This window comes from Rhamphochromis longiceps, linkage group LG7, assembly GCF_057381845.1.
Source record: "Rhamphochromis longiceps isolate RC_006_pf linkage group LG7, R_longiceps_female_GT1.1, whole genome shotgun sequence".
In the NCBI taxonomy this organism is placed as follows: domain Eukaryota; kingdom Metazoa; phylum Chordata; class Actinopteri; order Cichliformes; family Cichlidae; genus Rhamphochromis; species Rhamphochromis longiceps.
The window spans coordinates 6,778,921-6,851,009 of NC_140563.1; the positions used below are offsets into that span (position 1 = coordinate 6,778,921).

Genomic DNA, 72,089 nt, shown 5'->3' on the forward strand with positions numbered 1-72,089 from the left:
TTCATTTCCATTCTTTGAGTCTCTGCTGTCAAGTTGTAGGTTAATGAAATCTTAAATGTGGTCAAGGAAGTAAAGGTACTGCTTCTTCAAAATGCAGAAAAAGACGGAATAATTGTGTGGCGGGGTGTGGTTTGCGATGCTGCTGCAGGTTCGATTGACACTACCTGCACGGCATTGCAATCACGCCTTGCAGGCGTCCACACGTACATAGGTATTTTTGAAAACAGGGATTTTCCGTTTTCGTTAAAAAAAAAAAAAACCCGTCCACACGTAAGTCCACCATTGTAGAAATCTATTTCACTACCCGATCCGTACCAGAAACCCGATCGGTACCACGCTTGTGCGAAAGGCTTCTACTTCCGGTCAAAGGATAGTTACAGGCCAGAGTATCTGTTAAGATGTTAAGAATAATAAGTACCTCTTAAAATTTTTGCAATAATGAAACATTTCAATATAATGAAGACAAAAACGAAAAATAAAAAGATAGTTACGGATCAGGACTCCATAATCCTTACTGCGCATGTGCAAAGTCGGACCGTACAAATCGGGTCTGTCACTACCTGATCCGTACCGGAAACCCGATCGGTACCCCGCATGCGCGAAAGGTGTCTACTTCCGGTCGAAGCATTTTACGATAGTTACGGGTCAGAGTATCTGTTAAGGTGTTAAGAATAATAAGTATCTCTTAAAACGTTTCCGATAATGAAACATTTAATATAATGTGGACAAAAACAAAAAAATAAAAAGATAGTGACAGACCAGGGCTCCACGATCCTTACTGCGCATGTGCAGGGGTTTTCTTCTTCTTCTGTTCGTTTAATGGCAGTTTACACCCCAGTGTTCGAGGATACTGCCACCTGCTGACTGAGCGAATGAACTCTATTGTAAACTGAATTAGTGTCATTACAAACGTGTGTTAAAGTTGATTTAGTGATAGTCGAGTGTGTTTATGCTTGTCTGTGTGGAGAGGATTGATTGGAATAGTGATGATCAGGGGCGGAGCGTGGGGGTGGCTTACTGGGCTTAAGCCCGGGTTGTTTTGTCAGAAGCCCGGGGTCTTTTGGAGTGTAATTTTTTTCATAGTTAGATGCCTGGCTGACAACTGTATAAAACAAAAAGTACACACAATATTCGAAGCACATAGTGCACACTGTGGGAATTTACGACTGTGCGTGAATCCCCCCTGATATTGGTATGATCCGAGCTCAGGCACTAAGCGACTGAGCGAGGGGGCGGGGCAGCTGCTGCCTGTGTGCGCTGTTGGAGAAACGGAGCCAGCCATACTAAGGAGAGCTTAAGTTCGACCAGGTACCAAAGCAAATCATTCGTACCGTACAAATAATGTAAATATGACGGTGAATCACGAAAGATTGATATCAAACTGATCACTTGACCAATATTACGTTACTTGCTCTTCAAGTGAATCAACAAATGGCGAAATGAAAAGCCGAACAAATGCTATTTTTTAGAGTCTTAGCTTACGTGTGTTTATTTCATATTTTCAGTTCTTACCCTCCCCGACTAAATCGGTTTCAGTTATGTACTGAAATATAAGAATGGACATTAGAGGCTTCTTTCAAAGAAAAAACTCAGGTAAATGTTATTTTATATATTATGCTTTGTATGTTGTTCAGTATATTTCTATACAAAACAAGAGGGATTTCAATACACAGCATTATATCCACAGTTTAAACCAGATATTTACATACACTTTATGGAAAATACAAGAACATTTTTTTACTGTACAACATCAATTTAGAGTAAACTTGTTTGGGATAAATATTGAAACATCTTTTGAATTAGTTAAATGTCAGAATAAAGAGAGACAGAGCTGTCTATTTTTATCACTTTCATCAAATTTAGGAGTACATGTACACTAAGTTTATTGTTAATTAATAAGAAAACTCCAGACGATTCCATTCTGAGCTGAAGAAGCTTCTGATAGGTTCGTAGAGTCCATGTGAGTAAATTGGTGGCACACCTGTGGATGCATACAAGGCAAAACACAGAGCCTGTTTCTTTGACATGGGAAAATCAAGAGATGTCAACCAAAACACCAGGAAAAGAACTGTGGAGCTCCATAAGTGTGGCTCAAGTTTGAATACAATTTGGTGCCATTTAAAATTAAGAAATACAGATAGTTTCTCACTTTACTCTTAAAGTTAACAAATATGTTTTTTATATTTATCAATCTAAAAAAATAAACATTTAGTCTGATTTGATGTTACAATTTAAAAAAGTGTTTTTATCTGAAGAGTACATAAATATCTGGTTTCAACTGTATATTTGATGATTGTCAGCACAGAGAGGGAGAGAGAGGTGAATGAGGACAGAACAGAGATGAACAAGAGCAGGTGAGACACATGTGTTAGTCAAATGGCTGTTTACCAAAAGTATCACCGTATCACAGGTCCTCATGTATCTTGTACCTAGTGTTTCTTTTTAGGTTTGTTATTTTTCAAATTCTATATTAAGTTATGCAGGCTTGTTTGCACAACAAGGCTAAATAGTGGACTTTGGTAGAATTAAAAAATAAGTGTAGTGCAGGTCTATGATGATTTTTAGTGCTACTATCATCTACTTCTGATTCTGGTTCTGTCTTGGTTAAGTCCTCAGTAGTCCTGATTTTGAACTGTTGTAGTCCTGTTTTAATTCTGGATCAGTTCTGGGTCTGGTTGAATTGGGGTTTAGTCCCTGTGTCTTGATACAGCCCCGACTTTGTTCTGCCTTGCTGCTTAATTTAAAAAAAACTAGTTTAAGGTGTCCTGTATATGTGATATATTTTTTTCCTATATGAAGTCATTCTTTTTTGAACAAAACTCAAAACAGAGCCTATTAATCTTTCAGTCATTTCTAAAATAATAATCCCACATGCATACTACCCTTTAGGGCTAAGCCCCGGGTGTTTCAAATATCTGGCTCCGCCTCTGGTGATGATGTCCGCTATCACTGTCAATTGCCAGTAAACACTTCATCTGGCTGCTGAATCTTCACGTGACATATTACAAAGTCTGTATTATTAACTCTGTAATTAGGCATCATTCTTCTTATTTTACGGCGCTGTTGTTCGGGGAACGCTCTCTGTTAAGGAAAAAAGCGTGAATTTGTTTGTATATGGATTATCCATAGTTTAAATGTCCCGGTAGTCGAAAAGGAGGCAGAGTTGTTGAAAAATGCTAGGAGCTAACTGGGCGCTAACCGTATCATTCAAATATATTGAATGTTGCAATGCTGGCAAAGAGAGGAAGTGACGTAAGATTTGCGCATGCGGGGTACCGATCGGGTTTCCGGTACGGATCTACCCGATCCGTACCACACATGTGCAGATGTTTTCTTCTTCTTCTGTTTCGTTTACTGGCAGTTTATTCTCCAGTGTACGAGGATACCGCCACCTGCTGACCGAGCGAATGAACCCTATTATAAACTGAATTAGTGTCATTTCAACTGCTTGTTAAATTTGATTTAGCGATAGTCGGGTGTGTTTATGCTTGTCTGTGAGGAGAGGATTGTTGGAATAGTGATGATGATGTCCGCTATCACTGTCAATTGTCAGTAAACACTTAATCTGGCTGATGAATCTTTACTTGACACATTACTAAGTCAGTATTATTAAGTCTGTAATTAGGTGCCATTCTTATTATTTTAAGGAGCTTTTGTTCAATCGGGGGACGCTCTCTGTTGAGGAGAAAAGCATGAATTTGTTTGTATACGGATCCATTGTTTAAATGTCCCGAGCAGTCGAAAAGGAGGCGCAGCTGTTGAGAAATAATATTAGCTAACTGGGCGCTAACCGTGTCATTCAAATATATTGAATGTCGCAATGTTGGCAAAGAGAGGAAGTGATGTAAGATTTGCGCATGCGGGGTACCGATCGGGTTTCCGGTACGGATCAGGTAGTGACACACTGAAATAATAACGTGGCGCACAGTGTGACGTCAAAAAAGGCGCACACCTTTGACGCTGCGTTTTCTCAGTTTTCCTCATCCACACGTAAATGCAAAAACTGAGTTTTTGAAATCTCCACCCTGGCAGGAGTTTTTAAAAATCTCTGTTTTCAGTGACTGAAAACGCCGTTTACATGTGGACGAAAGGTGCAAACGCATAGAAAAATCTGTCTTTTCAAAAATACCCGGGTACGTGTGGACGTAGACTAAAGTTTGGAGTTTTGGTGGCATAGAGGCATTCCATCCACATCCCAAAAATCAACTATGTGAGCAGCAAAAGCATAATAAATTCCAAGAATTAAACTAATTCAGACTTGCATTAATTAATTTAAGTCAACACAAGTATGCACATTGTTAGGTTTGTAGCTTGAACCTATTCGCTGGAACGTTAAGACAATATAATTACACTGCTAAGCAAGACACAAATAGGCAAAGTTCTTCATGGTACTCGTGCACGGGAGAGAACCGGACAAACGCCGTTCCTTCGCTTGACCCCAGTAGCTCTCGTCCGTCCTCCTGTAACACTGCCCTTTTATTGAGGTTACATGAATATGCATAGGTTCATTAACATACGACGTCTACATACAAACAAAGAGTACCTTGCCTGTGTGTGTGTGTGCGTGTGTGTGTGTGTGTGTGTGTGTGTGTTGCTGATCAAAGGGTTAAACATCCTTGGTCAGGAAGAGGGTAGCCTCCCCCTCACCCTAGATGGTTCATCCTAGATAACACGGTGAGGACGTCCTGCAGTTCATCTAAACAAAGAGCACTTAGACTAGAACAGACGCAACTACGTTAATCCTACCATAAAACAATAAGACACGGTATGACCTCTCATGCTCCCAAAGTGCTGTCTAATACACACAAAGTTTGCAGACTATCAAGGATCAAAACCTCTACCAATCTACAACTAATTACAAAACTCTAAGCATATATAAGTAAATATTTCTAAGCATAAATGACAATCAACAATACAAATCTAACATTTCCCCCCTTTTTGACCTTTATGCCTGAAAAGTTCCCAGGTATGAATACCTCATGTCTGACAGTTTCAATGCAAACATTTTTATACTCAGCATATGTCAAATCACCCTAAATTACTGAAAAGGTACACAGTTCAACAAATGTATTAGCAGATATCCCATTCATTGAGCTCATCTCATGGCAAACTGCATCTTACGAGCAAACAAAGAACTTGTTAATTTAATAGTGAAAATAAAAAAGTAACATTTTCAAAAACATCTCAGCTTGGTAATGCTTCCTCCAGGTGTGCACATCACACGTCTCTCTGCAGAGTGGTTTGAGTTCTGCAGGGCGTCATGAATGTCTCTTCCAGTTGTTTCCATCGTTGTCCATAGGACCAGAGTCCAAATGTATGTAGAATAAACATTCAAACATACCAGTTGGTTTTGTTGTTTGTCAACATGGTTCTCAGCTATTTCCAAAGCTGTAGACCTCTCAGCACTCTAGTTTTATGGCCTCCCATTACCTCACTTCAGGCCTTCGTCCTGTGAGGGGGATATTTATGACTCCTTCATTGTCCATACTCTGCAGAAAACACCTCTGTGGAAAGGGTGCAGGGTTGTCTTACTGCTATTATGATCCCAGCAGCCTTCAGAGTGTCATCGTATGCACAGTACAGTGGCACAGCGTTAGGTGATGTTCATAGGAAACTGCTGTTATCACCACCATAGCTTCTGGTTCCTGTGCTTTTCACAGAATCATGATGTCATCCTCGAACTCCTTCTACGCTGTCGATGGAGCTTGGCACGCTCCTCATCCCCTGAGTGTTTATGTTCCAACGCTGCTGAAGGTTTAAGGCAGAGCACGTCGTACACCTTAGTCGTCTTCCTCAGCGTCAATATTGAATCTTTCATTGTATTTAAAATCTTGCTGTGGGAAGTCTCCTCTTGATTCCCTGGAAGCTTAGTAGCACAGCTCTCTGTGTGATGTCTGCTGTGCTGAAGATGATCTCTGATCCTCCTGAAGCCTCTCTCCCATCTTGTGGACGATCCTCTCCTCTATTTTGCAGGCAGTTTCATGGTCCTTGCTGTGGCTCCAAGGTCTGATTTCATGATGGGCCCCAACCAGCTTGATCTTTGACCTCAACCACTGCCTGGCTGTCAGCTATGCCTGGAATGGTTCACGCTTCTCACTGGGTCTCTGAAGATTTCTCAGGAGATTACTGCTGCACCTGTATTTCCTTGCTAAGAAGAAAAACTTCTATTTGGAGAGCATGTCAACAATCATCAAACCACATTCTCTAGTTCAGTGAACTTCACTTATAGGCCATCAAAGCCTCATCTGAACATGGATGCACCACTTGCATAGGTTTAATATTTGTAAATAAAACGGCTAATCACACAAATCACTGCAACAATAATAAAAAACATTGTTTAATGTTAATCCTTGGACTCCACCTCTTGACGCATGGACATTCCCATGTGTCAACTCACCAAACCTGGATCCCTGTCTTAAAGAAAAAGATTAGCTAGATCATATCCCAGGCAACATCAGGGCATCTCCTCCCCTGGAGCAGCACCACCCTGGACCTATAACCCTGCAATGAAAATGTTAGTGTGCTTTGCATATTAAGTTTGCTTAACACCTGGCTCTCCCAGGAGCCTGCATACACACCATCATGGCCTGGAAAGCAAAATCTGGAAGTGAAATCAAACTCCATACCTATAAACAATTGTATCATAAGGACAAGAAGCATTCAACATCAGCAAGACAAGTGTCATGTGCAGGTTTTCTCAAATCAGTAAACTACAATCATTTTCATAAGTCGCCTCAGACATGGATCATCCCATGTACTCAGGCAACATCAATGTAATCGGTGACTGCTCTTAAGCAAAGTCACTCCACTCATATATTATTTATTATTATTATGGGCTCAAAGTGGCCAGCAAAGAGCCCACAACAAACTATTCCATAAACACGTAAACTCTTATTTGTTTCACTCATGTCACTTGTCCGTTTCAGCTGAATCTTCCACAGCATTCTCAAAGAAACTAACATTAGCAATACACATTGACTGTAGTCAGACAGAGGTCAGACACAGGTCAACAGGTTCCAGAGGTGCCATAAAAACACCATAAAGTTAGCCATCTATAGCTGTGGAAAGAAGTAACACCAGTTCTCAACACAGGAAATTTCACACATGTTATTCACATTATCAAAGTAACCTTCACATTTTCCCATCAACACAATGCAACAACATCACCACTCATAACCTGTAAACACAGTTTTCCTCACACATAAACCCAGAAATCCTGTAGTAGGAAAAAACATCAACCAGTTGTCCTGGTATAAATCGCATCATCAATTCACATGAAGAACTGGCATGCTGTAAGAAAAGAAAATGCAAATATTAGCGCTTGCGCAGGCGTATGCATACTTTGTCACAGATATCTCTGTGAGCACACAAGCTAGTGAATGACGCACACATAGTAAATTCACAGACACAGAAAATGGCATTTAAAATGTTAAATCATCACGCAACCCCGAGTGTTGCTGTCATCTTTCTGCTCCTGTAAAGGGAAGCACACACAGACTCATCTGCACCCCTGCCAGGCGGGGGTCAACTTCACACAGTCGTGTTACATCAGTAAAGTCTTGTCAGCTTTTGTCAGCTTTTACCAGTCAGCCAGTTTGTTTTCCTTTCACTCACTCATTCATGCATTCATTCTTTCTTTCTTTGCTGATAGTGGAACCTATCGTCGCATTTAGTTTCCACTCTCAGCAAAATGACGTCATTTCAAAAAGAAAAAGAAGAACTTTAGTTTGGATTACATCGCTGAAACCTTTTGGACTGGGACTGTCATTTAATAATTGTCCCAAATAAGTGGCTTTCTCCAGAGTCCATTTAAATGTGGAGAACTCACTTGGCACAATTTTCTCGACGACGTGTAGCGCTTTTAATTCCCGACATGCAGATCTGCTTAAAGAACAGAGATTATCAAACAAAACTTTCAGTGCACTGTGAAAGTATCAAAATAAAAAGGCCTTGTTAGGTCATGACACAAGCTCCTCATCTCAGGAGGGTAAATCATACCATTAGCATGGTTTATCATACCATCATACTAATCGGCAGGCTCAACTTCACAACAAAAGAAAAATCATCAGCTAGATTCACTCCAAATCAACCATCAGCTGCACAACACACAACATAACCCTAATGTCATATTAGCTATGAGTTTAATCACCCGGTCTGTGCTCTTCACTCATTTAAGCCACAGATCTATTTTATTCAATTTTTCCTTTTTCCCTTCATCATAAAACATGTGACATGCTGTCATGCACTTCACAAAAGACGTTTGTTCTGATGTATTCAGAGTTGTGTATCTAAATACAGGATTCACTCGCACATCAAAGCAGGAAACTCAGTGTTTTAGAGTCTCTACTCAACACACAACAAACTCCAACACATCTCATTCACTCGTGCTAGAATTCAGTCACCTTTCATTAATCTAAAACCGATCAACTAATTTGCATATCAGCTATTAACCCACTAAGTTGACAGGACGACAGAAAAGCATGTTCAAAATAGTATCACAAAAGACAATTTCCCTCATACAGTAAATTACATGTGCTGCCTCAATCAAGCAGGAAGCTTCTCCCAATTTACCATTTTAACACTAAATTTATTGTCTGATCACTGATTTATCAAACCAGGATTTTTTTTCCACAAAAGTTAAATTGTTGTCCTGCAACTTGTAGAGTCAATTTTTTTCTTTAGGATAAATTCAGCATTTGATAACAAGTGTCTGCTAAATTGACACTATTGTAACACTGATGAAAGATAACAAGCTAATTTTCATTACATGTGTTTGTGTTATTAGGCAGGTCTAATGCATGTCTGTGGAGCTGCATATCCAGCAGAGCATGTTCTTAAAGCTGCCTTTCCTACACATTTCTCTGCTATTATTTAATCATTTCTTAACTAATGTGCTATGAGTCTTCATGAGTCATTTTGTGTTTGGAATTGTTAGTAGGGTTAATGCATGTTCTGCTTGTGTGTGTGTGATTTTGTATATGTTTCTATTTTCGCAATGTTTCAGACTCCGTCTCAATTTTCCAACTTAAGCAGTCAGTTTTCTTTTCCCCAGGTTTGCTAACCCAAATTTTGATTTCCCACATTAAATAATTCCTATGTGTTCTCACCTAGTCTTCTCACTCTGTTGTCCTCTCACTCTTTTGTCCTCTCCCACTTCAACAGTCCCGGCAGTTCTCCTTCAGCTTTGTCCTGTCTAGTAGCTGAAGTGCTGCTGCTGCCTTCTTGGGCGACTTCTTAGCAGCTGCTGCCGGTTTCTTGGCTTTGGCCGCGGCGGGCTTCTTGGCTTTGCTCTCAGTAGCCTTGTTCATCTTGAAGGATCCGGAGGTCCTGGTGCCCTTGGTCTGCACCAGAGTGCCCTTCGCCACCAGGCTCTTGATGGCGGTCTTGACACGGGCCTTGTTCTTGTCCACATCGTAGCCTCCGGCAGCCAGAGCCTTCTTGAGAGCGGCCACAGACAGGCCGTTGCGCTCCTTGGAAGCGACCATGGCTTTCACAATCAGCTCGCCCACGCTGAGGCCGACCTTCTTGGGCTTGGAAGTCATCATCTTCTTCTTCTTGGCCTGAACCTCGGCGCAGGGCGCAGGGCGTGTTTATGATGGAGCCTTTCCCACCACAGCGCTGGCACGTTGAACGCATCATGAAGGGTCCATTTCTTTCATGTCGCTAGCCAGCATGCTAGCTGCATGTGGCTTGCCCGAGTCACTCAGTCCTTTTTGAGCATTTCAACATGCTGCCACCGCCATCTTGCTCGCCCCTCCGTGGAATTCATCCAATCAGACAGGAAGATGGGTTTGCTTTCTTCTTCTGCTGCTGTTTATCCACATTGCTGCTGCTTTGCTGGGACTTTTTGTGCTCAGGACTTGCTGCTGTCTCTTTATCATGTTATTGCTTTGGAGCTGCATTCCTTATCTTCAGGGAGGAGTGAGCTCGCTTGTGAGGTTGAGAAACACATGGCACTGTAAATAAGTCAGCCAGAAACTTGGCCTGCATGTTTCCAATGATGTTAAACTATAACTTTCTTCCGACCGCTGCATGTGGAAAATTGATACAGGTCTGCTTTTCACCTGAAAGTGACAAACTAAGACATTTTCATTATTATCATCACTGCTTAATCAACACACATCTCTCTCTCTCTCTCTGTCTGTGTTTGTGTGAACAATCCTTTCTTAAAAGCAGAAAATGACATTGTAGTTGTTTTTCGGCTGATCAACACAAAACCTTTTTCCTATGATTATTTCTCTTCGTCTACAATGTAGTAATTTGTCTCTTTTTCACTCTTTTTTTTTTTTCTTCACAATAGCTGGTGGTCTGCAAAATCACCGCTCTCACTCACAATCAGAGGCAATCACTTTTGCACAGTGCACAAAAACACTGTGATGTCAGACACATTCACACTCACTTTTTCATCTGCATAAATAAACCATATGGCTGGAGATATGTGCCATGGTGATCCATAAGCATGATCACCAGTTTATTTAATTATTTTTAATCCAACAAAACAAATAAACAAAAACATGATGCTGATGCTACACACACACACGAGTCAAGGTGCAGAAAAACTGCTCATGGAAACGCTGCACACTCTCTGTTTCCCTCTCTTTGAGTAGTTCTCAGACAGCTCTTGATCTGATAATGTGTAGCTTGCTCATCAGCTCAAAAAATAAAAACAAAACTGCAACGCGACATCACACAGTAGTTGCATGCTCTGCCCACAGTGGCAAAGTCTTACACTTACATATTCAACACAGCTTCTCCATCATGTATTTTTAGATGTTTCATACAGGGTTGAGCATATTAGTTGTTTTCACAGATGTGCTCTATATCTCAACAATGGCTCATAATAAGACGACAGTCTTTCACACAGGTCAAGTGCCTCTATGCACTTCATTAGTTTAAATATTTACCTATATCACTTCACCTCACATGTCATTGTACTGAATTTAAGCAACCACAAGTTTAATGTAGGTTACTTTTAACAACTATCCACCTCAATGGTTTGGCACACAGGCTGCTGTCGATCAGGGCAAGCTAAAGAATAAACATTGTGTCAGCAAGGGGTGGGGGGAAAGCCATTCACCAGAGCATATCTTAAGTGCTGCTGATGTGGGCTGGCCTTCTCCACAGCTCTCCAAGGCTGGTGTGTTTTCTGAAAACTTCTAACATTTGAATCTCTTCCATTTATAAGCCTGCGATTAACCGCACGGCTCAGGTCCGCGTGAAACCCGCGCGACCGCATTCGCGTGCACCCACGCAGCTGTGGAGCCTTCGCTCTCTCTTTTTTATACATAAATACTTTGTGCTGCCAGGAGCAAAGTCCAGCACAAACGTCTTTCTCCCTCTAACTCACTCTTGGTTGCTTAGAAACCCATGATAACAACAACAGTCGGTGTTACAGACCACGTGTTCTGCTCCGCACACACTCACACAACAACAACAACAAAAATGACGACGACGACAACAATGACAACAACACAAAATAGGCCTACTCCGGACTCACACCGGACCGCTCGGGACCCTGACCCAGTTGTGGGACGCTCACCCACTCGCGCGACAAAACCCAATGAAGGGACGCTCGGGACACACACCCAGGGCGATTTCAAAACCGGACACTCACCGGACGCTTGGGACCCTTGGGCGATTTAACCAAAACTTCTTTTTCGGGACACTAACCCAGTTATCGCTCCACAAAGCAGCGAACTTCTCAACGCCTCACAAAATGGCGGAGACTGCACAACGACACGGTTATAGAGTCGGCCTCTTTAAACTTACTTGGCGTTGCTTAGCGTGTAATATCAGCCTGAATCCCGCCGATCGCCATTCATCGAGGAGAAAGACAGACAGCGAATCCACAGGAACTTCCTGGCTGACATCAGTCTTTCAGCGTGCCTCCCCCCCCTCGGTGAATGCGATCCCAGGGATCCGGCATCGAAGGACCAATTAATGTTAGGTTTGTAGCTTGAACCTATTCGCTGGAACGTTAAGACAATATAATTACACTGCTAAGCAAGACACAAATAGGCAAAGTTCTTCATGGTACTCGTGCACGGGAGAGAACCGGACAAACGCCGTTCCTTCGCTTGACCCCAGTAGCTCTCGTCCGTCCTCCTGTAACACTGCCCTTTTATTGAGGTTACATGAATATGCATAGGTTCATTAACATACGACGTCTACATACAAACAAAGAGTACCTTGCCTGTGTGTGTGTGTGCGTGTGTGTGTGTGTGTGTGTGTGTGTGTTGCTGATCAAAGGGTTAAACATCCTTGGTCAGGAAGAGGGTAGCCTCCCCCTCACCCTAGATGGTTCATCCTAGATAACACGGTGAGGACGTCCTGCAGTTCATCTAAACAAAGAGCACTTAGACTAGAACAGACGCAACTACGTTAATCCTACCATAAAACAATAAGACACGGTATGACCTCTCATGCTCCCAAAGTGCTGTCTAATACACACAAAGTTTGCAGACTATCAAGGATCAAAACCTCTACCAATCTACAACTAATTACAAAACTCTAAGCATATATAAGTAAATATTTCTAAGCATAAATGACAATCAACAATACAAATCTAACACACATATTATTATTTTTTTACAATAGTCCATGACTCACTTTCTGTTTTTTACTTTTTAAAAAGATTTTGAGTAAGCGTGTCTCTTGATATCATGAAAATCCAGTGTGTTCATATTGGGCACTTCTGAAATAAAAAAGGAAACGACACATAAAACTGAACCCTGGGTTGCATAGCTTTAGTACAACTATTAAAGAAAATAGCAGATGCACAGTACTCATTTTCAGGAACTGGGCTGTCAATCTTTGTAGAATCATTCCTCAGGGGACATGCTCTCTGTTTTGCAAAAAAAGAGAGACACTGGGGTAAATTCACATACCAGTATCGTCATGTATGCAGTCTTCACTGCCTATGCAGTAGGGATTTCTCTTGTCACCACTGACATCAGAAGTCAGCTTATGTACTGCAGGTGTGCCATAATACTCAACAGATCTTCAGCGTCTTACACCAGGATTAGAAGTTGTTTTGATTAAGTGAGCTTTAGGTAACTCAAGGGATAATAGTCTGCAGATGCCCTTTGCTTACTTCTTAAGATTAGAAGTTGAGTGACTTGGGGAACATTAAACATTGCCATAGTTTGAAGGTCTCTTACATCCTTTAAAGCTGCACTGTGCTAAATCTTCTTTGCCATTTCTTACAGAACTTTCATTGCCACTTTTAGGTACAAGTGTCTCATTATATTACAGTTTATTGCACTGTTGGTTGCAGGGAAGTATTTGTGACAGAAACTAAAACCCTGTTTTGCTGTTTAAAGTAGACAAAACTTTATATTTTTCACAAACGTTTTGCAAAGATGATTTTAAATGGTGGTTTATCACATTGACAAGTATTTCAGGATTACTCAAACATTCCATTACCAGCATTCACTACTTGGGTTTGGTTAGCTCTGCCCTGCATTTATCCATTTAAATCTCCCCACTAGGTCACTTGCTCTTACCTTTGCATTTCCTCTTTGTGATCATGCTATGAACAAAAATAAAGTTAAAAAAAGAAGAGAGCAAGGACATGGACGCAAATGGAATTAATGACACACAAACTAAAGAGTAAGTAATAAAGCAGTAATCATTCACAGACACTATTTGAGCTGCTATTGCAGTTCTCACTAAAGTTATTCTAAAGTTCTTGCTAAAGATCCATTGTACTGCAAACAAAATGAATATTTAAAATGAGGTATGTTGATCTTAAAGTTTTCAGTGTGACAGTAGTGGTTCTCTTTTACATGTCCAGATTATCATCATAACTTTAACCTTGTCTGTACTTTGTTGCAAACACAGACGTGAACAAGTGGAAACACAATGGTCAACTAGTCATTACGGTTATAATTCTTTGAAGTCCAGTTATACTTGTTTGAAGTCCATCACATGAGGCGCATGCACAGTTGGGGCATTCCCATATGGAAAAGAAATAGTAAAAACTTATATGATTTACTCATGAAAGTGGCCACTTTCTCATTACTTTCATATATTGTTTTAATAAGTATCCAAAACATACAAGTTTCATTATATAATTTTTCAAGGGATCTTATATCTGTTTTCACTCTTGTATGCTTTTCATACAAGTTTCACACAAGACAGATACAAACTTTATAAGATTTATATATATCTTTTCCGTATGGGTTGTAGTGGACAAGTCTGCAGTCTCAAAAACTTGTCAAACACAGAAATTTCTACGTGGACTCTCGTGCTCACCGTCTGATGATAAAAGTCTCTCTCTCTCTCTCTCTCTCTCTCGCTCTCTCTCTCTACACACACACACACACACACACATACATATGCTAGCCATTAGTGTGAATGTGAGTATGAATGGTTGCCTGTCTCTCTGTGTTAGCCCTAAACAGACTAGGGACCTGTTTCGTTGACTCACTGACCCATGACGGATTCTTCTCAAGAATAAATAGATGTGAACGCTTGACACTGAGGTAAGCACTGGGCTGACAGCCTACACTAAAGAGCTAAAAATATAATACAACATAATACTTAATTGACACTGTGATAATATAGAAAACACACACACCACATTACACATTGAGTGTTTGTTTTTATTTTCAATCAGTTTCTAATGGAGCTTTCCAGCTACCCTCCTCCGGCTTCACACCACACACAGTTCTCTTTTCTGGTCCCAGCGACATACTCAAATGGGATGACATGATCAGATGATGGCGGTCAGGTGTGTGAGTCAGTCTTCTCTGATACCACACCCTGAATCCACTGCTCCATCTCTTATCTGCAGCTGAGCCACAAAACCCCATCGCCCAGCTTAGGCTGGGGAGACATCCGGTCTACACCCGCCCCAAAAACATACATACACGCACACACACAAAACCCTGATGAAATCAACCATGACCATCTGTGCCCCTGGCCTTTGGACCACCTTGAACTTAAAAGGCTGGAGAGCGTTGGTATCCCTCTGCAGAGGGGCATGATACGACCACAGAGTGAAAAGGTGGCCCAGAAGGTAATAACAGAGAGAGTCGACTGCCCACCAGATGGCCAGGCACTGTTTTTCTACTGTGCTGTACCTTGCATCCCACTCCAAAAAGTTTCCTGCTAATGTAAACAATTGCGCGGTCGTCATCCCTTACCTGCCAGGACAAAATGGCCCCCAGCCCTCTGTCCGAGGCGTTAGTTTGCAGAGAGCCTTCTTCCCCTGCATAAACTTGTACGAATGCCGCCTGAGACGGCTCTGTCCATTGGACCTCTGTTTTGGTTTTGGGAGGCGGGCAGGATGTGATGGCTGCTGTTTTATCTATCTGTGGATGCACCTGCTCACCTCCCAAGTGGTACCCCAGATACTGTACCTCCCTCTGTCCAGCTGCACACTTCTTCAGGTTGGCCGTGAGCCCCACCTAACTCAGGAACTTCAGGACCACAGCCACCTGCTGCACATGCTCTGCCCAGGTGTCGCTGTGGATAAGGACATCTTAATAATAATAATAATAATAATAATGGATTGCATTTATATAGCGCTTTTCGAGACCCTCAAAGCGCTTTACAATTCCAATATTCATTCACTCTCACATTCACACACTGGTGGAGGCAAGCTACAGTTGTAGCCACTGCTGCCCTGGGGCAGACTGACAGAAGCGAGGCTGCCATATTGCGCCATCGGCCCCCCTGGCCATCACCAGTAGGCGGTGGGTGAAGTGTCTTGCCAACGACAAAGACAGACAAAGCTGGGGATCGACCTGGCAACCTTCCGGTTACAAGATGAGCTTCCCAACTCCCTGAACCACGGTTGTCCCCCATTTTCCAAGTAGGCAGCAGGGACGAGACTGCTGTAGTGGGTAATTACTGGGGGCGTCAGGCCTCACAAGAAGGCTGAGTGCAGCACAGACACTACAGACACACACTGCAACAACAGGTTATTAAACCCTGGCCAATCTGTCCCCAGAATAACAGGATAATTGTGAAGATCCCCATGAGGTCCAGGTGGTCCACTACTGCTGGTGGACATCTTCAAAGCTGCTGCTCGCTGCTGTGGGCAAGCTGAGAGTCACCGGCTGGGCTTCACTTGACAGCAGCGGGAGCAGCCTCAGTGTCCACGCCTCCTCCTCAGCCCAACGGCACGCCTCTGCCATGGCCTGAAAGATGTCCAGGAAGGACCAGGGGTCCTCTCCCTTCCCCATACATAGAGGGACATGCTGGGGCCAGCCGATCGTTGGTCGACATACTTAAATGAGGAGACATGATCAGATGCTGGAGATCAGGCTTGTGAGTCAGCCTCCCTTAAGACTACACCCCAAACACACTGCTCCACCCTCCCCCCTGCAGCTGAGCCACAATCCACACTCCCACCATAGACATATATGTATATTTTTATTCCTGATTTATTTTTATGTGTTTCTTTTACACACATGTTAAAAGTGTGTACAAAAATATACAGAGATTAATTAAGAGGTTAATTCCAGATTAATGCAGAGATTAATTCCATTCTTTAAGAGACATAATGTCAGACCTCTATCAGCAATACAAATGAATACTTTTTCTAAATTATGCAAAAAGTTTTATTTATCTTTAGTCAGATGCATGCATGCTTACATTTTGTCATGAAATACTAACATACTACAAAACATGAGGTCCTGGCTGAAAAATCCTTCTTCATCATCATTCTAAAATAGTCAGATGTCTATTCATGTCTATTCATATTAATGTACAGAATTCACCTGCTTGCTGCTACTACTGCACATTCACCCAGTGTATATACTATATGTAGATATATATAATGTTCTTCCTCTACACCCCCCCCCCAATTTTTGCACATGTCGAGGAGCGTGTCAGGCTACATTTCACTGTGTGTTATACTTGTATAACTATGCATGTGACAAATAAAGAACCTTGAACCTTCTACTGAGCACTTCCTCTCAAGTGTGAGAATACTGGGCAATCGGGTTCAGGGTGTTATACTTTGCATTTTAGTAAGCACATCAAATACTGTAATTCTCAGTAAGGTTACACGATGGCAACCCTTTTGGGGTACCCAGGTGAGTGCAGAGGATTAGGAAAACACAAAGAGGGTTGGAGAAATGGCGCCGCTGAGGGGGTGCTAAAACAATTAGGCCACAGGTGAAAATCAGGTGAAAAATGTGTACAGGTTTCCTCACTGTTGTTTCAAACAGATGAAAAATATATAATATATAAACAAAATATATGATTGTTAAAAATTATTTCTTTAAATGTACAGTATCAAACACTAACACTGGATAGTTTTTTTGTTTCGGGCTGTTTGTTTTCAGGCTGTTCTCTTTTTGGGGCGATCGTGGCTCAAGAGTTGGCAGTTCGTCTTGTTGCCGGTTCGAGCCCCGGCTCGGACAGTCTCGGTCGTTGTGTCCTTGGGCAAGACACTTCACCTACTGGTGATGGCCAGAGGGGCCGATGGCAAGATATGGGGCAGCTGTGGCTACAACTGTAGCTTGCCTCCACCAGTGTGTGTGCGTGTGAGTGAATAGTGGAATTGCGCTATATAAATGCAATCCATTATTGTTATTATTATGTGTTTCTTTGTAGTTGCAAATAAAATTGGCTTACCTAGAATTACCTACATTATCTCACTTTTTATGAAATTTTTGAGATAGTTAATTTTCAAATTCCAGTGTCTTTTTCCATTTTCTATTGTATTTATTGGAAATTTATTGTAGCCAATGTAGAAAGAGGAACTTGTGGCTCAAGGTGTTGAGTCTCTCAAGAATGATAAATGATGATTCACATATGTAAGTGATAAAAACTCAGAACTGAGTTCAGTATGCTGGGCCAAAACTCAGTGTGAGACTTTTCTTTAGGTTTGCACCACCTGCATGGATATTTCCAGCAGCTGCTCTCATGCCCTAAATCTTGAAACTCTTCAGTTAGTTGGTGCAAAGGGATCTTTGACACGGTCATAACCATTACTGTTCACTTCAGAAGTAGGAGATGAAGTGGTGGCTTAGTGCGGCAAGGTTTGTATGAAGAGATCTATCCTGAGCAAAGTCTCAGACAAGTAACTAGTCAATAGTTCAAGTCATAGAAATTGTGATGTTAATGGGGAAAAGTTTAGAGCTGATGTGTTGCTTTTGTTCTTGTTTTTCCTAACAGTTTGCTTTAAGAAAAAACATTTAAACAGAAGACCGCTTGCCTCAGTAGTTTTCTGATTATTATACGTTTTTCCATGTTTTGTGTAGTATGCAGTAGTATTTTGAAAACCCCTTGGTAAAAAGATATAGAATAATACCATACAAATCTAAGAGCGGAAAATATTTATTCAGTGATATATTACAATATGTAAATAAAAAGTTGCAATTCATTTTCCAACAGCAAGGCAGACCTGAATAACTTCAGTAAATTTAAGTTAGAAACTGTGGCAGCAACAAACCAAGCCATGTCTGGGTATGTTTATCATCTTCTATTGTCTTCTGGGGAAAGTTACTTTCTAACTGTTTTTACTGCAGATTGTCTGAGTTATACTTCCAAAAACAAGATGTGCGGAAAATCCCAATTCCCTTTCGCCATCTTCTTTCTCTGTGTACTGAAAGCTCTGATTACTTGTGCATTTCACCCTATATTATATTTTTACGTTGAAAATGTGTAAAATGTGATCCACGTTCAGTGTCAGATTACTCTGGAAGAATGTGTTGATGCTTTTCTGCTTAATAGCACAAGTGTCTTCCATTCTGTGCCAATAAAGTGTGAACATACCTGCTTCAACTCATGCATGGCCAGCGTTTATAATGACTGCCTTGTCTGATGTGATTGTGTATACTCCAGATGTTGGAAATATGCAGCTCAGGGGAGCATTTAATTTTAAAATGCAGCTCTAGTTTCATCATCCAACTAATAGTTTGGTCCAGAAGCTCTTGCAAACAACAGCTGCCACTTCACATACCACAATGAGGTGACAGGTGCCACCTAACATTGCAGTTTTATGTTAATAGTCAAGCTTCTAATCAGTTCATCAAAACAGGTAGTCTTCATACGCTGGGTTGGTTGAAGATAAGGGCCAAAGAGCTAGCTGTTCAATGTCAACTGTTATTGGTTGGTGTGCAGTTTCAAGGAAGACTGCATTCAGTGCACTGTTGTGCTTTTTATAGCTTTAGTCCGGATAATTAGTATTGCCATTGTTTAGCAGACTTGTCTCACTACATTACCCCGTTGTTCGCATGTATTATCAGTTTGAAATCAGAGTGTAGATTACTTCTCTAAATCTAAAGGGAGTGTTCATAAGCAGACTTGGATTTGTATATTCAGTCTATTTTTGCATACTCCCAAAGAGGCGCAACAAACCATCTGCTGTTTAGATAGACTATGACCTCTATGTCTCTCCATGCCCAAGCACACCACCAGACCATATCCATCAATACAGTCTGCCCGGTTGTTAATCTCTGAGCAAAAGACAAGGAGGTTATCATCACATGCCATTTGAAGGGATGGGCCCACTGGCAAATTCCCAACGTAGGCGTTGTCTCACTTGGTGAACCCTTTCACTGTCACTTGCAGGACACAGCATGCGATTAATACATTGCCATGCTTTAGCAGTGTGACAGTCCTGATGTCTGCACAGTAAGGACCTTTAGTATATTTAATATGTTTAAACAATTTAAAAACAGCTTTTGTTTTGTCTTTGTGACAGGAGAACACTGGTGACCCGAGCTGTATTCAGTATTCAGTGGGCATTCTCGGACCGTGCGTGGTTGGTGGCCCTTTCAAGAGGCAAATGAAAAAATAATAAAGAAAGAAACTTACAAGGATTGTTTTCTCTTAAACTTTAGATCCAGAAACAGTGTGTTGTACACTTGGATACAAAGACACTTTCAGGCGTGCATGAGTTTATTATAGTTTCCCCTAAACGTTTTTTTGCTCTGGAGATACAGAAACATAAACATTTCAATTCAGCATTGCTTCACTCTGCAAGCCATCTGTGCACTTAATGACATACATGATAAGGCTTCATGTTACTCCTGAACGTATGTTAACAATATATATATATATATATATATATATTACACATTATCATTGTCACATTTTCAATATTGTGCACATTCACATAACTGCTAATTTAGATAACTGCTGGTACTTATAGTTTTATACACTTATTCCCTGAAACACTGTTTATGTACATTAACTGCAAACTCTGACATTAATGTTGTTTACATTCAGTACTCTTTAGCATGTTTCTTTGCTGCTTTGCCTCTACATCCTTACATCACATTTGCATACCTGCAAATACAGGAACACAAGCACTCCAGTCTGGCTGCAGTCTGCGGCATGTCTGTGCATAAAACAACACAGGACCCCTGCAGCCTTCTCTAAGGGCTCCCGAGCTGACCCCCCAGTGCCTGTGTGAGCTCCACTCATGAGGATTATAATTAGCCTACTAAAATATTACAATTGAATTGCCTGTGAGCATTTTGTAAGTCAGCGTGAGGATAAATGAACATAGTACCACCAACAATACTGTCGGTCCCAAACATTTTTATTGAAACACACATATACATATTTGTATTGGAACAAAATGATATCATGGGTAGAAAAAAGTAGAGGGCTGTTTTATAAAAAAAATTGTATTATTTAATTATATTAAAACATTGCATTTGCACTACCTGCAAGTTGTTGAGATAAAAAAATGACATGAAATCCAGCCTGAAGGTTACCTGTGTCAGGAGCTCACAATAGCAGTGAATTTATGACCTGAAACTATGCTTGGATATAAATGAAGGAGTGAGTTTACTGTCATCAGTAGAGGAGCTGTTGCCCTTTACAACTGAAGAAGTGAGTATCCAGGGAGGTAAATTATGCCCTTTCACTTGATCTGTTGTCTTCTTAACAGTGAATAAGGTTCACAATTATATATAGAAATGAACCTTTCACAGGGAATTGTTGTTTTTTTTTAATTGAGTCACATTACTTTTCATTTACACATTCAGGTATGCCATGTTTAACTGCTAATAAAAACAGACTGATCATAAAGCAAGTTGACAATCCACACCAAAGTATTTGTACTCAGGAGTCTGTAACTTGATGATTTTTAGTGACGCATACCCAGTGTTGGGAAGGTTACTTTTAAAATGTATTCCATTACAGAATACAGAATACATGCCCCAAAATGTATTCTGTAACGTATTCCGTTACGTTACTCAATGACAGTAACGTATTCTGAATACTTTGGATTACTTAATATATTATCATGCTTTTTACAACAACGTGAATGTACTATTGCTGTGTGATTTATTACTATTACTGAAGGTCCGCGACTCCGAACTGTAGTAAAGGGACCTCTGACTAATACGCCGGGGTCCCTGTCGGCTCGTAGCCGAAAAATAGCTTTACTTTGTTGTGTGGGTCAACTTTTCTTGCGAGAGACAGAGAGAGGCGTTGAAAGACTGCTCCAACGGAACTTATTGTTTTCGGAGGAAAACACGAACACAGTGTACAGTCGAGTCTTAATAGCTTACTTACAACTGGGCTCGTCAGGCACTCTTCTTGGCTGCAGTGGTTATTATTACATTTACATGCTTCCAGCTCCCGTTTTTCCTCGATGACAACTCGTACCTTTCCACTCCCCTTTTTCTCCCTCCTCGCGCTCACAGACCCATAACGTGTATGGCAGTCCATTCTCCCTGCAACACGGACTACACTGCCCATGATGCTACATTCTTTAGAGCTATGCTTGTAGCATTCTGCCTGTTAGCTTAGCACAACAACAACAACGAAAAGGCGCTCTCTCACCCAGGAAACACACAGTCGCAGAGAGAGAGAGCGTCGCCCTGTAACCATGGCAACCGTAACTAGGGATGGGTATCGTTTAGGTTTTATCTGATACCGGTGCCAAATCGGTACTTTTGAAACGGTGCCGGTGCTCAAACGGTGCTCAAACCGGTGCTTAAAGAATGGAGAACACAAAATTGGTCCAAAAACCTCTCATATTCAGCTGGTTTTTTGTAAAAAGATAACAATGTTAGCCTTTTCTGCAGCTATGGGGCATATATGGTATCACTCTTGGCTGGAAGCAGTGCTTAAACAATGGAAAAAACACAAACTTTGTCCAAAAACCTCTCATGTTTAGCTGTTTCCCTCTTTTTCTTTGGTCATTTTAGCCTTTTTGGCCAGGGTGAAGGGAGTATCTGCCATCAAACAAGAAGACAGCCGCATGTAGCTATGATGATGTTTGCTAGTTCACCTTACATGCATTAACCCTTTAAGACCTACCATAGAACCAAGTCCGCCAGAGCTTATATTATATTTTTACATGCTGTGGAGCCATTTTTGGGAGCATTTCAAGTTGCTATACATCAATACAACCATTATAGCCCAGATTTTAATAATATGTATTCATTAAGTGCATAGTAATTACATAAATTGCAAAAAAGTGCAATAAACTACAAAAAAATTGAAAATCGTTTTTGATTTTTTTTTTAACATATATTTGTAGTTAGAGAAATTTAAGAGGCTTATCCCTCAAAACTGTAAATACAAAAAAGTTGCACAAAATAGTTTCCCACCACAGGAAATTTATTTTGAGTGTCTTCATAGTTTTATTTTTGAAATACACCAATTTTTATACACTGCAGGAAAAACGAAAATAAATATTATACTGCAAATTTGCAAAAAAGCAGCATATGCATCAAAATAAACTATTTCCAGCAGTGCAATATGAGTCCTAAGCATCCCAGAAACGACACAGAAAGTCATAAAGTCAAAGATAACTTTTAAAAAGAGCAGTATAGGCCCTGAGGCCCTGATCGCAAAAAAGACTACATTTCCGCGAAAATGACGTCACTTCCGGTTTCGGCCAGGTAATGGCGGAAATGCAAAAGTTCGCGCTGACGTCTATTCCAACGTAGGAAGTGTTTTGAACAGCTGATCGGACCGGCAAAGCGTGTTTCTGGAATATTATGTTTTTGTTCCTGCAAGCGCTTTTTATGCAGTTTTTGCAAAGCTTTATGTGGAAGGAAACCGTGACCTAGGACAAGCTGATGGCACAATATGTAAGTACAACTCCTCCGGTTTCATATGCAAAAAAAATTTTTGCGCTAGCTTACGTGGTTGCAGTGCTACCGGGATTTAAAAATAGTTACGCATAACAGAGCGTTCCCGCTCCGATCGGCTCTAAAGGGTTAATGTAATAACGTGGTTAGCCTACTCAACGTAAATTACACACGAACAACATGAAGCTATTCACGCAGAGAAGAACGGCTGCTGCTGCCATCAAATACGGCGCATTTCTCGGCTTTTAAAAAAAAACGCTATGCGTCGCCAGGTGTTTCATCGGATTCGAGGTGTTACTTCCTTTGACAGTATCACAGTATCAGCTTAAAGCACTTGTTGCAGGCTGCTGAGTTTGCATATTTTGCTGTGAAGTACAGCCAGACTTTTGACCGCTTCGCCTTGGGCATTTTTAGTCTGTAGCTCTGCATAAAAGAATGTACGTACCTGGCCCCGCCTACTATCCTCGGAAACGTAAAATGATTGGCTAGAAGTGTATCACAGCTCAGGAAAAAAAAGCACCGAAATAAAGCACCGAAATGTGCGCTGCTTTTCGGTCTGGTTACTAGTGATGGGATATCCGGCTCTTTTTAGAGATCCGGCTCTTTCGGTTCGGCTCACTAAAAAGAGCCGGCTCTTTCGGCTCCAAACCGGCTCTTCGGGTTGTTTTGTTGCTTTAATTAATTTATTATTAACAATAATATGAAATTATGCACAAAAGGAATTACTAACGTAAAAAAAAAAGTGGTTTTAGTTACATATGTTTATATATAAATATATGCGGTGGCCCCTAGAGACAAAACACGTACAAACTTCAAAACACAATTCTAGCATGAACTGAACTTCCAAAGCAGAGCTACTAGTATGGAACGCCAGGACTGCCATAATGAATTAATTAAATACACCATTAAATAATTAATTAAATGTGGCAATAATTAATTAAAATTGGAATTAATTAATTAAATAAATAGTTATGACACATGTAATTAATTAATTATTGACACATTTAATTAATTATTTATGTATTTCACATTTTAATTAATTATTGACACATTTAATTAATTATTGACACATTTAATTAATTATTTAATGATATATTTATGTATTTCATTTTGGCAGTCCTGGCGCCTGGCTCTCATCATGAAATAATTTTATCTGTCAGCCTCACCCATCAAACTCAGGGGGCGGGGTTAATGCTGATCGAGTCAAAACCATTGCTTTAGCCTGGTGGCCATTGTTTCTAGCACACAACAACCGGCATGTGGAAGCTAACAGAACTGAACTTTGAAAAACCCTGTTTGTGTGTCACCAAATACCGTTTTAATATTTTTCTAGCCGAGAATGTAGGGGTTTAATCTTCATGTGTCTGTTCGGTTTGTCAAGATACAGCCTCTTTGCAAAAGTGCTTCGATGATTTCGGAGATGTCTGCCCAGTCTCACGGCAAAGCGTGGGATAGACCCGCTCGCCTCGCATGCAATCCCACCGACAAAGCGCAGGCCCCGGTACACAGCTGTAGTAACCCCCGCTGACTTCTTTTACTGAGGTTATATTTATCGGTGTTTTATTTCCTGATGTTCTTATGTGTCCTACGTGTTTCAGTCGCCAATTCTGAATTATAACTAACATTAAAAACATGTTTAAGGAGGCGAGAGAGCAAATAAATCTGTTTAACATCTGATCTTTGGGTTTTTGTTCAGTAATCAGCGTGACCTGTGTATAAACGCATAAAAGAGATAACGTTGGTGTTTCTGTCATGTAGTAACTGCTGGCTTTAACTGTACAAAGGTTGTTCGACACTATGAAACACATACAGACTTCATGATGTTCGGCTAATATTTTTATTGTGAATATTAATCATGCTGACCTCGCTCTGTACACCACGCAGCGAGGTCAGCATATCCACGATATCCACGATATCCTCAGCTCCATGAGTTAACACAAAGTTTCCCAGCTGACTATCTAACTGCCAACTATTCCAGAGACGTGAAAATATACAGCATAAAGAAAAGTGTAAGAGACCCAGCAGCAGATTAGAATAACAGTTATACATTTAATAAATCACCAAATGAATCCAAGAAACGAGCAAACCTGTTCCGACAATTTGAGTTTGTATTCCCTCAGCTGCAGACTCGCTGCTGTTTAAATGTTTGAAAAGGAAGATTAGATATAAACAAACGTCAAACATAGATTCAGTCTGCCTTCACATTTGATATGAGGCCAGCACGTATAGTGGCTGTGTCCTGTTTTAAGATCATACATGTAAAATTGTTGTCTGACCTCCGTCGATCCAGCCGCTCAGAGTCCGTGGTTACCATGGTTACTGCATAAGCAGCTATAATGTTAACAGCTGGCACTGAGGAAACCGGCAGCATGGGTGTTTATGTTTTTCATTGCAAAAGAACTGTCTGAATGGTTAACTGAAGTTAACTTGGATAAATTATAGTTAAGGAGTAGCCTATCACAGATAACGCCTACGTGAGCTGTGCGACTGTTCACCACTACACTGAAATCAGCAGGCTATTACTAAAATACACGTGCTATATCATAAACTATGATATAAATAGGGAGGTCCTATTAACATGTTTAGTTTTAAAGAACACCTTCCTGCCTTTAGTCTCCTTCATGAGCAGTATTAGTTTTCTTCTAACATCCAGAAGTCTGCACGATGTGTTTCATAGTTTGTAACAAGCCTTTGACAGGTAAACATAACATGACCGAAAAAGCAAAAAAAAAAAAAAAAAAAAAAAAAAGAGAGAGAGAGAGAGAGTTGACATAAGAAGAGAAAATGCTCTCAATTATGGAGACAGGCAAATGGTTCATTTATGTTTGATGTGTGTTTATTCCTCCCTAAATATCGTCGGTGAAGTTTGCCATGCACGTCAGATTTTCCTGCGCATTTTTATACCTCTGCCAACAGAGAGAGAAAAAAATCACATTCTAACAGACAGCTGGTGCTTAGAATACAGTTGAATAACTATTAAAAAAACAGATGATATTTAGATGATAGTTCAGTCTAACACATGTGCCAGTGAACCATTAAACGTCTGTGAAACTATGCAGTTATGAAACGTAACTTTAACCTCAGCCAAACCGATTTGCTCAGTTGTAAATAAAACAGCGAAGTAAACGTGACCCGACAGACAGAACCTGAGTGAATGAAGTCCAGCGTTTAACCACTGAGAGCTAAAACTCAGCTGAGGTTTCAAAGCTGTGTGCCGGTGATTGGACATCAGCCGCTGATGAAGCTGGTTCGCTTATAAAGTGCTCTGTAAGGAAACAAGCTCCAGCAGCTCTGCACTCGGGGAAAACACTATATTTCCTTATCTTGTGCAGAAAAATGCGCTGACATTGCTTTATATCGAGCACCGGCTGCCCAGTTAAACTGTGACTATCACCAGGTAACGTAGGCGTGTTTCTTGAATTAGCAGCAGGTGTTAAACAGCTGACAGATGAGGAGGAGGATGCATGCAGGTAAATTGAGGGTCTATTGAGCTGATCGCTGGTTTCGTGAGAAAAATGTCAGCTCGTTCTTTATGTTACAGAAGCACAGAGACACAAGACCAGGCGGAAAGAGACGATCGTTCGGTGAAAATGAGAATCTGCGAATGCAACATGTGGAACACGGAGAGTGGAATATGTAAACAAACCGGTTAATGTACCCCCTCGGTGCACTCTGCATGCTAACTGTTAGCAGAGCTAGTGAAATCTCTGAAAACATCTGAGCACTTTTGCAAACATGTTCTATGTTGACAACCTGACCAGACATACGTCGCGACATTCGCGGCTAAAACACTGTTAAAAGTGTAGCTGGTGACAGAAAAACGGGGTATTTTAAAACTACACCACCACCATTGCTGCCTGTGATTTGATCTGCATTCTGGGATACCTGGCTGCCCCAAGTCTACACAAGCAATCGATTATCTAGGATCGACCTGTTTTGACTTACTTTGCACGGCAACCAATCAAATGTTAGAGAAGCTGCATGGGCAGCGTTAACCCCGCCCCCTGAGTTTGATGGGTGAGGCTGACAGATAAAATTATTTCATGATGAGAGCCAGGCGCCAGGACTGCCAAAATGAAATACATAAATATATCATTAAATAATTAATTAAATGTGTCAATAATTAATTAAATGTGTCAATAATTAATTAAAATGTGAAATACATAAATAATTAATTAAATGTGTCAATAATTAATTAATTAAATGTGTCAATAATTAATTAAAATGTGAAATACATAAATAATTAATTAAATGTGTCAATAATTAATTAATTACATGTGTCATAACTAATTCCAATTTTAATTAATTATTGCCACATTTAATTAATTATTTAATGGTGTATTTAATTAATTCATTATGGCAGTCCTGGCGTTCCATACTAGATCACTTAAATTACACAATTGAAAGCATGTGTGTATTGTTTCTGTATTTATACACAGGCACTCATATATATTCAAATAATTTTTAAAAAAAAGTTCATTTACCTGTTACTACCACACACCAAATCCGGTCGTTGGTACTTGCTGGCTTGTGTAGCCACTAGGTAACAAAAGCTCAACACTGCGCCCAGCATCCTGGAGCACTTCTGTTGTCTTTTGTACGTGTTTTGAGTTTTTATGTGCTTCTGAGTTTTTATGTGCTTCTGAGTTTTTACGTGTTTTGGAGTTTGTACGTGTTTTTACGTGTTTTGGAGTTTGTACATGCTTCAGAGTTCGTACGTGATTTGAAGTTTGTATGTGCTTTGTCTCTAGGGGCCACCTTAAATATACTTTTATTTATTCACTCCACATAAAATGTAATAAATAAATCATATAATACAAAAATCAACTATTCACATTTCAACTTTTAACTATTTAAATTTTCAGCTTTTTCTTTTTACAAATTTAAAGTGAAACAACACAAAACACTGCAAACCACAACACAAATATAAATTAAAATATGAAAACAAAAAGAAGATGCATATTCTCTGTCATATGGGCCTGCATGAATAAACTTTCTGAATCCTTTAACATCTGCAACCGAAAATAGTTGTGGATGATTACTATACCTTTCTAATGTGATGTTGTTGTCCCTGGCTCTCTTTCTCTCTCTCTTCCTCTGGGTCTGTTGCTGTGCTACTGAGTGTATTTACCGCCCCTCCCCCCTCTGCCCAGCATAAAGCACAAGGCTCGCGTGCGGAGTGAAGCAGAAAAAAAGTGTGAGAGAGAGGCTGAGAGAAAGAAAAGAAAAAAAACCCCACGTGACGGCTCGCGATAAGGAGCCGGCTCGTGTCGTTCACGTCAATGAGCCGGCTCTAAGAGCCATTTCGTTCGCGAACGACCCATCACTACTGGTTACTACCGTTTATGTCATCCCTAACCGTAACGCTGCCGCCTGGAACAGCAGAACATAGCTGTCAAACAAAACCCAAACAGTCCTGACCCGCGACAAAATGAAACAGGAAAGTACCGCAGTGTAATCCATTTATTTCAACAAAGTAACTGTATTCTGAATACCACCTTTTTAAACGGTAACTGTAACGGAATACAGTTACTCATATTTTGTATTTTAAATACGTAACGGCGGTACATGTATGCCGTTACTCCCCAACACTGCGCATACCTGGATATGTTGACGTTACATACTTATCACTTGAGCTTGGTCTTCCTTCTAGCTCCCCACATATACTTGGTGAGGCTCATTACTTTACGTTTAAGACATGTGAGTGAAGTTTTTATTTTACGTCATTATGTGCCTTCAATTGCCAAACTAAATGGAGGGAACAGTAAAACATCCAGTATTAGACAATCATATGGACCTAGAGCAAATAGCAAAGATGATGAAAAAGGTCAAAACATAAATTTAAATATTATTTATAGCTCTACACACAGGGTTAAAGTGGACCGGAACAAGCCAGAATAGGGTTATTGGTGCAGATGTCCATCGGTTGTGGTGGCGGTACGTCTGCATCTAGCTAACTCTACAGAAGAGGAGCGAGCTTTAAGGGTGTAAGACGTTTTTATGTGGCAGGTAAGTTCAAATGCAACTGTTGAGATATTCAGTTTGTGTACTCAAGTTGTGAAATGTGTCGGACTGCATTATTGTTATTGTTGTTTAACTGAGACTCAATATTTTAGTTGTCACCACAAGGGGGCACAGTTTCACAGTAAAGGGAGGTGTGCTCATCGGATGATCTGATATCGTGGTGTTGGTGTTGTTCCCAGATCATCATGAAAATGTTGTTCCAGGTTCAACATTGCAAGTGACCAATCACATTGTTCTGACATTATTCTTTTGCGCGCCAAGCCATTCGTGCATTTATGCAATTCCAATGTTGCAAGGACAATATCAGTTCTGCTTACCGTTTATTAAAGGGTTAGGGTTTGGGTCAGGGTTAGGGTTAGGGTCAGCGGACAGAGGCTGTTTCTCGCAGCTTGAGTACAGTTTTTTGTTTTACGGCGGTTTTTCCCGAAGTAGTAAAAGTATGACGTCACAACATTCTGATTGGTCACTTGCAATGTTGATCCTGGAACAACATTTAGTATGATGATCTGGGAACAACACCAACACCACGATATCAGATCGTGCCTCTCATCACACTACTGACCAAGTGAGTTGGCTGCACACAGGGAAATAAAGTTTCCAAAGAACTTAAGGATATTTTTTGTTCCATTATCATTTCACCTGTGAGTTAATTGCTGTTGATGCTGCACAACAGCAACGTCAGCTCCAGGGGTGTAATTTCCTGGGGGGTTAGGGGAGCCAACCAATCTACCCCCCCCCCCCCCCCCCCCTCCTCATAAAATTATGTATTATCTTGCATAAATAGGGTGTTGATTTTCTTTACTCATTTCAGGTATTACCAAGAAAATATTTGCATGTCTAAATTTATCAACTTAGACAGAGATCTTGATAACCCCCCCCCCAAATTCAACGTTTATACAAACTTTATACTGTCTAGCACAGGGACGGTATAAACAGTAAACTGGCAGTTTAAGGAAAGGAAATCAGCCAAGACAGTTTGTGAAACATGGGCATATATCTTGTTGAATCCACAAAGAGCAATACACATCAGACGCAGCAGGACCGGATAGCTGATCACAGGATTTGCACAAGAAAAATCCACTGGAGTTCACAATAGAAATTATTTTTGAGGTTCTTGAAATTATTTTGAGGTGTGTTTTTTTCCCCTTGGTAAGACATTACAACCACAAAAAATTTTTTTTAATCTTTAATTCCCACATGATAATATAATTTTATTATCATATTAATATAGCACTACTTGCAGTTACCTTTGCACAAATGTCCTCCGAAGAGCTGCTTTTTACTCTCTTACATATAATTAAAAGCCTGTTCATTTCACACTTTGTGACTCAGCAGTCCATCTGCATCTTAAGGATAAAGGACACTCTTTTGAGGATGCCAATGTTCACATTTTAGACAGAGAGGACAGATGGTTTGAAAGAGGAGTGAAAGAAGCCATCTATGTCCACTGTGAGCAACAATCTTTGAACAGAGGCGGTGGTTTACGACACCAACTGTCCGCCATCTATAATTCAGTTTTGAGTTCCCTCCCCAGACGCCTTAACACCCACTCACATCCTGGGCCATCTGACCTCAGGAATTCGCATGATAAGGTGGGGCCAGGTTTCACAATGAGCTCACCCGAAACCCTGGCTGATTGGGACCCACACCCAGTTTCACACCTTGGCTCAGGCAATTAGAGGATCATCAGGGGGTCCTTTTGTCCCTCTTTGGGGGGATACTCCCACTAGGTTTAAATCTGGGACTCCCCACCTTTTGACCTTAGAACTGAAGAAGCTTCTCGGATGAGAGGTGAAACGTCTTCAAGCAGCTTAAAGAAGTCCAGACGCTTTTCTTTGCAAGCTCCTTTGACTACGATGACCTGGATGACTGAGAACCTTTACAGACATCTTAGTTTAATGTATGGGAACACTTACTGCGTGTACTATTGTGCAGATAAATGTATGCTTCACTCACACGTCAACTGAATAAATAATTCAGCCAAAATTGGTTTTCTTATGTTTGTTTTTTGATGACCCCTTCATCTAATACTATTCCCTTTTATTTATTCTTAATCAAGTTTCAATTCAGCTTGTGAAACTTGTGTTTCCTTAAAGGGCAACCACAGCCTCCCAGACACTGTTCAGAGAGGTGTACTGTTTTCCCTCCTTGTAAATCTCACATTTGATGATGGACCACAGGTTCTCAATGGGGTTCCGATCAGGTGAACAAGGAGGCCATGTCATTAGTTTTTCTTCTTTTATACCCTTTCTTGCCAGCCACGCTGTGGAGTACTTGGACGCGTGTGATGGAGCATTGTCCTGCATGAAAATCATGTTTTTCTTGAAGGATGCAGACTTCTTCCTGTACCACTGCTTGAAGAAGGTGTCTTCCAGAAACTGGCAGTAGGACTGGGAGTTGAGCTTGACTCTATCCTCAACCCGAAAAGGCCCCACAAGCTCATCTTTGATGATACCAGCCCAAGCCAGTACTCCACCTCCACCTTGCTGGCGTCTGAGTCGGACTGGAGCTCTCTGCCCTTTACCAATCCAGCCACGGGCCCATCCATCTGGCCCATCAAGACTCACTCTCATTTCATCAGTCCATAAAACCTTAGAAAAACCAGTCTTGAGATATTTCTTGGCCCAGTCTTGACGTTTCAGCTTGTGTGTCTTGTTCAGTGGTGGTCGTCTTTCAGCCTTTCTTACCTTGGCCATGTCTCTGAGTATTGCACACCTTGTGCTTTTGGGCACTCCAGTGATGTTGCTGCTCTGAAATATGGCCAAACTGGTGGCAAGTGGCATCTTGGCAGCTGCACGCTTGACTTTTCTCAGTTCATGGGCAGTTATTTTGCGCCTTGGTTTTTCCACATGCTTCTTGCGACCCTGTTGACTATTTTGAATGAAACGCTTGATTGTTCGATGATCACGCTTCAGAAGCTTTGCAATTTTGAGACTGCTGCATCCCTCTGCAAGATATCTCACTATTTTTGACTTTTCTGAGCCTGTCAAGTCCTTCTTTTGACCCGTTTTGCCAAAGGAAAGGACGTTGCCTAATAATTATGCACACCTGATATAGGGTGTTGATGTCATTAGACCACACCCCTTCTCATTACAGAGATGCACATCACCTAATATGCTTAATTGGTAGTAGGCTTTCGAGCCTATACAGCTTGGAGTAAGACAACATGCATGAAGAGGATGATGTGGACAAAATACTCATTTGCCTAATAATTCTGCACTCCCTGTAAAAACTAATGAAATGATCCTAGAAACAGTATTTCTACTACACAGTGAATTTATTCGTGTTGCTTAATTTGATTATAATAACTGTCAAACAACTGAAACTACTTAGCTTATAACTCACTAAAGAAACACAAAGTTCTAAAACTCCATTTTAGACACGAGCCCTGGTACTGACCATTAAAAATGTGAAGTAATGAGGGCATTTTGCCTAGATTGCAAAATGGCCGTAACAATTTTGTGATAATGAGCTAAAAACATCTGGCTCTGTATAAGCTTTTTTCTTAAGTTGTACTACTCGCAGAGAGACTCTGGGTCCTGCGTTGTGCCTAAAGAACTATTGCTCTTCTCTGACCTGAATTCTCTCACTCCTGCAGCAGTGGTGTTAGTGGGCCACATTTGCATTTCCACCGTTTCTTTGAACCTCTGATGTAATTAATTTAGAAAATGGGGGGGAATGATGTATAAACCACTTAAGGGAAACATATGTGTCCTACTAATAAGTAATTACCACACAGAGCAAATTTATAAAAGACAAAAAAAAAACATCTATTCTGCCAACAAAGAGGTTTTAACAATAGTTCTGATGGTAGCACATTGAGAAATAACACTTGCAACTGCAGCGTGCCTCACAGGCTGTTTGTAAAATCCTTTGAGAACAGAAAAATGATGAATTAAAAATAGAGTTGTCTCTTAAAGCTGCGAGTGACAGGTGTCTGGGTTTGACTTATGTTTGTGTCTGTACTGAGAGAAAGACATCTAAAAAAAGTAAAAAATAATAGATAACTAAATTGCATCATCTAAGAAACTTTATTTAGTAGTGAATGGGCTGCAGAATGTCTTTTATGAATCTATTGTATGGTCTGTTTTAGCTCATTCCCCTTTGTAGTGTTTATTATGTTTAAAAAAGAGGATTCAGATGTCTAATCAAAAATGTCCAGTACACTGTTATAAATACTTTTTGGAAAATCAAACAACACATTTCATGTTTTGAAAAATACAAAACATTTAATTGAATTTGTTCCAGCTTCTCCGGTAAATTGTACAATTGCAGCTTAATTCAGCACCATAAAGCCATTTGTTCGTCCGATCAGTAATATTATGTTTGTCTTTCTCTCTCTGTTCGCAGTTTGGAAAGGTACTCATATGAGTACCAGTGATATCTCCCAAAAGTTATACCTGAACTCTTTCAAGGTCTCCTTGTTTGGTACTGTGGTGCTTCCAAGGCTTGCTACTTTCAGATCTCTCCCTGAAAGTCTCATTCTAACCGCTTGACTTGTGAAACTTTCAATGCATGCTGTGTCAGAACAGCAACTTTCAATGTGATTTTACTCTCCAGGAAGGGATGCAAATGTCAAATGAATGCAAATATGGCACGTAGGGTTGGTGGCTATGCAGTTCACATTGCCAAAAAATGTTTGTTTTTCAGTTGTTTGGATTAAGTGCATGATGAGGTTCAAGTTGTTGTCGCTACAGACTTGATGTGTCACCTCCAGGCAGACTCTTCCATTTAAGACCAGGGGCGATTCTAGGATCAGAGCTTTGGGGGTGCTGAGCACCCAGAGAGCTGCCCATCCAGGCAAGGTAAACTTTACTCATCACGATGAGAGTTCTTCCCTGTCTCTGTCAGTCCCTGCATCCTTAAATGTCTCCCGTTGTCCCGTGTTCCCTCTGACTGTCTCTTTGGTGCATTTAAACCCCTGTTCCTCCCTGTCCTCATCCTCTGTTGTCTTCATCTCCATTACCACACAGCAAATTCAAAAGTGTTAAATTTTTTGGTGTTTTAATAGTTAATAGTAATTTTACTCTAAGCAGAGTCACATTCTTTTAATGTAACTCTGAGGTGTAAAATGATAGTAGTTAAAATCGAGTGTTAAAAATGAGTGTTTCTATGTCAAATCTGGAGGTGTTACAATGGAAACATTTACTCTTGACCTCTTAACTCTGAACTCCTACAGGGGCTATGACACCAATAGAGTAAATTCACAGACTCCGCCCCCAGCACCATAGGCTCCAATCGAAGCTGAAGTGAAGCCGTTTCAGAACATTTTGCTCTACATATTTGAGTTGTTTGCCATGCTTGGTAAGTCATTTTTTCAAAGATTGTTTAAATTATTATTAGCTTTTACTTCTGTGGCTCTTTGGAGTTGAGACAAAGCTGTGTGGAAGGCATTAGCCATGTTGCTCGCTGATAGCATAATATTCTGTTTTAGCTAGCTGAAAGGTATTGTTTGCGGGCAAATACCACAGCCTTGAAAAAAAGCTTGCATGTGAATTTTCAGTCAAACTTTTGGTCAAATACACCTAAAACAATGTCTAGAATGTGAAATGTTGGTATAATGGTGCTACTTGAAGCCTGAAAACGATCGCCCATAAAAAAAGCGAGCAAACAGCAGTAGCAGACGTCCTGACTGGGTTCTACGTTAGCATAGATCCCTCCAGAGTTTTGTGCACACGGTTTAGGTAAAAATGAAAAAGGTTGAGGTTTTACATTTAGTTCAGTATTACCTGTTGCCTGTGTCCTTGTCTTTTGGGAAAATACTTTACACAAGTAATGGCTCAAAGAGGATTCCTTTTTTTTTTACTGTGCTGCAATTGTTTACTGGATTATTTGTGCCATTAATTAGTGTCAGCTAATTTTTATTCAATCTCCGCACAGGATATGCTTGTGAAGATGGAATATGGGGGAGAGCAGAAGTGCGTTGAAGTTCCACAAAGGGATGAATGAAGGACATGCATATTGTATTGAAGAAATAAGTGATGAGAATGCTGTTATTTGCATTTACCAGCTCACCTATGTCAGACCTTTTGATAAACAAAATTCTAATGAAAGTGAGAACATGTATACTGTTACATCTTTCAGAAAATGTTTTGAAATTGTGGTGCACAGTTCAGAATAAATGTTTTTCAAAAACCATTGCATCTTTTTAGTAAATGTTTATTTCCAAAATAAATTTCTAGAAGTTCAGAACAGTAAAATTCCCGCTTTTTAGAATAAATTAGAAGATAACTCTTACGTAGTTAAACTAAAATACTCTTTGAGAGTTAATATATAAACTCTTAACACCAAGTGTTAAATTATCAACTCCAGACAGATTTGGTGTTTAACACTAAATCAGAGTTAACGTACCAACTCTCCAAAAAGAGTTAAATTAACACTCTCTGGTGTGGACCCATATAGACACTTTAATAGTGTTGAAATCAAATCCGACAGTGTTAATTTGGACATGCTGGATTTGCTGTGCAGTCATCATAATTTTACCATCTCTGTGCAAGTCTGCAAATTTCTTTATTAAATCATAAGATTCTTAAATTCATCAAGTCTCTCTGTGCCTGGGTCCTCGTCACAAAACATGACATCACTGTTTTGTACATTTTAACACAATTTAATCCCCACATTTGTAAAAGAAAAGCAAAACACTTTTTTGAAAAGTCTGTAACAAAACCAGATAAAGGTTATTTAAACGCTGCTAAAGACTACTACTGCCAAAGAAGAATGGATTGGAATTTTAAAAAAAAATACATATCCTAACCTTAATTATGGGGGGAGAATAATGAATGATGCTCACAATGAGTAAAAAGTAAACTCAGTGCATTTTTTGGACAGAGATTCACTTTTAAAGTGTATATATAATACAATACAGATACATAAAAAATACACTCCAAAAATAGAAGAGTCCTTGAAATGTTAGAAAACTGAGACACCGTGGCCTATGGTACAATGTATACAATGTATGAAAAGATCTTTACTGCAGATACTACTATGGCTTTGCAGATTTTTTCTTTTCTTTTATCCTATGTCGCCTCACCTTGAGGTTGGCAAATCTGTCTATCACATTTTGGTGGTCAAGTCTCTCAAGCATCTCTTTCTCAACTGACATCACAGCCAGGTGCTGGAGTCTGCTTTGACCCATGGTCCTTCTCAGCCAGGTATGGAGCTGACTCAAGACACTAAAAGACCTCTCACAGCTACAGCTGCTAACTGGGTTTGTCAGGGCAACCTGAATAATAGTTTTCAGTTTGGGAAAGATCTGATTATCCAGAAGATTGTACAATGTTAACATATCTGGAATGGCACCAGCCTCACTCTTGAGTTTCAACTTCCAGATTGTATGAGTAAAATTAATTGGGTTTTTTTTTCTTTGCCAGTTTAACAGTTTCTGTTTTGCCTGTTAGTACTCCCTGTCTGTTTTCTTACCTGGTTCTTCCTGACCTTGTACTTTCTCCTCATGTTCCCCTCTTTCCTCTTTCTTTCTTTGGACCGACAATCATACACAAATAGATTGTATTCAATTAGATTAAAAAATACTATTACGATCACTAATAAAAAAAGTCCTCTCTCAGTGTACTTTCAACCCAAAGGCAAATAACCAAACCACATGTACATCTAATAAAGGATATATATATTGAAACACTGATCCAACATTATCCTTTATTGATGGATCATTTGATCTTACACTTTTACCTGAATGTGGCTCCTTTTTTTGAAAAAACTTCCTCATATCCATTATGAATCTGGCTGTCTCTCCGTACACACACACGCACACAACAGGAGTTATAAGGTTAATGGGCATCCAGCCAGTTAGCTAGTTAGTACCTTGGGTTCAATATCGGCACATACACATAGGACAAAATAACCAGTTTCTCTCATTACATTTCAAACAGGACGGTGGTAACAACAGCAGGCTACGGACAATGTTAAGTTTTAGATTTTAAATAGGCTATATGCATTTAAATGGGAGCAACAGGACGTTCAAATGTCGCTGATGTTACTACAGAGCAGGACGGATTGAAGGGTAGCAGTCGGAAACACTTTTTCAGTATAGCAGGTTACCTGGTGTAATGTTTTTCATCTAAAAAGAAACATGGCCTGACTCCTATCTATCTATATAAAGAGTAACTGAAGGTTAAATGCAGCTAACATGTCCTGTTTTAAGCCCGGCACTTACACCTCTGCTCCACTGTGTCTCAGCCACCATCGCTCTGGCAGCAACGGCGCTAGAGCCAGAGCAGGGGAGAGGCGAGCTGGAACGAACCACTTTGGGAGGGGGGAGGGGTTATCTATACTTTTGTTGTTAAAATGTTCCATCTTAATTAAGTACTGTATGCTTTTTATATTTTAGTAGTGTATCCCACAAACAGCAAATATTGTGAAAAAAAGTAAGAAATCTTTGGGGGTGCTTTGATTCATTCAGCAACCCCAAAAATGGGCTAAAATCACCCCTGTTTAAGACTATTATTTTCTGTTTTTAACTCCTCAGCTCTTAAACAGATTATCATCGTGAAGGTTTAGTAGTTTAGTTTAACACAAAATTGAACACTGGTCAGCATGGGACTATCGAAGCGATCCAAAAATAGAGTGATGAGGTTGGAGGCTAGCGTTTGCAGAGCTGTGCTTAAAACAAGAGCTTAATGATGGTGCAGCATGAGGGTGGCGGCTGTACACAGCTGTCTTCCTCCCACCTGTGTCAATGAACAGTGACTTTAATTGAATGATTAACTTGTGTTTTGTTTAGCTTGGCTGTCCAAAGGAAAATGCTCCCTTTAATTCTCCTACTGCTGCTCCAAAGCACACGTGGTTAACATGCTTTGGGATTTGACTCTGGTTTCTGAAGCTGCTTGTTTTAGTAATGATGATGGACAATCAGCTACTTTGTGTCACGGAAAACTAGAATATCTTATTTAATGTGTTTTTAAAGGCACAGACATTATAAGGAAGAATCATACACACAAAAGTCCCAAATGTGTAACATGACACATCAGTTAAATTATATGTGTCAGTTAATGGTTCTGTGGCTGTTACGTGTGGGAAACTGGGGAAGTAGGCTGGACTATGCTGTGATTACATCAGGAAATCACCTTAGTTGTTTTTAAACATGCACACAGGCATGTTTATAGCATCTCTCATTTATAATGGAAATGAGAAAAGGTTTTACATTTTTAAAACATGATTTTAAATTTCTTAAGCTCTATCAATCTGTAGTATGTCAATCAGTTTCAACCAGTATATATTCAAAGTTAAAATTGCACTCATTTTTCTTAGGCTTTTCATCAGCTGGAAATTTATTTGTTTCAGTTTTCAGTTTTATTTGTCATATGCAAGTCATATGCAAGAAATGTGTTTGACGAGCAGCAGTCACTCAGCAGCATGATACAGTAGGAGAAAATATAATAAAAGAAAAGAAAATAATAAAGAAAATAGAAAAATAGTAAGGCGCAAAATATTAGAGAGACATGGTAAAAGAGAAAAGATGACTAAATATATGAATATATGTACACTAGTGATTAAATAAGAAAATCTTGAAAAGAAATATGACGGGAGGGCAGATGGGATATTGCACAGGAATGAGCAGCAGAAAATTACAGTATTGCACTTTTAAATATAAATATCAATGACAATAAAGTGGAGTGACCAGTGCAGATTCAACAGAGTACTTGTGAAGCTGCAGGGTAGCTTCTGTGTGCTGTGTTGTGTGTGTTTAAGTGTTGTGGTTGAGGTGTCGTATGGCTTGGTGATAAAAACTGTTTTTGAGTCTTGTAGTCCGAGCAGACAGGCTCCTGTAACGTCTGCCAGATAGTAACAAGGAGAACAGCTGATGTGCTGGGTGGCTGTGGTCCTTGATGATGCTGTGTGCTTTACGGAGGCATCGCTGGAGATAAATGTCCTGAATGGCAGGAAGCCCCGTGCCAGTGATGTGCTCTGCTGCCTTCACCACCCTCTGTAGTGATTTCGGCTGCTGGCAGAGCAGCTTCCGTACCAAACTGTGATGCAGCTCGTCAGCAAGCTCTCATTTGCACACCTGTAAAAATTTGAAGTGATGTTGGCATTCATGCTAAACTTCCTCAGCCTCCTCAGGAAGTAAAGCCGCTGGCGAGCTTTCCTGATAGCAGTGTCTGTGTGAAGGGTCCAGGAGAAGTCCTCAGTGATGTTGACTCCAAGGAACTTGAAGCTGCTGACCCTTTCGACCTTGACACCGTTGATGTGGAGGTTTGGAGGTTTTAAATTCTTATTTTCCTATTATTTTATTGTACTTTGGCTTTACTCTGGCCCATTTCACACTGGGCTGTTCATGGCACATCCCTGTTTTAGACTGTTATTAGCTGAGCTATTTATTAATTCAGTTTACATTGTGAGATTTACTCCCCTTCCCTGGGAAAATGAGAAAAGACCAGAGTATTTAACACCAGAACTGCCTAGATTCCAAAAACCCTGGAACTGCCACTGAGGATATTTTTACCCTCTTTCACAACAAGAAATTTCTCGAAACAAATCAGAAATCTAAAGATGATGCCATTTAATAGAATCAGATCTCAGGCAAATTTTCATGAGTAGAAAGTATATTCAATAAGTTCTGCACCAATAAGGCGGTACCATAACCCCATGTGTTACAGCACTGATGTAAGATATAACTACGACTACAAGGAGCTTTGACAAAACAGCAGTGTCTAATGCTCTAGGAATGAGTTATACAATAAACTTATTATCAGGTTCATAAACACATCAAAATAATGTGATTACTTTTAAACGTATCTATTCTTTCTGTTTCATAAGTCACAGTAAGAATCTTCTAAAAATGAATGGCTAGATTTGGCTGATTTCATGCTCTTGCAGCTTTGTTCAGCTTATTGTAACACATTTGTAAAGGTCTTTTCTAGCAGTGCAAATAATGCAGTTTCAACTAACATTTATTTTTAACTGAAATGGATGATACCAGTTTATGATCGGTAACCTGCAAGATTTATGCAAGACCAAGCAAAAAACCCAACAAAAACAAAACGTGGACCAGGATAAAAACAACGCTCGGTAACAGCCCAGTCCACTGAAAATCTGAATCTTGCCATCTCAAGATCACTTCTACTTTATTCACCACACTCATTCACTGTGACTTTAAAAAAAGTCATCAAATTGAAGAAGCACAATCACGTCTTTAAGAAAGACATCTTATTTGTATTCCAGACTCTCACTGTGTCTCCTCACGTGTGACTGAGGCAAGTGAACGAACAAGAGTGAGCGAGGAGGGAAGAGGGCAGAAAGAGGGAGGGAGTGCATGAATCTAATGCATTGCAGCAAAGAACTGTGACAGACCAGGCATTTATTTGAGCAGAGACTGCTGGTGTAGAAGGAAGGACGCAGGAGCAGCAGCGGCGGCAGCAGCACTCAGAACTGCTCTATCACTCAGTGCCTCTATCACAGCTGGAGACAAGGTGGACACAAAGAGGCGGAGACACAGGGATTACACACTGGGAGCACAACACCTCTCTAATGCCACCACCAGTATGATTTCTGGATTACTATATTGGCTTCTCGAGCTTTGCCTTGCAGCATATGAGTTCTCTTTTCCTTCTGACACTCTTCAGTCCATTTACTTCTTGCCTTTGGTTTGATTTCAAGGAATATTCATACCAACAGAAAGCATGGCTTAAATGAGAATTAGTGCCTGCCTATTTACTGGTCAGACATTAGTACCAGCAGAAGACTGAAGATATATAAATCTCCTGACCAATCCTCTGCGATCTGTCTTGAGTTTATCATATCACTGTGTCTCGTCCAATGGAAAAAAGTCAAGGGATATCAGTCATTAAATATATAACAGGTTCTGCTCCAAATAGGCCTTAGCCTTTCTTTTTTCACTTATTTTTTCTATACCTATATTTTATTTTTCATTTTTTGTCAAAGTTTGGTCACACAAAAGACAACAAACAGCTCCACTATTGGCTTCACAGTTCCAGTGTTGCTCAATTTTGTGCATTGCGGGGTGCCCAGGACTTTGATCTAAAACACACTGGTAAGTAATACAAGTTTCTAATGTTCATGTAAACCTTTCTGGCTGTTGACAGACATCTGTTGAGTCTTACTCTTTGTTTCTGACATGACACTGCATAACTGTGTAATATGTTCAGTGAAATGTAATCATTTTGATATTTACTGGGTAAGGTTTGTAATATTTAATATAATTTAGATGTTCTCTGTAATTCTGGAATATTTTAATTATTATTATAATTGTATTAAAAAAGAAAATCTAGGTTTTTTGTCATGTTTGTAGCCTGCCTGCAGAGTTTCATGCATTATGCTAACAACACTGACTGGCTAACCGTTGGGTGGTCAGACTTCTTCTAAATCATCTTCTTGTAATTTTGTTGCTAGGCTACAGTTCCCTGCTGTGAGAGTAATCATCCAGGCTGTCAACAGTGACATGATTTAGTATGTTTGGATATCAGCATAACTTATTACTTTGGATCTTAAAGCTTATGCTGAATTGTTCTGTCCAGATGCACAGTGGAAACATCCATTTAGCTGTTTATGCTATACATATAGATGACAAATTAAAGGAAAAACATAAACCATTGAGACAATCTAGTAGCTGTCTTAAGTTAAGCTATCGGTCGAGTAGTACTCTAGGGAAACATGATGAAACATTCCTATGACACATTAGGCGGTTATCTAAACACCAACTTATGGAATATTGTTTTAGAAGACTAGTTGTCCATCTCGCCGGTAGAATTTTAGAGACTTGTAAATTCAATGTCAAGGTGGACTGAAGTTCTTCTAGTGGGATGAAGTGATCATATTTTCTTGTATTTCTTAGTTGTTTGTTGCTTTCTGAATTGTAATGCTGAACTGTCAAGGTTGTTTATGCTATAACAATACTGTAAGCACATATCACAGTTCATGAAAAAACAGATCTAAGCGTAACTAAGGCTATTCACCACTTAAAACATAATCACTAAATGCAGCAAAATCTGCATCGTTGTCTGTTGTAAAAGATAAATTGTCACTTTCCTGTGTGAATCCACAGGCTTCTCTGTAAGAGATTTGCAGCTCTGTTTACAGCATAAATTACTGCTTTGCCTTGACACCGTCTCGGGATGAAACAAAAAAAAAAAAAAACAAGCCTCCCTTTGCATCTTATCAGGTTCATAAAGAAGCCATGTGGTTCATTTTCAAGGAACTTGATGTCAACTACGGATCCCTGCCGCTTGTTCAGTCTTCTCTAACCTCTTACTATATCAACTATAATAACACATTCTTGTAATTGTGAAGTACTAAGCAGTCTGAGAATCAAGTTCACCATACACCGGCGGCCTGTGTCCTACAGGATTTGAGTATTGGTGGTGGGCGGTTTCTATTTACTGCAATCACGCTACTCTGTTACCCATAGGCATGTTGAGATAAGAAGGAGCTTTGCACACACATTTAGATTACGGAATCACTTGTTTGTATGCAATCAGGGCCTCTGAGATGCCGGACAAGTGGCGTACCCTTGAGAGAGCATGTGATGATGAGCCAATGTGCACAACCCTTGATGCCACTTGTGATTCTCGAAGCAGTAAGGTGATGATGAAAGGCTGGTAATTGCCGCTGATTAAGATATTAGAAAAGCATTCACCCATGATTAATGAAATTATATGCGTCATCAAAATCAGAGCAAACATAGTTCAATTGATACAGTCCTTTCATCAAAACAGGATCACTTAAAAAAGTGAACAGAATTTGATTTATTTACTCACAATTCAATATAAAAGGATATAGGTTAGGTCTTGTTAAACAATACTTTCGGCCTGAGCTGAATACATGAATCATTGTGGCAGCATAGCTCAATATTGCAATTGTCAAGCATGGGTTGTTATTCTTACTTTTTACTCTTTACCCATCAGCCAGTATTCATCCGACTGCATATACTCTACATATTATGGCTGGAAAAAAAAAGAAAACAAGATTGCATAATATTGGTTCTATTTTCTTCTTACAAATCCAAACTGCTCTAAACCAGCAGCCCTGTGGGGAACGGAGCATGCCAGCTCCGAACAACAGACTATCAGCCATTCTTTTGAAGCTTAATCCAGCACAAATCCCATACCAAAAACATTAGTCTCAGTAGCAAGCATATGTGCCATATATTATTGAACAAGGAAAACAATAGGAACAGCATCAAAAACAAGTGAGAAACAGAAGCACACTGGTGGACCTCAAGAGTGATCTGCAGCTGGCTTTTACCTACATAAATCTATTAATGTGTGCTGATGTGTTGCAACACTGATGACTACAAACCACATATTTTGCATGTATTTGCTGAAGTTGCTGGTTTTGTTATTCTCTGTTTAGCTTTATCTCGTCACGATTACCTGATATAATATGTGGTGTTTTTTGGAATAAAGTAGATTTATGAAATATTAACAGAATGGTTACAAACTGCTTTATTTCCATTGGCACTATTTCATCACACTCTCTAATATAACATGCTACAATAAATTCAGTTTGTGTGTCATGTAAACCCCTATTTAAAAATACTTTAATGCCAATTATGCCTTTTGTTTTGTTTAATCTTTAGCATCATTATATTCGGCTTTTTTTCAAGTCAAGAGGCATTTTTATGTCCAAAGGCCTATCAAGTTTTAAGTCAGTTCATAATTAGAATTTTAGACTCTCACCTGTGCATTTTTTCACTGTCATATTCTCACCAAAGCATTATTATTTGCCAGTAAACACTGAATTAAGAACACACGCAACATCACATCAGTATGTGATGAATAATTAGTCAATAATTAGTCCCAAAAAAAGACACCTTTTTGAACTGATGATCAAATGTTATCACAAAGCAAATTAATGCAAATACCCATATGACTTTTTGTTGTATCATTAAAGTGAAAATTTTTTGTTAGAGACAAACTGAGAATAAACTGTGCGTGAAAGACGTTTAATGGAGTCACTGGAGATCCTTCATGAGCTATGAATTCATCCAGTGACTTTCCTTTTAAACCAGACTTGTGTGTATATCAGTGGTTATCTATGCACTTCACTGACGTCTCTTACAGCAGAGTGGCAGTATGAGTGAAAGAGGAACACAACCTCACTGATCTATGCCTTGTTCATATTGTAGATCTTGGCAGTTAGAGATCAGATGCAGAGAAGTTTAGGCAGTTTAAACTGGAAGGTTTGACCAGCTGTCACTGACTTTCTAAAATACTTGTTGCAACCTTATGTGTCACCTCATAGACAGATCAACATTACTATGTATTTTAACTGTGTATGTGTTAAATCAGTGACCTCCAATAATTGAGATGAGAATAAAAATGTTTTACCTTATAAAACCTTAAAAATTATTTTGCAGGTTGATGATTTATAAACTTTTTATAAAGACATTACATTATGACACAAAGCACGTAAAATGAAGAGGAAATATTAACACTTTTAACTCCCTTTTAAAAACAATATGTCCTTGATTTGTACCTTCCTTGGATGCATCTGTTCAGATAATATAATCAACTCAACTTGATCTTCAAATAAATCTTCTTCAATACATTTTTCAGCTTTTAAAATATTATGCCTCAAATTTATGCATGAAATTAATAGTGAGAAAATACACAATCTTTTGGTAAACTGACCAAATTAGTAACAAAAGATTGGTAGGACAGGTCTCGCCTATGCTAATGGATAAAAATGTCCCTTCCCCCAAAATCCTTTGTACCTGCTGACATCTTCAGTAGACATTTGAAAGCGTGGGCATGTCTGAACAGGTTGCTTCTGCCCTCATTAGTATTTTATCATAATTACAGTGAGACTACAGACTGACAGCTCTATTTAATCTGGTACAATGCTGCAGGTAGATAGTCACTAAATTAATAGAAATATCACCCTACCATTCTAGGAGATATAATAATGATAATACCTGTATTTGTATCAAAACACAAAGTTAGAAATGCTTCAGAGTGTGAACAAAATCATACAGTAAAGATAAGCATACATGTTCCAACAAACAGACACGTAATCAACTATACAGTCTGATATTTATTCCAACATACACACAGGCTTAAGAATGTTGTTACCAGTCTGGTTGCTGCAACTTCAAAGATGTGATGGCCTCTGGTTTTAAAGTAAAAGCATGGAACAATTAAGACCCCTTGATCTGACGATATGAGAAGTCGGCTGCAGTGATACGGTCTCAGCGCCTCTGATATGGATACGTTTTAAGGAAAGTCCAAATCAGGTTAGAGATTTGAGATTCAAAATTCAGATGTTGTTCAAAGACGAAACCAAGCATTTGCTGTATTCACTAAGACCAGAGGGGTTGTTGGGCTTAACAGAAAAGTACAAATGTGCATAGTGATTTTCAGGTAGAACTTCACAAAGGTGGCTTACATAAATACAAATTGAGTATTGTTCACTGTCTTATATACATATAATGCACAGGAATGCGTGACAAGGGAATATAGACATCTAATTTTGGTAGCCCAAGTTAAGTAAAATACTGCCACAGCAAGGCACAATTTGGAAAAGAAATGAAACAAGATGAATACATTGGTAGAGGGGGGAATATATTATTGAGTTTGGGTAGGCTTTCAGAGTGTCCAATTACATTAAATCTTCTCAAAGCCATTAAAAGCAACTGACAGATTCTTAATGGACAAGGCACCGAGTCCATAATATTCAACTAGGACAGAAATAGTTTATATTCCGGTAGGTGCAATGAACAGAATTACAGACCTACATATTCATGTGTAGCTCCTTTCCATCACTGAATTAAACTGGGAGTATATTTTTCCAATTAATTCAGCATAAAACTGCATAAGTCTTTGCTTATTTGTGGACTTCTGAGATTTAATAATAAACATCACTATTATCATTAATATTATATTACTGTTTCATTATGCTGTTGTTATGTTATGCTATTGTTGTTGTTGTCTAATTGGTCATTTTTAATTGTTTTTCAAGACCTGGCTCATACTTGCAGCTTGAAAAATTACCAAACCAAACTCATCCTCCTATTATACAAATGCTGATTATATTCTAGCACTGCTTGATCAGATAATTAATGAACCAGAACCTAATTGGATAAAGTGGTGTCACACCGCAGCAGTATTTATAAAATCTCTGGCAGCCTGTCATCTACAGCTCTTGGCACAGCTGCCTTTCTGCCTTCTGTCACTTGCAGCATTAGAAGTGGCCATATATGTTTGGTTTTAATTATATAGGTTATAGTGAATGTTAAATTGTAAAGAAGGTATCCCTCAGCATTACAGCAAAGCATTACACCTGCGTTAGCGTTGATCTTATAAAGAAAAGGCAAAAAAAGGGCTAATTTTTAAGATTCAGGAGTTCCAAAAAGGACAGTTTTATTTTGATCAAAATACTGCTGACATAATAATACTGTTACGTAGCTACTCTCAAATGTGTTATATTGGTACTGTTGCAGAAAGTCACAGATATTGCCAGTTTGTCTTATTTTAGGGTCAGACTGCCAGCCAATAGCCATGTGTACTGTAAGATATTGTAATGAGGCTTAGAAAGTCATTCATTTCTCAGTAGAGGACTGCTAACAGCTTGAAACATATGGAGGGAAAACCGCAAACCAGTGTTACTGGCAATTCAGCAGTGATTATTAAGGAACACCTGTTTAGCTGGCTGGCAAGGCGACTCAGGGTCCTGCTGAATAGCAGCAGGCTAATGAAGGTCTTCTCAGCTTAACTGTTTGGGCTATAAATAGTGACCGATAGAGGAATAGGGTGCTTCACCATTCTCATCCATTTTTTCCCCATACATACAGAGAATGCGCTATTAGAGGTTTGTTGTTGTGGGTTGTGAGTAGAGGAGGCACTCACTGTCAACATTACCAATTACAAAAAAGCCATTAACAGTAAACTGTGAAATTAAACATTGGTGCAAGGACGCATGCATAAACTAAAGGGTTAGTTTTCCAAGTGTGGGCGAGACTAATAATTTCCAATAAACATCTTAGATGTAAGCTATGTTAAAACACAACTACACCATTAATATGAATTTGATTATGAAGGTTAATAGCTGCTTTTTAGCTTGTGGCCAAAGCCTAATAAAGGTCTTTATCATCAGCAATTCAAATCATGGTGAAAATGTCTTGAGTTGGCCCACAGAGCCACCAACATTCATACTGCTTTTGCTCTTACAGAACCTAATTTTAGAGGAAATGAAATGCAGAACACACTAATTGCAACATTAGCCTGAACTATGTCTTTAAATTACTTTTTGATGGACGAACTCAATGAGAATAAAGCAGGATCATCTGATTTTCTGTTAAATACTGTTTGAAGCATTGCCAGTGCAGTGTGTGCCCTGCTGTTCAGGGGTCACCTTTGTTGATGTTGTTCAAATAAGTTTGGTTGGCAGTGTTTTCCAGGTCAACTGTTTTTGAGAGAGGGAGTGATAACTTTCACAAGCCTTAAAGTTTCACAGCTAGGACTGAAAAAAACATTCTTTTGAGCAGTCAATGAGAGAACAATTAGGTTAAAACCTGTTTTGCACTCTAAATTTTTGCAGCAAAATAAAATGACACAAAACACGTTTTCCTTGGTAATAATTAGTGTACAGATAAAAAAAAAAAAACCCTTCCATTGCATATCCTTGTATATATATAATTAAGTAGTGTCACAGTTTCAAAAGCTTTAACACTTACCATTTACTGCAGGTCTGACCCTCATATGGGGTTCAGAAGATGATTTCTGACTAAGGTTCTGGGCTATAAAAATACTGTTGATGACATATGACGGGCTCACTGTTTCTTGCTCTTTACTCTTGCTCTTTATCACAAGACTGCCAAAACAAGATTGCCAAATTAACTTTTCCATCACAGTACTGCATCTCTATTTTAAAGAAGGTTTTCAAATTGATGGGAGTAAACCTTTATTTGACAGTGCACATTTTGGATATTAGACATAATTTTTCTTTGTCCCATGGAGGAAATTAATACATGTTGCAGTGTCTACTGATAACCGTTGATGTTTTCAAACTCACCATATTCTCTAAAGATATTTGAGAAATGACAGCAGTATTGGATTATGCAAAGTTAAAACTCTGTTAAAGTTAAAAATCTAACAAAGACTGTATTAACTAAAATATGAAACACATGAGTATACAAATAAATGTGGCTTAGTTAAAAATAACATGTGGTAAGAACAGAAATGTATATGTTTCTGATTTATTTTTACAGTGATGAATTTTTCCTGTTGTTCAACCTTTTTGTGTTCACAGGGAAGATTTGATCAAGTAAAACTAAACTTCTTGGTCGTGCTTCAGTAAAAAACAGTTATGGTTGTCGTGTGATGTGAATATAGTAGCCTGTTGTGTTGTAAACTGTTTGGATGTGCTTGAGGAAAAAGAGACTATTTTATTGTATTTTGCAAACATATGCTTTGTCAGCTGATTGCGTGGTAATGTCCACCCTGCCTGGGGACGAAAATCTTCTCTTGTTGGTCTGGTGACTCAAACAGGCTCTAATCCACACTTTATCATCTATAAAATGTAGTAACCCCAACATTATAGCTAACAGGACCAGTAAAAAAGTAACAGCTTAAACTGATTTTTAGTTTTAGCCTACTTATATTCCACTGAGCTGTTGGTTCTAGTTAGCTAACATAAAATAATTTCAGGCTGCCATGTTCTGTATTGACACAAGATGGCGCTAAACATGTTCTATAAACTTTAAGTGCTTATTTCTTAATCCAGTTTCACAGACAGTGTTAATCTATGTCCGTTTTTGAGAGCATGGCTCTATGGTAAATTTGCCTTTATAGATGTAGTGTTACATGTCCACTCTAAAAAAATGAACATAAAAGAATCACCATCTTTTATCATCAACTTAAGAGCAGCAGGAAATTACGGAGCCCCGCAACGGACATGGGAGAAAAAAATTTAAGACGGACTTTTGCAAGATCTCGCAAAAGTTTTGTGAGATCTCGCAAAAGTTTCATACATCTCCGAAAACGTCGGAGCACTTTTGCAAATATGTGATGTCTTGTAAAGCGAGCAGATATCTGACGTTTACACAACTACATTCACGTCTCAAAATATCTTAAAAGTGTATTTTGTGACCCAGAAAGAGTAATATTACAACTAAGTAGCTGCAGCCATTGTTGGAATTCAACTTTTGCAAGATCTCGCAAAAGTCTGTCTTAATTTTTTTTTCTCCCATGTCCCCTGCGAGGCTCCGTAGGAAATACTAGAAACACCCTTTAAAAATATGCTGCAGCAAACATCAACAACACTTAACAACAACCGCACTCCAATTTACATCAAAAGGCAGAAGGACCTGACCTATTTGATAGGACTAATGCAAAGTTTTATTCCAGATAACATTCACAAACATCTTTTTCTCTCCTCCATCTTTCCAGTAAATCATGATTTAACTTTAGCTTGACATTTAGAAATCGTAAGAGTAAATCACCTTAGGTGTTGTGGATATCATCCACTGCTTGTTGTCCCTGCACCATTGTCTTTGATACTCCAGACAGTACAAGAGTGATTTTGACATCATGCTGTATGTACCTCTACTTGCAGAAAATCCTTCAAGGCCAAGTGATGAAGGGTTGCACAAAGTCTGGCTGGCAAGCTTTCTCCCTGTCTGTAATACTAAGTCTATTTCTTTCAGCTGAAATAGAACCATATGACATGATGACCCGCACCTATTTTTCACAGAATCCTCTGACATTCCAAATAGAGTAATGTGTGGATGAAACACTCTGTCCCATTCTTGCTTCCTTTTCTGTCTTTTCTTGCAGACTTAACTTGCCATGTTAGTGCTTTTTTACAACAGGCTTGGTGTGTAATGGCCTTCAGACTGACACAAGTGTTCTAATGTGTATCAAGGTACAGAACAATGACAGAGGTTCAGTCATGTTTTATTAACACTTTTTCTAATTATTTAATAAATTATTTACTAATTCAGTGACATTCCACCAATGCAAGCAAAGCAAAAGGTGCTATTTAGTAAAATCTAAAAATAGATGTCAATTTAAAAGATGAAAGTGAAAGCATTTTGTAAGAAAGCTTTTCTCATTTAAGTCATCCTTTAAATTAATGTGATCTTGTAGAATATTGTCTCTGGAATCACGATTAATGCTGCTTCACTACAATCCCAGTGAAATCTATATTGGCCCAGTGTTTTGAGGTTGTGCCTGTGTCCTGTTAACAATGTCTTGAGCTTGTCAAGCTAAAAGCCCAGCAGCCTTTTTCTGGTTGTTTGTGCATGCATATTGTAGATAAACATCTAGGTTTTGACAAGAATGTGATGGATTTCCCATTATACATAGCATTAGTAGAGATAGCATTAGCAAGAAAACAAGCTTTGGTGTTTCTTCATTGTAACAGATACGTTTCCTCTTACTAACCACTGTAGTGTGAAAAAGCTCCTTTTTTAACTCCTTCGGCACATTCTTTGTTTTGATAATTTTTTTTGAGACTGTGTAAATATTGGACAATTTTAGTGTTTAGTGTCTTTTATTGTTGTACTTTTAATATGTTTTTCTGAAACAATCCTTTGTAAATGAGACATTGAGTTTCAGTGGGAAAACCTGTATAAATAGAGGTTAAATTAAGAAATAAAAACATTAGCAAAGAAACCCCTGATGATGGAGAGCAGACATCAACCCCTGCCCTGTCTGGTTAAATAAGACAGGCAAGTTGAATAGGTGCAGACTCCATCAGCACTTTTAGAGTGACATATATGAGAAAATCATTTGGTTGAACAAACACAATTTAATCGGCTCTTTTGCAAAGAAACTGTCTTAATTTTTCATTAATATTTTGAATGCCCCTGTAGATTATTGACAGTGAACCCTGTCAGATTGTACTCAAGCCTTTTAATTAGGTTCTGATTTTTAATTTGTAAACAGATATTTAATTTAAACTTTTCTAAATGAAGATGTAGGCTAGGGTTTCTGAGTTTATTAAAAGCTATTTATTCAGTGATTTGTATACATTATTATACAATATGAAAAATTATTGTACATTAACCTCCTATGACCTGAACTCTTCCATGGCATGCATTTTTAATTTCTCTTTGATATTTGGGCATATTTGGACACGATGAATATAAAAACAAAGAATTACCAGATTTGTATTTCTTTTTTTACCAGATTTGTTTCTAAGAAAAATGAGAGCCACATATAAGGATATTCGTTTAAAATTTTGATAGAACAGTAGCAGTATAATGTCCTTGTAAGTGGATATCAAGCCCTTGTATAGCAAAATTGAGTATTTTGGTCTAAATAACCCAAATTGTGATGTCCACATATGTGGACGCCAGGTCCTAGGAGGTTAAACAGACTGTAAAGTATAAATAAGCTCAAGCTTAAACATCTGCTATGATTCCATATAAGACTGGTTAGAAACATTGTTTCTGCAAAATAAGTATGGTTACTTTTGATGATGTCTTTATAATTTGCCAATAATATGTGTAGGTGTTTTCACAGTGTTTTATTGCTTCTCTTACTAAAGGAAAATTTCTTCACTACTCGCTATCGGCAGCTAATAGTAAATATTTTGAAGTAACAACTACTGAAGTAATAATATTTTACAAAGGGAGTGCAGAAAAACAAAGATCCCTAGGAAACACTGGAGAAGCATGAAGGAGTCTATCTATAGATAGATTGATAAAGCAGTTTTATACAGTATGATAATAAGCGGTGATCAGTAACTCTGAAAACTTGCAATACATTCTGCGTGTTCTTGCTCATTCAGTCTGCCTTGTGTCTGTCTGTTTATTATTTTGTGCATGACATATGTACTGTGGAATTCATCATTTAATGCCACCGAGATCTCATAAAGCACACATGGCTCTGAGTCTAATGAATTTTGAAATACAACAAAAAAGGACCACACTGGCAAAAGAATAACATACATTTTGTATTCAACATTGGCAAGCTAAAATCCGTGCTCATTAAGCTTGTCACTACCCCATAAATAGTTTTTTAAAAAAGCCACACTGCCTATAAAGTAGTTCAGAGAACACGACAGAGGTATGCCCAACACTGTTGCAAACTATTCCAAATTTCATGCATATCAAATTTAATTAGCAGCTTATTTTATTCACTCTAACAAAAGGATCACTCTTCATTTCACACTAGAGATTGCAAGATGATTATTTTTTTCACTTTGGGACACAGTAATGTTAAGACAGGTATATGTGTTTCTAAGCCTTCCCACATATCTTTATATTTTACTTCCAAGGATACAGAATTTCTTCTAAGTTTTTGGTGGTCTTTGGGAATAGTTCTCTAGCATTTTCTTTGAATAGTAGTTGCTTTTTCAATCACTTTTCGCCCAGTCACTCTACCTGATCATTTTTGGAACCACGTAACACTGACCTATGAATTATGTAAGAATAAAAATGGCACCTCACTCAAGGGATGAACCAGTGTTGTGTCTATAGATGACAGAAAACTTCGTAAAAAATAATTTAAAATTGTATCAGTAAATACTGCAGCTTTTACCTGAAAAGTTGACACATGTCATTGTGGTGTGCAGTTTGAGAAAAATGAACAAAACTAACAGCAGATAAACAGTAACCTAAAGCCATGTCTTTAAGAAATAGGAAGAAGAATCCAGTAAAGGGTTGACACAGGACCTGAGAGATGCATCTAGCCCTTCAGCTAATCCAGTTACTGTTCACTGAAGCCTCATAAGAAATGGTCTCAGTGGAAGGCTGGCTGTCAAGAAGCCATTCTTAAGAAAGACAAACTGGAAAAATAGGCTAAGGTATGTCAAATTGCACAAGAACTGGACTGAAAATCAATGGGAACAAGTACTATATAATATACTATAATAAGAAGAAAATACTATAGAATAATGAATTAAAATTTGAAATTGTCATCAGTGTACATGGAGGAAGTTGTGGGGCTGCATTTAAGCAAGTGATGTTGGGGATCTTCATAATTCCATCTAAAACTGATGGAATTATGAACACAGAAAATTTACAGAAAAGATCTACCATGCAATGCTATGTGGTAATGTCTTCATTTTTTCAGCATTACAATTATCCCAAATACACACAATGCAGTAATACCATACTTCAATTAAATTGTATTCATATAGTGTCGAATCATAACAACAGTCGCCTCAGTGTGCTTTATATTGTAAGGTAAAGACCCTATAAGTATTACAAAGTAATACCCAACAAATGATCCTCCTTTGACAAGCACTTGGTGACAGTGGGAAGGAAAAACTCCCTTTTAGCTTGTAGAAATCTCTGGCAGTGGAGGAATTTGTTTATCTTTAGCCTGCAATTTCAGGGTTCCTTCAGTGTTGCACACTGGCCCCCGTAAGATAATTCACTATGGTGTCTCTAGCTTCACATCTCAAAAAAGAGTTGCTAATAACCAGAGCTTGCTTCTAGGTGGGTGTGTCGTCGAGTAGCAAAAAACTATTTGACACGTAAATGGGTTGGAGGTGTACCGCGGGCTTCTATTTAGGGCTACACCAACTTTTCACCATCAAGCTCCCTACCTGCTTTCCGGGCCGCTCAGGACAATCTGCTGGGGAGAGTTAATGGTGGCTAAACTACCTTCGCCCACGCTGACTACAGGGGCCTGGCCAGCAAAGGATTTTCCAGGATGTGGAGATAGATTTCTAGTTCAGTAAGCCTAGCCTCCTACAAAACAGGCTATATTTCTTACAAGTATACTAAAAGAGGCTTAAGAGTAGCTAAACATCTGACACGAATCAGGAAACTGCAGGAGGGACAAGTGAAAAAACCATGACTCGGCTACAAGCTAAGCTAAGCTCACATATATGTAAAGACAAATGAATGAATACTGTGAACAAGCAGGTGATTTCAACAGAGTGCGCTCTGGCTAAAGGACTATGAAATTCTTTATCTGAAGGTTTTTAATTAAACTGACTACACAGATAATCTACACAAAACACCACAGTGCTAAAACGTATTGTGGAGCAGGACAGGATACAATACTGCAGAAAGAGCCAACACCAAAACACTAAATAGAACCCTGTCAGTCATGGCAAGACAGTGTGGAGTTGTCTTGCCAGAGAAGAGAACAAAATGTAACCAACAACCAGAGAAGAAGTTTTAAATGTCCTTTAGGAAGCCTGAAGAACTATTCCCAAAGACTTAGACAAATTTCAGAAAAGGTTGTCTAAGTGAGTTCAGGCGGTGTTGAACAATAGAAGGAGAAATACCAAATATCGAGATTCAGTTTGTTAGAATTCTACACACTGTACACCTTTTATACTATATTTTCAACTTTCTTCCAAGGAAAGTAATTTAAAAATGAGGAATGGCTGCAACATATTTTTCATTATACAGCACACGGCTTCATAGGAATGAAAATCGCTTTTTCATGCATACAGTTATTGCGCTTAAAGCCGTATCACGATGCTGTTTCTGCTCTTGTAGAAAGCTAAAGAAATTCAGAAGGTGAAACAAAACTAAAGGCTCATGAAGATTTTGCATCACTCTGAGAGCACTTAGTAAAACAGTTTTGTCCCTGTCACTTGTAAAACAGCGCACATGAATTGTCATTTAATGCAGCTTCTTTTCTTTAATTCTTAAACACATTCTCTTTTGTATTTTGAATTGCTGTGCATTTAGATAGGTAATGGCAAATTAGTTAAATTAGTTAAACAAACCAGTATATTTTTAATCTTCAATGCCTATTCTATTTTGTTTTGGAAAATTGTTATTTACTCTCACAGCTAACAAAATCAGAACAAATTGGAATGGTTTGGAAAATAGGTTTTCATTAGAAGTGAACAGGAGATTGAAATTTAAATGTAATTCTACTTTAACTAAGACTGTCCTAATTAGTAACTATTCTTTTTTAGCCATCCTTCCTGATTTGTCATATAATCTTCTGTGAGGACCAAAGTGATGAGGCTGCAATGTAATGAGAGAAGTGGAAGGCATTTTAACAGCTCATGCTTGTGGACAACATGGCAGCCAGTCAAAATGTAAGCAACAGGCAATACCACAATGTTCACACATAAGACTGTGGTATTTCAAAAACATGCCAAAGAACATCAAATAACCAAGATTCACTGTTGAGACTCAATGTGTAAATGTGGTCAAGACCGTCCCTTTACCATATAATATGATGAGAGTTGTTGTTGTGAATGAGTTCTTAATTACGAACACACGTTCCTGCCTGATTTGTGTGCTCTCCATAAGGACTGAGAGTTTTTGTTCGCCTGCCTGCCAGTAACAAGACATACAAAAGCACCATGAAGAATTAAGAATATTCAGATGACAATGATGAATGGCTTGTTTAAAAGCATGAATAGCTCTTGACTCACACAATACTGGTGTGTCCACATAAAAGGCTGGATAATGTGGCATTCATCTTCTTTGTAAGAGATAGAGTTAATTGCAGCTAATTATTTTCAGAATATTGATAAAAATAAGTATTTTCAAATTTCTGTGATGATGTCCATGCAGTGTGTTTCTCCTTGGTTGGAAAGAAAACATTAAGCCGCCCTCCATTCTCATATTGCAGCTTGTTTTGGCACATATACAATTGAGCAAATATTTAATTTTGTTAGGAATATTAGGGAAGCAAGAAAGCAACCATACATGAATAGAACCTGCAGTCACCATCATTGCTTTTGCTTTCCCTGCCAACATTATTGATGGCAGACAGAATGTCTCCAAGGCTTCATGCTCCCATGTGTGATAGAATGAGAGAGACAGTGTTGTCTATGAGAAAATATTTCTGTTTATCAGTCAGCCCAGCTAGCCACAATAAAAGGCATTCTGTTACATACTGTACATAAATGGCATGCTGCAATGCCTCCCTCATCCTGATTGCTTACCCCTGCACTGTCCCCTCTTGTCCCTTTTGACAGAGGGGCTTGACAGATAGATCACAAAGATGCACAATCATTGCATGGCGGGGACCGGGATGGAGTGCACCCATTATTCTAAAGCAAAGCTGTCTGGCGGGGCAAGGCCTGCACGCCACATGGTGCCATGATAGATGGGGGCCATTAATCAAGGCAGGACGGGGCCCTGAGATTGATGTGTAGAAATTCAAATACCCAAGCAGCATTTGGAAGATTAAGGCTGTGTGGGTAAGGTTAGGAGTCTACCTTTCTGTTATGGAGAAACAGGTTTAGCTGTGCCCAGGGGTGGCATAGGGGATAATTTGCCCCCAAACTGTGCTACTTCCAATATTCTTTGCCTCAGAGCTCCTCTGTCTTTTATATTGATTAACAATGCCTAGATTTGTCATTTTCCCACTGATGACCCGTCCTGGATCTTTTCAGCGGGAAACAAGACTCGCTGTAGTACCAAGCATTGAAATTAATATCAAAGATTACAGTTTATTTTAGTTATTTTTTTTCTATTTCTAAACAGATTAAGTAATAGTAATGGCAGACAAATTTAAAGAAGATCAGAACAGGCACAATTTAATCAGTCATGGGACAGTAATGCTAGTATTAAGGGTTTTCATTGATAACTGAACAACGTACCTGCAGATACTTGTTGTAAGAGGTGTTGTGGTACCTCTGTCCATCTGTCCGTTTGTTACTGACTTCATATTATCATTTCCTGTTTATGTTTGAATAAGTGCTTTTAATACCAAACTACTAGGCACTAAAAAGACAGGTAATCCCAGGCAAAAACACAGAATTGTCCTTGTCAATGTTAATACAGAAGGGATTCTTTAATGTGTTAATGTTTTGATATTTGTGCTAATCCCGTACAATCAAAGGAGTAAGGGGGCACAGATTAGCCCCCTTAGCGTGCTGCCTGCTGTAACCTATAATTTCCTTCAGGATTAATAAAGTATTTCTGAAATCTGATTTCTGAGATGCAGCATGTGTGCGGTACTTGAGATAAAATCTTTAGTTAACTAAAGATTTTATCTCAAGTACCGCTTGGTTTGGTTGCAAACTAACCAAACTTTACAGAATAAGTATAATCTGTTTTTCATATAATAATATTTATATTATTAATAATTTTCTGACGATAAATAAGTTGTATATTGTCTTATGGTGTTAGTCATTGAGTAATTTAACTTGACAAGGTTCAGTGCTTTTGCTAACAAACTGCAATAGTTTTGATGGAGATGTGCAAATCAACAAAATCCGGTTTCTATATGTAATAGAATTTAAAAAAAAAATTGTAAAAGATTCCCCCGTTGACAAAATGTTAAGTAACAGTACTGCGTAAAGCCATGGAGAACTGTGTGTTGGAGTGTGCTGTAGAACTGGTTCGACAGCTTTCTGTGCTTTTTCTTCAGGCAAATGATTCATGCTGAAAAACACCTACAGCATTTTGTGTTGCTGCAAATGGAGTACTCCAAAGTTTATTTTTTTATATCATTTCCATCTGCTGCACTATTTTTAGTCCCTGATTATATAAGACTTGAGGTGGTGCTGTGTGATTATGTTCTCGAGACATGGACATTTTTGTCAGAATTCACCAATTATTTATTTATTTATTTAGTGTTTTTTAAAACTATTATTATCATTATTTTTTCTCACTCATAGGGCCAAAGGAAGTTTGTGCCAGCAATACTGAAGACATGTAGATGAAATATATCTGACATTTTTTGGCAAAAAAACTGACTGCTATGTTTAAAAATTGAATTCAGTCATTCCAGTCCGATGTCAAGTTTGAAGGTTTACCTTGGAATTTTTCCTTGGACAATTCTCAGTTAACAGACGAAAGAAAATGTTGTTAAAATGCATGCCACTTATACTGTCACAGCAACCTGTGCTCATTATTGGATTTAGTATCATGTTTAGAGTCTGACATCTCATTTCTTATGACACTGTATATCAGCAGAGATGTCCATGGCAGTGCTGCTGCCATGATAATAATGATACTGCTGGCAAAAAGGTTATTAACGTGTAAGTAATGCCGCACATTTTTTTGTCAAAAATTCCAGAAATTAACAAAAAAAAAAAGAGCAAAAAATAAATAGCAGATGTGGATCATTGGTGCGATGGATCATTGTTACAAATATCTGTCACTCCTTTATTGCCCTGATGGTTCCTATATTAAATTTCATAAAGCACTTAATTCCACATAGCTGTTCCTGAGAGTATGCTTTTGTCAAATAATATTTGCAAACAGAATATTGTCTAAGGGTACCACCTGTTATGTTAATATGTTTAGTGTCTGACTAGTGCACCCAGAGTGTAGCACATATCAGGAGGAATAAAACAAACAAGAAAGGCAATCTATAATCAGTTAGTTATCGATAAAGCAAAGATTTGCACCTCTAGGATCAAAAGGGGAAAAAAGAAAAGAAAATTACCCTCAAGGGACTTGTTGAGATTCTCATCTGAATATTCACACAAGGCTAGCGGTAATATAGTAGAGGTAGTAAAGAATACTATAACTAGGAGAGACAGCTTGTGAATATGACTCAAAGCTTAACCAGGGCTTTATCCAAGCGAAGAGGATTCATCTGGCTTTGACAAAATAAAATGCATCAAGAAATCACTATGAAAAAAGAAAAAATACATGCTTTATAATTTTTATATTGTTCCCATGACAAGAAAGACCTTCAGCAACTCTAAATCCATCTAGAGAAGTATCATCCCTGGCTATAGTTCCCCCCCAGGGGAAAACTTAAGCCATTAGAGAGGAAGGGAGAGAGAAAGATACAGAAGGCTTGATACGTATAGGAAGAGGTTATAAAGTGAAAGCAGCTAGCACTTCTGATGAATTTTTCCAAGGGGAAGTGCAAGTAGAGGTACAAACATTCATCTCTCAGAAAAAACACACCTGAGGGGGGAATCAAGGGGATACTGCTGTATTCAACGCAAAACTTTGGATTTGTTTTCCTGCCTATATCACTGATTTGCCATGTGCAATCTTACAAATAAGAGTTTGTTTAACAAAGAATGTGCTCAGCAAGTTTCCCGGTAATATCACTAGGTGTACATTTATTTTTTAGGTACATGATAGTAGTGCTGAAACAAATATTCAGTAATTTTCAAAATGAAAACAAAATGTAGTTTCTAGTTTCATAAAAATATTTATTGTGTTTGATATGTTGTACATTTGTAGACAAACTAAAAGATAAAGGCATTCAATACAAAGATACTTTTTAAAAAATTTGTGTGTGGTTAAAAATATTGCTCTATATACCACTTATCCATGTGCAGTTTAAGATATAACATATCTGCACTACTTACTGGACATGTAAGTGAAGAGTTTTGCTAGCATCATTTTTCTGCTCCACTACTTCAAGGATAGATGCAAAAATCTTAATACGTGTAGTCCTTTTAGATTAGAGCTCTTATTATACAATAATTTAGAATATTGAGCTTTTCACTTATTCAGATTTTGACATTGTTGTATTTTCTATTTCATTTAAATTTATGTTTAGCATATTTTTTGCCTTCGTGCTTTCCATTTTTCCGAGATATTGTGTTTATTTTATTAAACTGCATTGTTTATAATGATCTACTTTAATATAATTTTCCAACTTTTCCTATGCTTGTTCTTATTATTATTCTTAGGCCCAGTTTTTGTGTTATTATAAATCTTTGATTTCATCGTGGTTTATCACTGCTAGTGTTTTGGTTTCTGTTTTGTAGCTCCTTATGTTCTCTAGTATTTCTTGATTTCTAGTCTTTAGGTTTTGTTTATGTGCCCCCCTGTGTTCCATGTTATGCCTACTCTGTGCCTTCCTGTCCCACGTTTCAGGTCTCTATGGCTGTGTCCCAATTCAGGGTCTGCACGCTTGAAGTACGCGCACTACGCATACTACGTACGGTGCGTACTATAAGTACGAGAAGTGCGGAAGTGAGACGCTTGTGAAATGGGACGGTATACGCTTCGTTGCGCTGTTCAGGTTGCCTAGCAACCATGATACTAACTGCGAGACACGTTACATACAGCATTGTTTGACAGAAATGAAGGAGGAAAATGTTTTGTTGGTCATTCATTTTTGTCATGACATCACTTTGATTAGTTGAGTATCTGAGGCTGAGACCACAGGAGTGTAAAACATGATAGTTGGGCTTCATTTCTGTGCTGAACAGTCATTTAAGATTAGTTAGTAAATAACAATTAGTTAATGTTGTTCATGAGACTAAAGTCAACTCACTGTGGCAATGTAAATATAATATGGCCAATATTATAGTATTGTCAGAATATTATGATATATATATATATACACACACACATATACATATATCACTGACTTTCAGCTTGTTGTGTTTGTGGATATATGACTGACTTTAATTATTAAACATTCGCACATAAATAAGTGACGTCATATTCAGTACTTTTGACAGTTCACTCTTCGGCCGCTCCATCTTATTAGGGAAATTCCATATATATAAATGTAAATTTCAAAACTCAGCCCCATCATTTAATTTGGTTTTGATTGAAATTGAATATTACTTAAACTCTCTTAAATTAACTTCCAATAAAAAAGGTTTATCATTGATTGGAGTTCATTCAGAAATGTTTAAGGTATGAGTTGTGTACCTCAAGTACAAAGTTGTTATGAAGTCTGTCACATCCCCCCCCCCCCCCTTTTTTTCTTTTTCTATCCTTTATTCATTTATCCTTCTTATTTCATTGTACTGTATATTGTTACTCTTATTTGCCTTGTATGTCTACTGTACAAACTAAACTGGAATGACTGACTGTTCGCTTTATAAGTTCAATAAAGTTTTGAAAAAAAAAACCCTTTTCTGTCGCTCCCTTCTGCCTTATTTTGCGGCAAAATTATCCACACCCACCGCCGCGCTATGAATTGTGGGATATATGGGACCACGAAGCGTGCACCAGACCACGCTTGATATTTGGGGAAATCGACGGCACATTTGGAGTATGCATTTGAAGTACACTTCGAATTGGGACAGCCGTCGTCGCGTGGCGGGGACGTAACCGCACTTGATATGCGTACTTCAAGCGTGCAGACCCTGAATTGGGACACAGCTACAGTTCTCGGTCTTCCTTGTCATCATTGCCTCTGTGTTTGTGTTTCCTGTTTTACTTTGAAAGTCTGTGTCAGTGTATTCTGCTTTGCCTCCTTTGTCTCAAAACAAAGCAAAGACACTAGGAGCTACTGCTGCATGTACTATTTTGGTGAGCGTACATATATTTAATGTATATTCTGTCTAGTAATTTAATGACTTAAAGCATTTCTCCATGTATCAATGTACCAGCAAAATGCAGGCAAGCCCAAATCCACTCGCTGTTTATGCAAACATGGTTGTAAATGAATTTCATAAGGCAAGCATTTCAAAAAATCAGCATTGCAAATATTTTATGGAGAAGGAGGCACATTCAGCACATTTGTTAGACCTCAAGAAAGCACACAATGGTTATGAATGAGAGACAATGAATGCAAGCATTGCTCTGTTTGGAAGACAACTCCACAGGGTAACCATAAATTCATGATAAAAGACATTACACCCATTTGACTTGTTGATTTTACGTATTAAAAACATGATTGAACATTCTTTCCAAAAGGTGTTCAAATATATGTTTTCCAAAATATTAGGTGGATTAACCCTTTGTGTGTGTAGTTCATTGCATTTGATAAACAGTAATATTACATAATTAGCCTCACTTACCCAGAAGTGTCTAGCCTCATCATTATCTTTCTTTATGATTGTACTGATATCAAGATTACACACTTCTCTGAAGTTGTAGATGCTGCACTTTACTATAGTCATTCACTTGACCTATCTCTACCATTACCAGAAGCATAAGGTCCTCTGCTACAGAAGGCAGTCTTAGTTCTGCTTGAAAGTGGGCCACCATTCATCAGGCCTTACTGTGACCTTGTTGTGCTCTCTCAGCAATATCTAGTTAGTCCAAATTGCTTCTCTTTGTTTCACAATTTTCAGCCCACATCTGTAGAAAGTAAACAATGCAGTATTGTAATGAGAAATGGCAAGCAGGGAGAAGGGGAAGGAATGACACCTTAGAGACTGTAACCCCCTTGCTCCCTCTCTCTTTCTATCTATTTCTCTGTGCAAGTGAAAACAAGTGGACTGCCAAAGGGAGAGAGGTACCAAAAATTGCTTCTGTTGAATGCACTTCTGCGCCTTTATTGCTTCCTGTAATTGCTTCTCTGAGAGGTAACTGCTCTCCTCTTGTCCTTTTTTCACTGCTGAAGGATTGTACCCTTCGAAACATGGAGCAAACCCCACCTGAGTCATGAATCCCATTTAAAGTCAATGTTGAAGGTACACGTATCAATTTGATTGAGCCTGAATGGATACATACAGCATAGTCCAACCAAACTACATTATGTGATTTAAATATTTCTATACAGAAAGTGTTCTTTACCAAACCCACCATGCCTGATCTACCAGAGTATTTTCAGTGTATACTGGTATGGTATGCACGTGGTGTGTTGATAAAAGTAACAAAACTCTGATAGTTACAAGTTTAAGATCTTGTGGGAGTAACGGTCCAATGATATATGCGCTTGCTGCATTATCAAAATGACAATATGGAGAGTATGTGCAGCGCCATATGTTTAAAGGCTAATTTCAGATGAAACAGAGACCCAAAGAATGGCTTCGTGCTTTTCTCCAGATGTTGAAGTGTTACGACCCAGCTCGGAATGACCGTAACAAGAGCGGGGTGTCCCGCGACTTCCCATGCCCAAACAGACACAGCATCGGACTTTTAAGAATAATTTATTCACAGCAATGGCGCTCAATACAACGGTAGTGGGAGTGTATGATTTCAGGGTGAGCCAAGGCCAACACAACAAACAAAACCCAACCTAGGCTTCAGTTCCCCTTTTACCTCTTCCAGAAAATAAAGAAAGAAATGACACAGTCTGACCTCCCTGGTCTAACAGCACAGGAGAAAACAAGCAGTTACATCAGGCCGTGCCTTCCATCCACCAATCACAGCTGAGCCCCTGCACAGGTGAATTAGCATACACACATTAAGAAACAAACCAACAACACACGCACGTAACATGAAGAATAAGATTTTTTTTACATGCTAATATTTATGGATTGGATTACTCTGAATAGAGTGGGTTTACTTTTTCGACAGAGACAAGTAGAGTACATGTAGTAAAAACAAAAAGAAAGGTAAGCTTGTGTCACATTGTGTGGTATGATTTGTTCGCCTGTGTGTTTATTTTAAAGGTCAGAAATGCAACCAAATAATGGGGAACACATGATGATGTGATATTTGCTTGTAAAAATACCAAGCTACTCATACTCATACAGTATATGGATAAAAACATTTTTTAGAAAGCAAAGTAAAGTAAAAGTAGTATTATATAAGGTGTTTCTAGTATTTCACTCTCTATTATAATAAAACATGTATTTATTTGAAACATGTCCAAAAATCCCACAGAATAACTGCATGTAATACTGAAATACATTCTCACAATAAAGTACTTTTTAGTCCACAGGTATTTGCACAAGAACACAGTCAATCAAGATGTGATCTGAAATGTAGTCTTTCAGATGTAATACCAGGGATTAGACAACAAATACTAAATTGACTGCAAAGTCTTACCTTTTAATAGACATTTGATATTTGACTGATAAGCTGTTTTACGTACAAGTGAGGCCTGTTCCCTCATTATTCACGACAAATTAAGCAGATGAAATATTTGGAGTTGATTCCAAGTGTTTTACTTGCATTGGTAGCTTTTTACTGGAACACTCAATGTGAGGTGATATCAGTTACAAAGAGATGTCAATGCAAGTGATAGAGCTCATCATTATGCAGAAAAACCTAAATTAATCAGTTAACGACATAGTAAAAACTTACAGAGTGGAATACAGTACAGTGGAATATATCAGAACTCTTTCCTTGGTTAGGCTTTAGCCACACACATGCGTGCCAACCTGTGGTTAATGGAGGTGATCGACAGTCAATAGTGTGAAATACGGTTAGGGTTATATGTTAACACCACATACAAAGAGGTTTATGGTGTTGTTATCATGAGTGCATTAAAGACATTGACTATCCTGTGAACATTTGCAAACTATTCGCCAAGCAGGAGCGAAACTGTGAAAGTGTGTAATGCTTTCAGAGTAAAACATTGTGCCTTTTGAAATGTGTTGGTTGTAGTGGTAAAGCACACTGTTTAATGTCATGGCAAACATTCTCCATTTGTGCTTTGTGAAACACTTTTGCAAGTTTCACTATAGTTTGGAGAGTAAAAGCATGGAGGACACTGACTTCTCTGCAAACACTAGTCAAACTGTGGGTGATTACAGCAATCTGCTTGTAAACAAAACAGGGATATTTGTCCTCTGCATATGCAACATATTTCACCTGGTGACAGCCAGTAACCTTCAACAACCACTTGTTAACTGATTATGGCATATCTATCAGTTAGATCAGCGATGGGAGTGACTGACTAGTTTCTAAGCCTTTGTCACTGAGGTTTTAAGAGAAATTCCTTCACAATATCTAGACAAGTCAAGAGTGCTGTCAAGGAGGGAAGCATATCGCTGTCAAGGTAAAATAAAAATGCATATAAATATAGATTTAGAGCAAAGTTCTACTCAAGAATTGGTATGCCAGATTATATTTTGTCTGAAACAATGTGCCCAGTTCGAGAAAGCATCTTTGCATTGAGCAAACCAAGAGTAACTTGTACCAGAATGATATCAAAAGTTATGGAAAACATAGGAAAAGTTCCTTTAGATCATGTGCTATCAAACATGGTGGAGGCAGTATTAGGGTTATGAATAACTGCCATTGGAACTGGGTCAATAGTGTTTATTGATTCTGGTGATGTGGACAGCCATTACTCTCTGTTCAGATGTAGCAAAATGCTGCAAAAGACCCAAAGCACACAACAAAACCAGTTAAAGAGCTTTTCAAGACAATCTCAATCCAACCAAGAATGCTTTTAACTTAGAGAAGAGGTAAGGTAGAGGGACCCACAAACAATCATAGCATTTGGTGATGTCTGTGGGTTCCTGACTTCAAGGTTCAAGGTTCAAGGTTCTTTATTTGTCACATGCATAGTTATACAAGTATAACACACAGTGAAATGTAGCCTGACACGCTCCTCGACATGTGCAAAAATTGGGGGGGGGTAGAGGAAGAACATTATATATATATGTATATATATATATATATATATAGTATATACACTGGGTGAATGTGCAGTAGTAGCAGCAAGCAGGTGAATTCTGTACATTAATATGAATAGACATCTGACTATTTTACAGGATAGACAATATAAACATATTTAAAATTAAAGGAATTGAAATGTACATTGTGCCTTGGTTTAGAGTGTCTGGAAGAGAGTCCTGTCTCAGGGTTCTACACTAGTATTAAAGATATTTATTTCAAATTATTATTATTGTTTTTTTAATTTTGTCTAATTCACTTTGGGCCTCTAAGAAGGATTCTATGTGTAGAAATGCTGGTAGTCCTAAATGGTTAACACAATGCTTTTATGAAATCCCCCGAAGATGAAGCACGTAAATTACATATTGACTGATTGATTTAAAACACACTGTCGTGTTTAGTGTGTTGCAGTTTGTGGTAAAATAACCACAAACTGCAATTGTCCAAAAACAAGCGTACCTTAGCGATGCATATTAAAACATATACATATACATATAATAATAATAATAATGATAATAGTAATATAATACATACTATAACAGCTCTGTGTACTCCATCTCTCATCCTGACCCAGTATGAACCATCCAGATCCCTCAGGTCATCTGGATCCGGTCTTTTATCAGTTCCCAGAGTCAGAACCAGACACGGAGAAGCTGCATTCAGCTTTTATGCTCCTTATATCTGGAACAAACTCCCAGAAAGCCTCAGATCAGCTGAAACACTCAGTTTATTTAAATCCAGGTTGAAGACTCACCTGTTCTCAGCTGCATTTGAATAAAGCACCAAATCCACACTTTAAGCTTAAATTTCAAAACTTACATTTAACTACTGATTTTATCTACTGTTCTGATTTTATCTGTTTTGATTTTATATACTGTTGTTTGTTTGTTTGTTTGTTTGTTAATTAGTTAGTTAGTTTATTTGCTTGTTTTATTCAATTTTAAATCATGCTTTTTATTTGTTCTTGTTTCTAATGTCTCTGTAAAGCACTTTGAATCACCTTGTTGTTGAATTGTGCTATACAAATAAACTTGCCTTGCCTTGCCTTGCCGATGAAAGCTATGATGGGCTCCAGCCTCACCTTAAATTGGGTACGTGGTTAAAAATGGATGGGTGGGTAATACAAAAACACTAATCATCTGCTTGGGGGTGCTTTTTTTGTTTAAAAAAAAATACTCATTGTACTATATTGCAACTTAAATGTATCTGTTCCTGTTGTTCTTCACAGTTATTCCCCAAAAGTTATTCACATGTCAATCAAGCCATACACAAGTCAGATAAAAATAGTCCAAATACACTGAAATCCCAAAGTAGCTTGAAAGGAACTGTTATTTCTTGCTTTATAAGTTGGTATTTCCTTCTATTCATGTAACCTACATTTTACACTGAAATACTAAAACTCTTTTGAATATAACCATTTTATTTCAATTCACACTGAAGCACAATTCATGTGCTCGACTTATGCAAATATTAAAGTGAAATTGGACAAGTGATGTGCAAGAGTAACCTTTTTAGCACTACATCAGGTGTGGTTTATCATTCCAGTAGTTGTTTTGTCCATGGGCAAACACTACTTTTGTGTGCATGTCTGTATATGCATGCATATAAAACTTATTTATTTTTACTTGGGTTTGTGTTTTGTTGAGATTGCAAAGTCTGGAGTGGAAACTGCTGTGCCCAAATAGTTTTCAGCAGGTGGTGTTTGCACAGTGAATACACCATGTCTCTGAGTCCCAATCCCATTTAAATGCCTGGAAGCAAAAATCTACCCCAGTTCCCTGCTCACATGCCTATCATTGTTGCATTCATTCCTGCAGTAGCCTGTCACTTGCATTTTGTGTTTTAAAGCTGTTAATTTATTCATCCTTTTTGCCAGGCACACTGCATTTAATTTGTGATGAAGGAACTGGAGCAGGAGACAAAATGTTCCTATATTACGGTTACGTAAATCAGAAGTTTTTTTGGTTTTTTTTGTTCAATGTATATACAAAGATAAGATGCCTCCTGGCATTATTCATATTCTCTGTTTCTTCATATATATATATATATATATATATATATACACACACACACACATATATACACATATATATTGAGTCTCAGTTTCTAAATGTATCACTTTTTTTCTTGTTTTTTTTTAACTTTGCTGTTGGATTTATATATATATATACATACATATGTATATATATATATATATATATACATACATATGTATATATATATATATGTATATATATATATACATATGTATATATACGTATATATACATATGTACATGCATCTGCCATGACGGTTATAAAAATGTAGTTATTGTATGAAGCAAAATAATTTCCACTATTTGTTTCTCTTAAATTTTGACATCTGATTGATATATGTGTATTTGTATGCCATGTCATATGTCAAATACTGAAACTACTGAATACCACTGGCTTTTTTTAGTATTATCAAATGTGTTTCTGTCCATTAGCTACAGCAATAGATACTATTAATCATAATATGTATTGATTTATCTTGTACAGAAATTATATCACACAACACAGGTTGAATAAAATTGGCTTTTCTGTTTCTGATATTGGCACTCAGTGTACTCAAAACAAAAACAGACACATATTCCCATGCACTATGACACTGTTCCCCTGTTTTTGGCTTGCAATCACTCAAGCTTTCCTCCATCTTGGTCTGCAGAATCCCATTATCTCCTCATTTGTGCTTACCCTGTGACAAAACCTCAATTAGTTTTCCAACCAAACATGCTAAACCCACACTCACCACTTTAGCCATTGCCAAGAAAATAATACTTATCAATTGGAAAAATAAACACTTACCGTCGGTTGAATCTCCTTAAGCATGACCTCCAGTCTTGACAGAAAAGGATGACACACAATATTGAAATGGGGTCTCCGAACTCATTAGATAGAACTGTAGAATCCTGATTTCGCCTGTCATCAAATTTGACGATGTATATTCCTTATTGTCCTTTCTAAGCATGTGATTATTATCGATTTGGTTGCAATCTACATTATTGTCACTGATATTATAGATAGAAATTGATATTCTATTTTGCATTACAACTTCAAGATCTCGGTCAGGATTTATTTTTTTTTTTTGAGGCAGTTACTTATCACTGATCACACAAGGGTCCCAGCACAAGTCAATAGGATTCTTTTTTTTTAATTTGGGGGACCCTTATGTTCTGATGGGGGCTGTATGGTTGAACACCACTGTCTTGCCCATGGGGGTGCTTGGTCCGGTCTGCTCGAGTCTGGACTTTCTGGTTCTTTCTGGTGCCCTGGCTCCCCCTGGGGTTGGGTGATTTCCTGGTGGTCCTCTTGGGGTGGTCCTCAGTGCTAGGCCTGCGTATTGTTGGAGGGCTAACACTTTGATGGTTGAGCCCACTTTGTTTAGCTTGCATTGGTATGCTGATCCATCCATATTTATCATACTACACCAATGTGTTTGGCTCTTCTCTAGTTTTTCTTTTTGGATGGAAAATGTGGAGAATCAACAGTAACGTGAGAGACTCGTAACCAACACATTTTATTTTAACATATGAACCATGGCATGTTTTGGATTAAATATATGTATATCATACAAGATCAACAGAAAGTCACAAATCCATTCTTATGATTTGCTTTTCTTGTCTTTGACATTGTTTTTTTGTTTTAAAGCAACATTAAAATTCAGCAACATTGACATGCTTTCAACATTCAGTGTAGGAAAGGCCAATTTTCCCACACACATATTAACAGTGTCTGTCACATCACTGCACATTTCAGGCCCATTTTCCACTTGATGCAGTATGCGCACAGTTGGTATGGGGGCACCAGGTTAGACCTCTCAGCTTTGTGTACTGAGGTGCACTAAAAAACTTTGACAAATGGCTTTTGATGGAAGCAGTGAGTGGCAGACTATATTTCCCCTCTGCTATTTGGAGTAGCCAAGAAAGCATAGCATTAAGTGAGCTGTACATTGGTGCATGCTCATTGCTGTCTTGCAAAGACTGATGGTTGAAAGTTTGAATATGAACAACACAGAGGGGGGGCAGGAATAATATTAAAGATCAGAGAATTTTTATTTTAGATTTTTAGCCATGTGTAATTAGTGGCTTTTTAAATTGTTTAATCTTGCTTTCATATGGTGGAATACACTAGATATTCTTCCATATGCTAGAAAGCCGCAGTACACTCTACACTGAGTGGTGTCTTTTGGTGGTCAGCAAGGGTAAACCAACATGTATAAAAATGTGCAGGGCAGTGAAAAAAGCTTTTCCCTCAAGGCTGCAGTCAATTCCCCTGATACAGTTCTGCTCAGCACCATTGCTCCTAAACACCCATATGTTGCTTACACTTAGATAAAAATGGGAGCTTTCCTAAGATTAGAGACACAGATCTCACAGAAATATCTTTTTCTAGAGAGCTAAATGTTTTTTTTTTTTATTACATAAACTGAAGCTGAACATTTTAACAAACTGAATAATGTTTGGAGATGTGCTTTATATGTGTACCAAAGAGTTGCCGTTCTGTTGATACTACAAGTGGATATTGTACTTTTTAGTATATGAGCTCAGTCTCATTCTTTTGACCAAATATATAGATTCTTTAAAAACGCTGTAGTTGTTGGAATTGATATGAGACATGGTATTAAAAAGCACAGCTCCATGAATGTGTTCCCTTGCAGCAGCACTTCTATCTCATTTTCAACATCAAAAAGAGAGAAATGACGCGATAAGAAAGAGAACAAGGCTTCCCTTTTGAGAAGAGGTAGTCAGACACTTATGTTTGAGAATATATCGGGCTGTGGTGGAAAAAAATCAAATTGAAAATGTATTTTGTCCGTATAACAATGTGGGTTTTTTTTGTTTGTTTGTTTTTCACTTGTTATATCACTAATGACACCATAAACCTGACCCTAGTCCTCAGAACTTTGCATTCAAGACCACAAAATGCCAAATAAAAACTTGCAAATGATTATACACCATACACAAAAACACAAACACACACACACACAGGATTCGCCTAAAGCAGCATCCTATTTATACACTTCATGATATATGTAAATTTAAAGGCCAAATATAGTTGTGTATATATAAATAAAGCCCTCACAACCTTTGATAGAAACTGCAATCAGCCTAGGGACAAATCCACAAGGTGTATGATTTTTAAGGCACCTCTTCTGATGTGGAACATGCATACAATACATACATATTTTGCAATTCTTACAAAGTAAAAGGATGAACAGTGGAGCAAATTATATTTGTGGACTACAGTTGATATGTTTTATTTGTCTTTACAAATAAAATAAATTCTTACTGTATGATTTTACTGACAAATTCAAAGCTACCCATAGCATCCCCATGATAGACACTATAATAGCGTAGCAGCGTTCATGACAACTTTAATATTTTAGACAAGTGCATGTTTTTCTTCCTTGTCCATGATTTACAATAAATAACTAAAATAACTTAATGACATAGAGGAACACTTTTACGCATTATGAAAGAAACAAGTCAGCAAATGATACACCTATCATACAAGGATGCGTCCTCGATTATAACACTTCTGGCAAATGTCTTTTCTACTCCACATGCATTTTAAGAATTGAGACATCTTTCAGCATTGGACTTTTGAGCTTTTCTTACTCTTTTTTCTTTGTCTATTTTCATTATCACCTCCTATAACTTTTATATTTTACTTATTTACTTAACTTTAAATTACAATTTAAGTAATTCAGCTGATGTTCTCCCTTGTAAAGGAGATGTCTGTGAGGTAAAGTTTTGATGCTTGATAAATAACATTTACTGATTTAATGTTCTCAGTGTCAGATATTTCACAAATACTCTCCAATAATCATCATTTTTTGTAGCAAGGTTTTTGTCTCTGCGTCTGTTAAGGTTAGATGTTGCCATTCAAGCTTTTCTGTCCACCCATGCAAGAAAAACAATCTCCAAGGTTTCTGTTTGAGTCATGGTGCCTTCTGAGTTTTAGGTCAAATAGAAAAGGAAGCAACATGAGGACACTGATGTGTTACTTTGGATATATACCGGCAAGGAAACACCTACAAAGGGAAAAGATGATATTTCCAAGTGGAACCAGTAACGCTCTCATTTAAATATTTACTATAGTACTAACATGCTGGTTTTCAATGTGTTCCTTTAAGTGGTAGAAGTGCTTTGTTGCCTGCTTGTTGTAAATTATGTATATTAACATAATTCACACAAAAAAACCATTTACATTTACTATCTAAATTTGTGTGCACTGCATCGGATTAAATTTGACTGCACAATTCAAGCAGACTCACATATTTTATGGTGTTATGCTCTTAAGGTTAAATGGAATTCGATGGCATGCAGTATTTGAATAATTCAGCTTATAACACATGTTGGACTTTAAACAAATCTAGTGGATGAAGATGTTACTTTTAAAAAATCTACAATATATAACACAACATGATCTGAACTACATTACAGAAGTATTTTTTGAATTGTGCATCAATTCAGCCAAATTTACTTAAAGAAATTATGAATTTTTAAACTGTTTCTACAATTTTTAAAATGTTAAAATCCAGCTGTTTTATGGAGTTGTTCTGTGCATACATGTTCTGTATGTGGATTAGATTCAGCATGATCCTTTTCTTTGAAGGAGCATTTTGATTGTTGTTGCAGCAACAAACTCCAATAAATGATGAATGTAAATATGTCACTTAACTACAACTGCACCATAAGATCAGTGCATTGTTTAAGGTTGTAATCAGAGCATTTCAAGTATCGTGCAAGATCATTATGAACCTTTTGTACCGTCACTGATTATTTTTAGAGAGATGTTATTTAAGATGGGAGGAAATAATGTCCTGCCACTGACCTCAAACAATTTTGAATGAAGTGAACCACAAAGATAACCAATCATCAACATCCCTGCACCCTGCAAGAAGCTCAAAGGTACTTTCCCTCCATTACTCTGTAAACTGTTAAATGTTTTCTTTTCTTCCTCATTTCTTGCTCCTGTTAAGTGAACTTT

The 72,089-nt window shown here is 38.4% G+C and overlaps 1 long non-coding RNA gene and 1 pseudogene across 1 annotated transcript; one reads left to right on the top strand and one right to left on the bottom strand.

Annotated features, from left to right (window-relative positions):
• Nucleotides 1-8,913: 8,913 nt before the first annotated feature.
• Nucleotides 8,914-12,069, bottom strand: LOC146664631 (histone H1 pseudogene; annotated as a pseudogene).
• Nucleotides 12,070-34,173: 22,104 nt separating this feature from the next.
• On the top strand, nt 34,174-35,183 carry LOC146664632 (uncharacterized). Its single transcript, XR_014912364.1, has 2 exons — nt 34,174-34,349; nt 34,926-35,183. It is a non-coding gene; the product is annotated as an uncharacterized LOC146664632 (long non-coding RNA).
• The last annotated feature ends 36,906 nt before the right edge of the window (nt 35,184-72,089 follow it).